At 40.0% G+C, this 72,089-nt stretch overlaps 3 protein-coding genes and 1 non-coding gene across 5 annotated transcripts; 1 reads left to right on the forward strand and 3 right to left on the reverse strand.

Annotated features, from left to right (window-relative positions):
* Positions 1-30,664: 30,664 nt before the first annotated feature.
* Positions 30,665-30,736, reverse strand: TRNAM-CAU. Its single transcript has one exon. It is a non-coding gene; the product is annotated as a tRNA-Met (tRNA).
* A 664-nt stretch (positions 30,737-31,400) lies between these two features.
* LOC110872581 lies at positions 31,401-43,087 on the reverse strand. 2 transcript variants are annotated; one of them, XM_022121400.2, is made up of 8 exons: positions 42,699-43,087; positions 40,958-41,610; positions 39,367-40,424; positions 38,287-38,390; positions 37,242-37,833; positions 37,094-37,175; positions 31,952-31,999; positions 31,401-31,861 (listed from the first exon to the last, which is right to left on the reverse strand). In XM_022121400.2, the coding sequence occupies exons 1-8, from the start codon at positions 42,991-42,993 to the stop codon at positions 31,658-31,660; spliced, it is 3,036 nt and encodes a 1,011-aa protein (XP_021977092.1). In that variant the 5' UTR covers positions 42,994-43,087; the 3' UTR covers positions 31,401-31,657. The 2 variants fall into 2 exon arrangements, with proteins under 2 accessions (XP_021977092.1, XP_021977091.1); XM_022121399.2 differs by having other exon boundaries at positions 38,287-38,393.
* A 15,752-nt stretch (positions 43,088-58,839) lies between these two features.
* On the reverse strand, positions 58,840-60,381 carry LOC110871006 (transcription factor RSL3). Its single transcript, XM_022120011.2, has 4 exons — positions 59,797-60,381; positions 59,404-59,604; positions 59,151-59,282; positions 58,840-59,030 (listed from the first exon to the last, which is right to left on the reverse strand). Exons 1-4 carry the CDS (start codon positions 60,364-60,366, stop codon positions 58,932-58,934), a joined length of 1,002 nt encoding a protein of 333 aa, XP_021975703.2. The 5' UTR covers positions 60,367-60,381; the 3' UTR covers positions 58,840-58,931.
* A 677-nt stretch (positions 60,382-61,058) lies between these two features.
* LOC110869841 lies at positions 61,059-61,887 on the forward strand. The gene is made up of 2 exons (XM_022119054.2): positions 61,059-61,561; positions 61,646-61,887. Exons 1-2 carry the CDS (start codon positions 61,087-61,089, stop codon positions 61,885-61,887), a joined length of 717 nt encoding a protein of 238 aa, XP_021974746.1. The 5' UTR covers positions 61,059-61,086.
* The last annotated feature ends 10,202 nt before the right edge of the window (positions 61,888-72,089 follow it).

The following is a 72,089-nucleotide window of genomic DNA, read 5'->3' on the forward strand; positions in this document are numbered from 1 at the left end:
TGCAAAATATACACATATTTATACAAGATCCCAAGTTTAAAATACAATATTTCATTGGTCTTGGCATTTGTTTGATGGTCGCGGTGACACAGGTGTCACAAGTGGACTGCCTAGAGAAACAAGCGAGGGAATGATGCAGCTTACGGGTTAACGTGGGACGAGTTGAAAGACATCATGATGAAGGAGTTCTGCCCTCCCCACGAGAACCAAAAGTTGGAGGACGAGTTCTGGCACATCAAACAAGAGGGTGGCAACAACGCTGGTTTAACTGCCCATTTTAAGCAGTTGAGCATAATCTGTCCAGGCCAAGTTACTACCCCCCCCCCCAAAAAAATCAACATCAAGAAGTATATCCGTGCTCTACCGTATTGCGTGACTGATTTCGTTCAACCTGCGAAAACGACAACTGTTGAGGAAACCTTTCTGCTCGCTGCCGAGATCAACGACAAGCGAGTTAAGGCTGGTTACTTTGATAAAGCCTCCAAGAATCTTCATCAAGTTACCGCTGCTTCCACCGCTGAAACCGCAGCCACTCCGCAAGCTTCGAAGTCCTCCCGCCGCAAGAGAAAGAACAACAATAACAGTAGCAAGAATGGAGCAGGTACTGCCGCCGTGCCATTAAATGCCATCTCTGCTCAACCTCAGCCCCAACCTCGCCAAGTAGCGGCACCGGTCACTAATGCACCGCTGGCTAAGCGTGCATATACTGGTCCTCACCCGGCTTGCCCTACCTGTACTTATCATCATCCCGTGGGGATTGCTTGCAGATAATGTGTTCACTGCAATATATACGGCCACTTTACCGCTAACTGCCATACTAGTCCACGTCAAGCTCCAGCTCCAGCTCAAGGTCAAGCTCCTTCTCAACAAGCTCTATTTCCTGCTCCTCAAGGCCAATAAGCGGTCCATGCTAGAACTTTCTTTGGGTGTGGTGATCCCAACCACTTCGCAAACATGTGGCCAAACCGAGTGGTGAAGTAAGAGCCACAACAGCAGCAGCCCCAGCAACAGCAGCAGCCTTAGTAGCAGCAGCAACCAGCAGCCCGCGGACGTGCTTTCAACATCAACGCACGCTAGGCTCAAGCAGACAACAACGTGGTTAATGGTACGTTCCTTGTGAATGGTATATATGCTTCGTGTTTATTTGAACTGGAGCCGATAACTGTTTTGTATCGTTTGAATTCGAAAAGCTCCTTAATCGTAAGCGCGCCTATCTCCCCTCGACGTTCGATGTTGAAGTTGCCACTGGAAGAACCGTCGCAGCCAATTCTGTTCTTCGTGATTGTACCCTTGAACTCAACAATCACATCTTTCCTATCGATCTTATCCCGATGCAGCTTGGTTGTTTCGATATCATAGTAGGCATGGATTTTCTTCGTGAAAATCGTGCTAAAGTCATTTGCTTTGATAAGATGATTCATTTCATGCTCGCTAATGGTGATCAGCTTTGTGTGTATGGAGAAACTCCTTCGAAAGGTCTTATACACATGTCGTGTGTCCAAGCGAGCAAGTATCTCCGCAAGGATTACAAAGCTTTCTTGGCTAACATTGTAGTAGCGGAGAAGGAAAAGAAAGAGAAGGCAATAGATAAGGTGCCTATGGTTTGTGATTTTCCTCGTGTCTTTCCTGATGATTAACCTGGTTTACCCCCGAGTCGTGATATCGACTTTCGTATCGATCTCATTCCTGGAGCCAACCCCGTTGCTAAATCTCCGTATCGTCTTGCTCTATCCAAAATGCACGAACTCTCTAGTCAACTCCAGGAATTACTTGAGAAAGGCTTCATTCGCCCTAGCAAATAAAAAACCGATGGGTCGGTTAATGGATTTTTTGAAAACCGAATGTAGCGGGTCGGTTATGGTTATCATTTTTTCCATACCCACGATAACTGAATCGAACCGACATGTAATAAATCTTTGTAGGATTTATGACTTTTCACCATATTTTTAATATTTGATGTTTTTGACTAGAGATTTTAGTACTTATTGGTTTTTCATATCATTTTGTGGTTTTGGTTGAATGTTTATTTGAATTTACAGAATGTATCATATCACTTTATTTGAATATTCGATAATAATTGGTATTAACGTTATAAATTATATGTATTCTTTAATACTATGTAATATACTAATATATACAAATATAAAATAACAATTTATTCCATGTTAAAAAATTAAGCTATTTTTAGCTAAGCTAAATACACGGTTAACCACCCATAACCGACCCGCTATAACCATCAAAACCGAATAACCATAACCACCATAACCGATTGGTTATGATTATGGTTATCCAATAACCGACATAGCGGTTATGGTTATGTTTTTGGTCAAAACCGACCCAAACCGACCCATGCACACCCCTTAGTAAAGGTATACACGTCGACCCCGCGAAGATCGAAGCTGTTAAGAGTTAGGTTACTCCAAAATCACCATCCAATGTCCGTTCGTTCCTCGAATTGGCAGGCTATTACCGTCAATTCATCGCTGACTTTTCGAAAATCGATGTTCCGCTTACTTCCTTGATGCATAAAAGACAAGCCTTTTGTTTGGGGAACTGAACAAGAGACTGCCTTTCAAAATCTCAAGCATATGCTCTGCAATGCTCCTGTGCTCGCTTTACCCGACGGAAACGATGACTTCGTCGTCTATTGCGATGCCTCGAACCTTGGTCTTGGTTGTGTTCTCATGCAACGGGACAAGGTTATCGCTTACGCATCTCGTCAGCTCAAGATCCACGAGAAGAACTATACAACCCACGACCTCGAGCTTGGTGAAGTTGTTTTTGCGTTGAAGATTTGGCAACACTACCTTTACGGTACCAAATGTACGGTCTTCACAGACCATAAGAGCCTACAGCCATCCTCAGCCAAAAAGAACTGAATATGCGCCAACGCAGATGGGTAGAACTTCTCAACGATTATGACTGTGAGATCCGTTATCATCCTGGCAAAGCAAATGTCGTTGCCGACGCCCTCAGCAGACGAAGCTATTTGCATAGCGTTCATAAGGTTCAAGCCCAGCACCATCTCGAAACTCTTATCCGTGACGCTCAACATGCTTGTTTTACCGAGCGAACCTTGAAGAAAGAAAGGATTCTCTATAATGGCGAGCAATTGGTGAATAAATCAAATGGAATATTCCATTATCTAGACCGAATTTGGAACCCCAAGCGCACCAATTTACGACAAATTCTGCTAGATGAAGCCCACAAATCCCGATATTCTATTCATCCCGGTGCCGATAAAATGTACCAGGACCTTCGCTACAAGTACTGGTGGCCGGGCATGAAGAAGGATATCGCTCTCTATGTTTCGAAGAGCCTGACTTGCTCGAAAGTCAAGGCCGAGCACCAAAGACCCTCTGGCTTAATCCTCCAACCTGAGATCCCTATGTGGAAATGGGAAAGTATAGCCATGGACTTTATAACGAAACTCCCGCGTACAACTTCAGGCCATGATAGCATTTGGGTTATCGTTGACTGTTTGACTAAATTTTCTCATTTTCTGCCGATACGAGAAGAATTTAAGGAAGAAAAATTAGCCCGAATCTACACCGACGAGATAATATGTCGACCCGGGATGCCTCGTGACATCATTTCTAACCGCGATGGTCGGTTTACCTCGCGTCTTTGGGAAACGTTTCAATCTGCTCTCGGTACCACGCTTAATCTAAGTACCGCTTTCCATCCCCAGATAGACAGTCAGACTGAAAGAACGATTCGTACTCTGGAAGACATGCTTCGCTCGTGTGTCATAGATTTCGGTGGTAATTGGTACGTGCACTTACCTTTAGTCGAATTCTCGTACAATAACAGTTATCATTCTAGCATTTAAATGGCACCATTTGAGGCATTATACGAAAGAAAATGTCGATCGCCAATTGTATGGCACGAGATCGGAGATGCGTAAATAACCGGTCCTGAGCTGTTGCAAGAACGACTGACAAGATCCTCCAAATTCAAGACAATCTACTGAAGGCTCGGAGTCGTCAGAAAAGTTACGTCGATAGACACCGCAAGCCCCTTGAATTTGACGTTGGTGATCACGTACTCCAAAAGGTATCACCTTGGAAGGGTGTGATCAGATTCGGCAAGAAAGGAAAGCACGCGCCTCGATATGTTGAACCCTTTAAGATTCTGGAAAGGATCGGCAAGGTGGCCTACAGACTCGAACTACCAGAGGAACTTAGCAACGGCCACCCGACTTTCCACGTTTCGAACCTCAGAAAGTGCCTAGCCGAGCAGGATTTACAAGTGCCACTTGAAGATCTACAAGTGGACGAAACATTACACTTCGTGGAAAAGCCTGTCGAGATCATGGACCGAGAAACCAAGAAGCTCAGGCGCTCACGCATTCCCATTTTGAAGGTTCGCTGGGAAGGAAAACGCAGTGCAGAGTTCACCTGGGAACTCGAAAGTGACATGAAGGCGAAGTACCCGCAGTTGTTTGTTACGTCTAAGGCCTAATTTCGGGACAAAATTCCCTAAAGTATGGGAGGCTGTAACAACCCGCGTTTCTAAAGTCAACGTACAAGTCAAATTCAAAGTCAAAGAAAGAAAAGATTGTCACACCCTGGCTTTGCGGAAGCGTGGTTAATTTTGGTGTGACTTCTTAATACCATAGCTTAATCATAACAAAGCTATATGAAATAAAAACCATGCAAGATCATCCATAGGATTAAGTTTTAAAACAAACGTAACACAACATTGTCTTACGGCGTTGACTCATGCAACAGACATTACAACCTAATAACATAAAACATTGTTTGAAGACACAAACATCAACAAGAAATAAACACAGTTTAAGAACTGTGACTCGTCCAGGAAAAAGTCACATCCCTTAAACTTGGATGACCTCGTAACACCTTGCAGCGGGAAAACATAACATACCACGCCAGATCTTTAATTCCCTGAAATACATGTAAGTTGGAAAAATCAACAATAATGTTGAGCGAGTTCATGTGTAAGTGAGTAAGTAAAACCTTTGTATGTATAAAATCCTGGTATGTAGCAAATAAGGAAAAAAAGAGATCACCAATGGTTTGCAAGGCCATTGATATGTGTGAAGTGCAAGTAGGAAGACTCAAACCTAGCGGATTTATGCGTTGGGCACAAAGTCACCCCAAGGTCCGTACTGTTGGGCCTGGGGCTGGGCTCGCTACACCCAGATAGATCTACCGCTCCTGTCCCTCGGTCCTACCCTGAGGATTAATGGCCTCAAGTTTCCGCCTACCCACTCACATGATCTAAGTAGTAAACCTCCTTACGCTAACCATACCATGTGTAAAGTATTCGTAATCAAAGTAACATGTATTTCACCCCCGCAGTTTAGAAAACTGAAAACAGTTAAGAGAAAAGGGGGACATGAACTCACAGTGGTGCGTCTCTACCAAGTATATCTCCTGATCAAGCAGCTGTGCGACGACCTACACGTACTAACTCTATTAGACGGACGGCCGTGCCTTAGCTTCATGGTTTAAGTTTTTGGGAAATAGTTAGACAACTATTTCGTGTTTACATTTTGTAAATACTTGGTAATTATTTTCCTTCCCAAGGATGAGGGATTAAATACATGTGCGTTCGTATAACTTCGAAATATATTATTAAGTCTCACTTAATATATATTTTATTTCTTACTCCAAAATATAAATATTCTTCCCAAAAATATTATATTTTAATACTTATGATTTTCCCAAAATAATACCTTAACAAAATACGCGTTCATAAATATTCCTTAAAATGCGTAAGTTACGTTTTAAAGATCGAGTGGTAATAATAATTACCGGTGTAACTTAAATAATTATTGTGAAGGTGTTCGTATTATTTTGGAGTTGTTAACCTTTGGTAATATTATTTTTACCCTAAAAATAATATTTGTGTATTTCAAAAAATAATCATAAACATTTTACAAGTGACGTTATGAAAAATATATATATATCAAATATATATTTACCCCGTTTTATTTTGTGAAAATCCCACCTCCGATATTTTGTAAATAAAGTCATGGCGAAATTTACATGTTGAAAACAAGTCAAAAATACATTTGTAACACTTGTGATGAAAATACTTTTAAGTGTTAGGTTTTTAGAAAAATTTCGCCAGAGTTTCCCCTGTAACTGGAGGTGGCCACGCTTTCAAGCGTATCATTTTCTTTTATAATTCAAATCAACAATTTTCTCATTCAACCAAAACAATATCCAAAGCATCAAACTAGTCAAAATATATATAAATCGCATAAATTACATGAACTTGTGGTTTATCCAAAAATACGTAGTAAATCCCATTACTTTTAGTGGATCTTTATATAAATCAACTTCGTTTCTTGAAAATCTTGTTTTTAAAGAAAACATACTTTCACGTCTTCTTGTAAAATTTGACAAAACTAGTTCTTTGTCGAAACTTAGTGTTACACAAGTGTTTACACACTTGTGTGTTTAAAAATCACTCTTGTTTATGTAAGATCCGGTTTTTAGAAAATATGATTACACTTGACACTAGGTTCTTTGAAAATACCACTTGTAGATCCGTAGATCTGCTAGTTTTGAACATTATTTCATAAGTATAATCGATTTTACACAAGTTCATGTTTAGTGTGCGGTAGAGTTTCATCATTTAACCCTTTTTACACTAAAACAAACTTTATGCCATGATCCATGAACATGACTAATCCGGGTTAGATGATGATCCGAGCTACCACAACATAGATCGGCACTAAATAATCATCTCAAGACAAGTCTTACAAGATTTACACAACAACTTAGCTTTTAACCAACATCTTTAACATTTTAGTAGACTTTTACATATCATCTTGTAAGTTCATGAGTTTTAACCGTCATATTTCATTTTAACCACTTTAAGATAGATCGAGAGGGCGTTTATAGCAACTTACTACTAGCTCGAGGCTAGGGAAGAATCTAGTCGAAGAATGAGTGGATAAAAGCAATGAGAAGAGGTCCTTCATGTTCCGAATGCACCGAGCTTCCTCGTATGTGATCCTCAACACTTGAATACCCTTGAAATTGCTTGATCAAAATCGAAAGATGGATGGATGGTTGTTGTTGTTCTCGGCCGAGAGGAAGCAAGGAGGGAGAGAGAGTGTGTTTTGTGAGTTGTGGTGAGAATGTTATGGTGTGTTTAGTCTTGAACTTATAGGCAAATAGTATGATCATTATCCAAAGGATTTCATGTCTTCAAGATATTAGGCACCTTTGATTAGTTTAATCAAAAATAGGACAAGGGGTGGTCACAATGTGACCGAACTCGGTTGGGGGGGGGTAATCCGGTTGGTTTTCAACTAAGTGTTAAGTATTAGTTAAGTTAAGTGGAGGTTAACTCGGTTACTGATGTGTTATGCATTATAGCGGGTGTTAGGGTATTCAGGGACCCTAATTGGCTCAGAAAAAGATAAACAATGTTAATGGCAATATTTTTATGTTCCGGGTATAGTCCGGTTGTTCGGTTGGATAGTGATCTATTAAAGTGCTTAACAATGCTTTACAGTGTCGTTAATACTATTTTTAGCGACACAACTTATTCCCGACACTTTGGAAAGTGTCTAGTAATATTTTCCTCATGTTTTGGGACTTTATTAGTTAACCAAATGCTGAATTTTTAATTAAAGTGCTGAATTTTGTACTTAGAGTACGTTTTAGGCACATCCGGTCACTGTAACTTATACCTAGTGACGCAGTTCTACAACCCTTATATCCCTACACTCTCTACTAGTGTAGCAAAATATTTCTGACTCATACAAGCCTTAGAGGCAATGTCTGCCTGATGCTGGCTATATCAGCATGTTTAATAGGTTATCCGTTCATAGTGCTACTGTGCTTTTGTGCATCAAGATTGTCACTAGAGTTCAGTATGTAAATCATGGAGTGACAGCAAATAAAGTATGATGCAAGTAAGTGTACGTATCAGAATTCAAGTAGCAGTTTATCCACAATTTCAAGCAAGCACAGTAATTAAGCAGTAATTAATTATTAATTAAGTCGTACGGATACCTGATTTAGTAAGGGTTGTCACATTCTCCCCCCGTTAGAAAACTTTCGTCCCGAAATTTTAAGTTCAGCTTCTAGATGCAGGGTTCTTGGGAAATAAGTGGGGGTATTTCTCTTTCATCCGGTCCTCACGCTCCCAGGTGTATTCAAGACCATGTCTGGCATTCCAACGAACTTTGACGAGCTTGACACTGCTCCGGCGGGTTTTGTTCACTTTCCAATCTGTAACCTCAACCGGTTCTTCGACAAAGTGGAGCGTGTCGTCAACATGAATCTCGTCGGTGGGAATGACAACGGTATCTTGAGTTGGACTTTTATTCAAGTTTGATACATGAAATGTATCGTGAACACCATTTAGTTCGGCAGGTAAGTCCAGCTTGTATGCTACTAGCCCAATTCTTTCCAAAATTCTGAACGGACCAATATACCGCGGGTTCAACTTTCCACGCTTCCCGAAGCGTGCCACATCCTTCCAGGGTGATACCTTCAACAAAACCATATCACCTACCTCAAACTCGAGAGGTTTCCTTCTTCGATCCGCGTAACATTTCTAACGATCGCGAGCTGCCTTGATGCGATCTCGGATCAGTGCGATCTTGTCGGTGGTTTCCTGGACCATATCAGGACCAACCAATTGCCTATCACCTGCATCATACCAACAAAGCGGTGATCTGCACTTGCGGCCATATAGAGCTTCAAATGGCGCGGCACCAATACTGGTGTGGTAGCTGTTGTTATACGAAAATTCGACCAATGGCAAATGCTTATCCCAGCTACCTCCCAAATCCATAACACATGCTCTCAGCATATCTTCCAAAGTTTTAATAGTTTGTTCGCTTTGTCCGTCGGTCTGTGGGTGAAGTGCAGTGCTCATATTCAATTGCGAGCCAAATGCTTCTTGGAAGGATTGCCAAATCCTTGATACGAACCTTCTGTCTCTATCAGAGATGATCGAGAGAGGTACTCCATGGCGCGTAACGATTTCTCTCATGTAAATTTCAGCCAACTTGCTCGTGTTATCCTTCTCCCTGATAGGTAAGAAGTGCGCTGACTTCATTAATCGGTCCACTATTACCCAAATAGTGTCATGACCTCCTGGCGTTCTTGGCAACTTTGTAATAAAATCCATGGAGATTTGTTCCCATTTCCACTTGGGAATTTCTGGTTGTTGCAGAAGTCCTGAAGGCTTCTGGTATTCCGCTTTCACTTTAGCGCACGTTAAACATTTGCACACATAAACAGCAACATCGCCTTTCATCCTAGGCCACCAGTAGTAATCTTTAAGGTCTTGGTATATCTTATCCGCTCCTGGATGGATAGAGTACCGCGATTTGTGAGCTTCATCGAAAATAACCTTCCTTAAACCACCAAACAGAGGAACCCAAATCCTTTTCTCAAAACATAACATTCCTTCCTCGTTTGGCACCAATTGCTTCTCCATCCCACGGAGATATTCTTCCTCAAGGTTTCTTTCCTCAAGAGCTTCTTTCTGCGCGGCACGAATGCGCAAGGAAAGATCGGTTTGAATAATCATCTCCAAAGCCCTAACCCTTATGGGCTTGATCCTTTCTTTTCGACTTAGGGCGTCGGCGACCACATTCGCCTTCCCTGGATGATACTTTATCTCGCAGTCATAATCATTCAACAACTCAACCCAACGTCTTTGTCTCATATTCAACTCCTTCTGGTTGAATATGTGCTGTAGGCTCTTGTGATCTGTGAAGATCGTACATTTCGTACCATAAAGGTAGTGTCTCCAGATCTTTAAAGCAAATATCACTGCGCCGAGTTCCAAATCATGTGTGGTATAGTTCTTTTCGTGTACCTTCAGTTGACGCGATGCGTAGGCTATAACTTTTTGGCGTTGCATCAACACGCAACCCAAACCTTGGCGTGAGGCGTCACAGTATACCACAAAATCGTCAGTACCTTCCGGCAGTGCTAAGATTGGCGCATTGCAGAGCTTATCTTTCAATAGCTGAAACGCTTCTTCCTGTTTGATTCCCCAATCAAACTTCTTATCTTTCTGCGTGAGGAGCGTCAATGGTTGAGCGATTTTTGAAAAATCCTCAATGAACCTTCGATAGTAGCCCGCCAAACCCAAGAATTGCCGAATCTCGGTTGGCGTCTTTGGCGTTTCCCAATTCTTGATCTCTTCGATCTTGGTTGGATCCACATGGATTCCGTCTCCATTCACCACGTGTCCAAGAAATTGGATTTCACGTAGCCAAAACTCGCACTTAGAGAATTTGGCATACAACTGTTCTTTCTTCAGCAGCTCCAAAATAGCTCTTAGATGTTGTTCATGCTCAGCCTTTGTCTTTGAATAAATCAAAATGTCGTCGATGAACACAATCACGAACTTATCCAAGTACGGCTTGCAAACTCTATTCATCAAATCCATGAAAACTGCAGGTGCGTTTGTCAACCCAAACGGTATAACTAGGAACTCGTAGTGTCCATAGCGAGTTCTGAAGGCTGTCTTCGGGATACTTTCCTCCTGTATCCTTAGCTGATGGTATCCAGATCGCAAATCGATCTTTGAATAAAAGCTTGAACCTTGCAGTTGATCGAATAGATCATCGATCCTTGGCAGAGGATACCTATTCTTGATCGTCAGCTTATTCAACTCCCGGTAGTCAATGCACATACGGAAACTACCGTCCTTCTTCTTGACAAACAGGACCGGAGCTCCCCATGGCGAGAAGCTTGGTCGGATAAATCCCTTGCCTAACAACTCTTGAAGTTGTGTCGACAATTCTTGCATCTCAGACGGGGCAAGTCTATAGGGTGCCTTAGCCACAGGCGCGGTGCCTGGAACTAAATCGATGCGAAACTCTACTTGCCTCTAAGGTGGCAGTCCAGGCAAGTCCTCTGGGAAGACTTCTGGATATTCCCTCATGACAGGGATGTCTTCGATTCTTTGTTCTGCAGCTTTCTTGTCCACAATGTGTGCCAGAAAGGCAGCACATCCCTTCTGCAAACACTTTCGCGCTTTCAAGCAGCTGATAATCCTTAAGGGCGTATCACGCTTCTCTCCATGAACTACAATTATTTCACCATCTTTGGTTGGAATACGAACGACCTTTTCGTGACAAACAATCTCAGCCTTGTTGCCTGATAACCAATCCATTCCTACCACCACGTCGAAGCTTCCCAACTGGACTGGTAGTAGATCCAAAGCAAACTCAAGCTCTCCCAATTCGATTACACAACCTCTGACAACTTCATTGGCTTCTACCAACTTTCCATTTGCCAATTCGATTGAGTAGGGAATATCTAACTTACTAGCGGCTAACCCAAGCATATTCTTAAACTCTAATGATACGAAGCTATAATCGGCACCAGTATCAAATAAAACGGATGCATAGCGTTGGTTTACAGGGAACGTACCAGTAACGACATTGGGATCCTGGCGCGCTTCCCTCGCTTTGATATTGAACACTCTTCCCCGGGCTTGGTTCAATTCTGGGCAGTTTCTCTTATAATGCCCAATATCACCACAGTTAAAGCATCCAGGTCTTTGCCCGTTTCCACCTCCATTTCCCGCTTGATTATTCCTTTGGTTACGATTCACAGCGCCCGCTTGATTCACATTGTTGCCTCGATTCCCATTACCTCCATTGTTTCCTTGTGGGCGATTTCCATTTCCACCCCGGTTATTGTTTCTGTTTCCAAATCCTCCTTGGCCTCCCTGTCCAACAGTGGCCCAACAAGAATCCTTCAAGTGGCCAGGTTTCCCACACGCTTCACACACTTTCAAACCACGTCGGCCAGAATGGTGACGTTGGCAGGTGTTGCACTTGGGCTGAGTGCCCATATATCCCTTTCCTTTCTTTCCACTACCAGCTGTAACCTGAGCTGGCGCGCTTGATTCTCCTTTCTTAACAACACCACTAGTGCCTTGCTTGAAGTTTGAGAACTTTCGTTTGTTACCTCCGGATGACTCGACGTGAGTCTCCTTCTTCTTAGTCTCGACATCATCGAACTTGTTTAGGCGGATAGCCTCCTCAGTGAGAGCCACGCTCAAATCAATTGCCTCAGTAATTGTCGCAGGCTTGGATGAGGTCACCATACTTATGATTTGAGGAGCTAATCCCCAAATGAAGCGCTCAATCCGCTTGAACTCAGGAGTGACCATATAAGGTACCACATGAGATAAGTCGTGAAACCTCTAAACATACTCTGCGATCTTCGGACCTTCCATTTTCAAATGCCAAAACTCAGTTTCCAACCTTTGGATTTCAGCGCGAGAGCAATACTTTCGACGCAAAAGCTCTTTCAGCTCGGTCCATGTCATTGCGTAGGCTGCGGCTTCTCCAAGAGTCTGCACTTGCAAATTCCACCATGACAGGGCTCCGTCCAAGAATAGCCCGGAAATGTAGGTGACTTGCTGGTCAGGTGCACACTTGCTCATGCGGAGAACAGATTCAGTCTTCTCGGCCCAACGAACAAAAGCGACAGCACCTCCAGTGCCATCAAAGTTGACAGGCTTGCAGTCTAGAAACTGCTTGTAGGTGCACCCTGCACATACGTTACAACATGAATGGCATTAGCATCTTTGCTAGAGATATCCAATTAGGTCATGGTATGTCTTAATGACTTAGTATTACCATGAGGTGGATTGTTGTTGCCAGTATTGCAAGAATTACTGCCACTAGTCCCTCCTTAAGAGGCGGCGTACTGTGCGATGGCAGCAGCGATGACTTGCTGTCGCTCTGCCTCATTGGTAGGCATTCGCGTTTGTCGTCTCGGCGGCATCTTCTAAAAGATGAGTTCACGCGGGTCAGGCCATAGTAAAGCGTACGTATATAATGATAGTAATAGTACATAACATCTCATATTATAAACACACCAATCACATAACATCCCATGTTACAATCATATCAATCACACAACATCCCATGTCATAAACATAAATAATCAATCAAAACAATCTCATATGATGAGAATACTGCGATTGCATTGCTATAAATCGAGACCACATGGTAAAGTGTACAAGTACATAATAGCGTCATACATCATCATCGACTAAGGGCTACATCACCCCAGTCCAAAAGAATATCAAATCAGTGTCAATACATCCCATATACATGATCAACGAAAGTCAGAATCAGAATGCAGTCTCCAAAAGTAGCTGTGTAGTCAGAGCAATCGCCGTCTTCTCACCAATGTCTACCCATGCTGTACTAAAGATGCCCTATACTGATGGCGGTGGAGGAGGGGGGAAATGGGAATAAAACAAACGACGCAAATGGAGCCAGTCCTCCTCCATGGCTCTCTGGGAACGCAACCAAGAAGCAACCTGCTGCTCTAGTGCCAAAAGGCGTGCAGCATAGTCAGGTAACAACGGTCGAGGGTGCTGCGAAGAAGCAGGGTGGGTCTGACCATGACACTGGCATGGCGGCGGCTGAGCTCTCCCAAGCTCCTGAATGCGCCGTGTGAGTGCCTCCTGCTGTACAATAAACGACATCATAACGTCCTCAATAGAATACCCCATATGGAAAGGATGGTAGGGGTCGGTCGGTGGCATAACAGGTGGTGACGTCCAGAGAAATGGCTCACTGGCTGGATCGAAAGGTGGCACAGAGAATGGAGGAACAGGGGGAATAGCAGTAGAATACTGTGGCACAACAGGGATAGATGTCAGCACGTGTCCAAAGGGATGAGCCGAGGAACCCTCTCCAGGCCGAGCTGGAGGTGTGAACTGAGGGAACGAAAAAGAGGTATCAATGTGACGTGCATCGGTGGTAAGAGGGGGAACAGGTGGGAGCTCATCATCAGCGTCAATCCACCCATTCTGGGTGTGCGCATACCTGGGATCAATGTGGGTCACGAAAAGTGCATGCTCGGGCTCCAGGGGAACAGGATCAGGTAGGGGAGCAACAACAGGGTCAACGGGTGCATCAGCGATAAGAGGGGCATCAACATGATCTGCAGCAACAACATGGTCACCCTCCAAAAGTGGAGCATCAACAGGGTGATCATCAATGGGTAGGTCGGCAATCACGGGATCAACAATAGGTGCGCCAGCATGAATCGGGTCATGCTCAAACACAGGGACTGGAGCGGCTACCGGCTCGGGGGCCATGGCAGGCTCGGGGTCATCAAATGCCATCTCAAAATCAAACACAGGGTCAATGGGATCAACTGGACCAACTGGGTCAACCGGGTCCTCCATAGGCTGATCCAGTGGTATAAACTCTATGTCCTGATCTGGGTCGAACCCAGGAGGAAAGACAGGATCGGAATCCTCCTCAACATCGTGATCGAAAGCAAAGCTCGAGGCAGGGGCAACAGAGGATGCCCTATCAGGATCTGAACCGTGGGAAAAGTGTTGCGCATCCTGAGTATGCGATGGTGCGGAGGCCACAGACTCGAAAGAGTCTGGGACCGGTGAGTGAGCAGGTGATTCCTCAGCGGGAGCATCTGCGAGCAACAAAAGATCACCAGCAGCTAGAAGGGCCTCGCCTTGAACATCATCCTCTAGGGGCTCATCATCAAACAGATCGACGTCGTCGTCAGCATCGGCGTCGAGGAGCATATCATAAGCAGGATAAACGGCCAAAGGTATGGGAGCAGGGATCTCTACGAGCGGTAGGTCCCCAGCAACAGGGCCATCAGCGGGCTCGTCGACAGCGTCGGGTAACGCAAAGGGCTGGAAGTCATCCTCGTCGGTGCTAGTAACATCTGATGTGTGAACCTCGTGCTCCGAAGACTCTAAGTCGTCTGATACAATGGGTCTAGGGCCCGTGGTGTCCGAATCACCAGTGCCGGACGAGTCCATGGTGTCTATAACACAAACATAGATATGCACAAATAATCAATCATACAATCAGATAAACACATTAGTCACTATTTTAAGAAATCAAATAATTCTCCTAGTCCCATTAGCCTCCCAGCCTCCCAGACTGATCTTCCTAGTCCCACTAGCCTCCCAGCCTCCCAGACTGCTTTTCCTAGTCCCACTAGCCTCCCAGCCTCCCAGACTGCTTTTCCTAGTCCCACTAGCCTCCCAGCCTCCCAGACTGCTCTTCCTAGTCCCACTAGCCTCCCAGACTGATCTTCCTAGTCCCACTAGCCAACTACCTCGGCCTCCAAGACCGAGCCTCGGCCTCCCAGACTGAGCCTAAAATTAATAAATAAAACGTGCTCAACATTTGTTTGTAAAAAAAAACGTTTTCGATCTTGACTTAAGTGGTATGCAGTGTAAAAATGTTTTCGTGAGAGCCCTAGTGATCATAGTCTAGACTCGAGAAGGAATCCTAGTTCGCTATGATCAGAGCTCTGATACCAAGTTGTCACACCCTGGCTTTGCGGAAGCGTGGTTAATTTTGGTGTGACTTCTTAATACCATAGCTTAATCATAACAAAGCTATATGAATTAACAACCATGCAAGATCATCCATTGGATTAAGTTTTAAAACAAACGTAACACAACATTGTCTTACGGCGTTGACTCATGCAACAGACATTACAACCTAATAACATAAAACATTGTTTGAAGACACAAACATCAACAAGAAATAAACACAGTTTAAGAACTGTGACTCGTCCAGGAAAAAGTCACATCCCTTAAACTTGGATGACCTCGTAACACCTTGCAGCGGGAAAACATAACATACCGCGCCAGATCTTTATTCCCTGAAATACATGTAAGTTGGAAAAATCAACAATAATGTTGAGCGAGTTCATGTGTAAGTGAGTAAGTAAAACCTTTGTATGTATAAAATCCTGGTATGTAGCAAATAAGGAAAAAAAGAGATCACCAATGGTTTGCAAGGCCATTGATATGTATGAAGTGCAAGTAGGAAGACTCAAACCTAGCGGATTTATGCGTTGGGCACAAAGTCACCCCGAGGTCCGTACTGTTGGGCCTGGGGCTGGGCTCGCTACACCCAGATAGATCTACCGCTCCTGTCCCTCGGTCCTACCCTGAGGATTAATGGCCTCAAGTTTCCGCCTACCCACTCACATGATCTAAGTAGTAAACCTCCTTACGCTAACCATACCATGTGTAAAGTATTCGTAATCAAAGTAACATGTATTTCACCCCCGCAGTTTAGAAAACTGAAAACATTTAAAAGAAAAGGGGGACATGAACTCACAGTGGTGCGTCTCTACCAAGTATATCTCCTGATCAAGCAGCTGTGCGACGACCTACACGTACTAACTCTATTAGACGGACGGCCGTGCCTTAGCTTCATGGTTTAAGTTTTTGGGAAATAGTTAGACAACTATTTCGTGTTTACATTTTGTAAATACTTGGTAATTATTTTCCTTCCCAAGGATGGGGGGATTAAATACATGTGCGTTCGTGTAACTTCGAAATATATTATTAAGTCTCACTTAATATATATTTTATTTCTTACTCCAAAATATAAATATTCTTCCCAAAAATATTATATTTTAATACTTATGATTTTCCCAAAATAATACCTTAACAAAATACGCGTTCATAAATATTCCTTAAAATGCGTATGTTACGTTTTAAAGATCGAGTGGTAATAATAATTACCGGTGTAATAATAATTATTGTGAAGGCGTTCGTATTATTTTGGAGTTGTTAACCTTTGGTAATATTATTTTTACCCTAAAAATAATATTTGTGTATTTCACAAAATAATCATAAACATTTTACAAGTGACGTTATGAAAAATATATATATATATATATCAAATATATATTTACCCCGTTTTATTTTGTGAAAATCCCACCTCCGATATTTTGTAAATAAAGTCGTGGCGAAATTTACATGTTGAAAACAAGTCAAAAATACATTTGTAACACTTGTGATGAAAATACTTTTAAGTGTTAGGTTTTAGAAAAATTTCGCCAGAGTTTCCCCTGTAACTGGAGGTGGCCACGCTTTCAAGCGTATCATTTTCTTTTATAATTCAAATCAACAATTTTTTCATTCAACCAAAACAATATCCAAAGCATCAAACTAGTCAAAATATATATAAATCGCATAAATTACATGAACTTGTGGTTTATCCAAAAATACGTAGTAAATCCCATTACTTTTAGTGGATCTTTATATAAATCAACTTCGTTTCTTGAAAATCTTGTTTTTAAAGAAAACATACTTTCACGTCTTCTTGTAAAATTTGACAAAACTAGTTCTTTGTCGAAACTTAGTGTTACACAAGTGTTTACACACTTGTGTGTTTAAAAATCACTCCTGTTTATGTAAGATCCGGTTTTTATAAAATATGATTACACTTGACACTAGGTTCTTTGAAAATACCACTTGTAGATCCGTAGATCTGCTAGTTTTGAATACTATTTCATAAGTAAAATCGATTTTACACAAGTTCATGTTTAGTGTGTGGTAGAGTTTCATCATTTAACCCTTTTTACACTTAAACAAACTTTATGCCATGATCCATGAACATGACTAATCCGGGTTAGATGATGATCCGAGCTACCACAACATAGATCGGCACTAAATAATCATCACAAGACAAGTCTTACAAGATTTACACAACAACTTAGCTTTTAACCAACATCTTTAACATTTTAGTAGACTTTTACATATCATCTTGTAAGTTCATGAGTTTTAACCGTCATATTTCATTTTAACCACTTTAAGATAGATCGAGAGGGCGTTTATAGCAACTTACTACTAGCTCGAGGCTAGGGAAGAATCTAGTCGAAGAATGAGTGGATAAAAGCAATGAGAAGAGGTCCTTCACGTTCCGAATGCACCGAGCTTCCTCGTATGTGATCCCCAACACTTGAATACCCTTGAAATTGCTTGATCAAAATCGAAAGATGGATGGATGGTGGTTGTTGTTCTCGGCCGAGAGGAAGCATGGAGGGAGAGAGAGTGTGTTTTGTGAGTTGTGGTGAGAATGTTATGGTGTGTTTAGTCTTGAACTTATAGGCAAATAGTATGATCATTATCCAAAGGATTTCATGTCTTCAAGATATTAGGCACCTTTGATTAGTTTAATCAAAAATAGGACAAGGGGTGGTCACAATGTGACCGAACTCGGTTAAGGGGGGGGGGGGGTAATCCGGTTGGTTTTCAACTAAGTGTTAAGTATTAGTTAAGTTAAGTGGAGGTTAACTCGGTTACTGATGTGTTATGAATTATAGCGGGTGTTAGGGTATTCAGGGACCCTAATTGGCTCAGAAAAAGATAAACAATGTTAATGGCAATATTTTTATGTTCCGGGTATAGTCCGGTTGTTCGGTTGGATAGTAATCCGTTAAAGTGCTTAACAATGCTTTAAAGTGTCGTTAATACTATTTTTAGTGACACAACTTATTCCCGACACTTTGGAAAGTGTCTAGTAATATTTTTGGCACTTTATTATTTAACCAAATGCTGAATTTTTAATTAAAGTGCTGAATTTTGTACTTAGAGTACGTTTTAGGCACATCCGGTCACTGTAACTTATACCTAGTGATGCAGTTCTACAACCCTTATATCCCTACACTCTCTACTAGTGTAGCAAAATATTTATGGCTCATACAGGCCTTAGAGGCAATGTCTGCCTGATGCTGGCTATATCAGCATGTTTAATAGGTTATCCGTTCATAGTGCTACTGTGCTTTTGTGCATCAAGATTGTCACTAGAGTTCAGTATGTAAATCATGGAGTGACAGCAAATAAAGTATGATGCAAGTAAGTGTACGTATCAGAATTCAAGTAGCAGTTTATCCACAATTCCAAGCAAGCACAGTAATTAAGCAGTAATTAATTATTAATTAAGTCGTACGGATACCTGATTTAGTGAGGGTTGTCACATTCTCCCCCCGTTAGAAAAATTCTGTCCCGAAATTTTAAGTTCTGCTTCTAGATGCAGGGTTCTTGGGAAATAAGTGGGGGTGTTTCTCTTTCATCCGGTCCTCACGCTCCCAGGTGTATTCAGGACCATGTCTGGCATTCCAACGAACTTTGACGAGCTTGACACTGCTCCGGCGGGTTTTGTTCACTTTCCAATCTGTAACCTCAACCGGTTCTTCGACAAAGTGGAGCGTGTCGTCAGCATGAATCTCGTCGGTGGGAATGACAACGGTATCTTGAGTCGGACTTTTCTTCAAGTTTGATACATGAAGTGTATCGTGAACACCATTCAGTTCGGCAGGTAAGTCCAGCTTGTATGCTACTAGCCCAATTCTTTCCAAAATTCTGAACGGACCAATATACCGCGGGTTCAACTTTCCACGCTTCCCGAAGCGTGCCACACCCTTCCAGGGTGATACCTTCAACAAAACCATATCACCTACCTCAAACTCGAGAGGTTTCCTTCTTCAATCCGCGTAACATTTCTGACGATCGCGAGCCGCCTTGATGCGATCTCGGATCTGTGCGATCTTGTCTGTGGTTTCCTGGACCATATCAGGACCAACCAATTGCCTATCACCTGCATCAGACCAACAAAGCGGTGATCTGCACTTGCGGCCATATAGAGCTTCAAATGGCGCGGCACCAATACTGGTGTGGTAGCTGTTGTTATACGAAAATTCGACCAATGGCAAATGCTTATCCCAGCTACCTCCCAAATCCATAACACATGCTCTCAGCATATCTTCCAAAGTTTTAATAGTTCGTTCGCTTTGTCCGTCGGTCTGTGGGTGAAATGCAGTGCTCATATTCAATTGCGAGCCAAATGCTTCTTGGAAGGATTGCCAAATCCTTGATACGAACCTTCCGTCTCTATCAGAGATGATCGAGAGAGGTACTCCATGGCGCGTAACGATTTCTCTCATGTAAATTTCAGCCAACTTGCTCGTGTTATCCTTCTCCCTGATAGGTAAGAAGTGCGCTGACTTCGTTAATCGGTCCACTATTACCCAAATAGTGACATGACCTCTTGGCGTTCTTGGCAACTTTGTAATAAAATCCATGGAGATTTGTTCCCATTTCCACGTGGGAATTTCTGGTTGTTGCAGAAGTCCTGAAGGCTTTTGGTATTCTGCTTTCACTTTAGCGCACGTTAAACATTTGCTCACATAAACAGCAACATCGCCTTTCATCCTAGGCCACTAGTAGTAATCTTTAAGGTCTTGGTACATCTTATCCGCTCCTGGATGGATAGAGTACCGCGATTTGTGAGCTTCATCAAAAATAACCTTCCTTAAACCACCAAACAGAGGAACCCAAATCCTTTTCTCAAAACATAACGTTCCTTCCTCGTTTGGCACCAATTGCTTCTCCATCCCACGGAGATATTCTTCTTCAAGGTTTCTTTCCTCAAGAGCTTCTTTCTGCGCGGCACGAATGCACAAGGAAAGATCGGTTTGAATAATCATTTCCAAAGCCCTAACCCTTATGGGCTTGATCCTTTCTTTTCGACTTAGGGCATCGGCGACCACATTCTCCTTCCCTGGATGATACTTTATCTCGCAGTCGTAATCATTCAACAACTCAACCCAACGTCTTTATCTCATATTCAACTCCTTCTGGTTGAATATGTGTTGTAGGCTCTTGTGATCTGTGAAGATCGTACATTTCGTATCATAAAGGTAGTGTCTCCAGATCCTTAAAGCAAATATCACTGCGCCGAGTTCCAAATCATGTGTGGTATAGTTCTTTTCGTGTACCTTCAGTTGACGCGATGCGTAGGCTATAACTTTTTGGCGTTGCATCAACATGCAACCCAAACCTTGGCGTGAGGCGTCACAGTATACCACGAAATCGTCAGTACCTTCCGGTAGTGCTAAGATTGGCGCATTACAGAGCTTATCTTTCAATAGCTGAAACGCTTCTTCCTGTTTGATTCCCCAATCAAACTTCTTATCTTTCTGCGTGAGGAGCGTCAATGGTTGAGCGATTTTTGAAAAATCCTCAATGAACCTTCGATAGTAGCCCGCCAAACCCAAGAATTGCCGAATCTCAGTTGGCGTCTTTGGCGTTTCCCAATTCTTGATCGCTTCGATCTTGGTTGGATCCACATGGATTCCGTCTCCATTCACCATGTGTCCAAGAAATTGGATTTCACGTAGCCAAAACTCGCACTTAGAGAATTTGGCATACAACTGTTCTTTCTTCAGCAGCTCCAAAATAGCTCTTAGATGCTGTTCATGCTCAGCCTTTGTCTTTGAAAAAATCAAAATGTCGTCGATGAACACAATCACGAACTTATCCAAGTATGGCTTGCAAACTCTATTCATCAAATCCATGAAAACTGCAGGTGCGTTTGTCAACCCAAACGGCATAACTAGGAACTCGTAGTGTCCATAGCGAGTGCTGAAGGCTGTCTTCAGGATACTTTCCTCCTGTATCCTTAGCTGATGGTATCCAGATCGCAAATCGATCTTTGAATAAAAGCTTGAACCTTGCAGTTGATCGAATAGATCATCGATCCTTGGCAGAGGATACCTATTCTTGATCGTCAGCTTATTCAACTCCCGGTAGTCAATGCACATACGGAAACTACCGTCCTTCTTCTTGACAAACAGGACCGGAGCTCCCCAAGGCGAGAAGCTTCGTCGGATAAATCCCTTGCCGAACAACTCTTGAAGTTGTGTCGACAATTCTTGCATCTCAGACGGGGCAAGTCTATAGGGTGCCTTAGCCACAGGCGCGGCGCCTGGAATTAAATCTATGCGAAACTCTACTTGCCTCTGAGGTGGCAGTCCATGCAAGTCCTCTAGGAAGACTTCTGGATATTCCCTCACGACAGGGATGTCTTCGATTCTTGGTTCTGCAGCTTTCTTGTCCACAATGTGTGCCAGAAAGGCAGCACATCCCTTCTGCAAACACTTTCGCGCTTTCAGGCAGCTGATAATCCTTAAGGGCGTATCACGCTTCTCTCCATGAACTACAATTATTTCACCATCTTCGGTTGGAATACGAACGACCTTTTCGTGACAAACAATCTCAGCCTTGTTGCCTGATAACCAATCCATTCCTACCACCACATCGAAGCTTCCCAACTGGACTGGTAGTAGATCCAAAGCAAACTCACGCTCTCCCAATTCGATTACACAACCTCTGACAACTTCATTGGCTTCTACCAACTTTCCATTTGCCAATTCGATTGAGTAGGGAATATCTAACTTACTAGCGGCTAACCCAAGCATATTCTTAAACTCTAATGATACGAAGCTATAATCGGCACCAGTATCAAATAAAACGGATGCATAGCGTTGGTTTACAGGGAACGTACCAGTAACGACAATGGGATCCTGGCGCGTTTCCCTCGCTTCGATATTGAACACTCTTCCCTGGGCTTGGTTCAATTCTGGGCAATTTCTCTTATAATGCCCAATATCACCACAGTTAAAGCATCCAGGTCTTTGCCCGTTTCCACCTCCATTTCCAGCTTGATTATTCCTTTGGTTACGATTCACAGCGCCCGCTTGATTCACATTGTTGCCTCGATTCCCATTACCTCCATTGTTTCCTTGTGGGCGATTTCCATTTCCACCCCGGTTATTGTTTCTGTTTCCAAATCCTCCTTGGCCTCCCTGGCCAACAGTGGCCCAACAAGAATCCTTCAAGTGGCCAGGTTTCCCACACGCTTCACACACTTTCAAACCACATCGGCCAGAATGGTGACGTTGGCAGGTGTTGCACTTGGGCTGAGTGCCCATATATCCCTTTCCTTTCTTTCCACTACCAGCTGTAACCTGAGCTGGCGCGCTTGATTCTCCTTTCTTAACAACACCACTAGTGCCTTGCTTGAAGTTTGAGAACTTTCGTTTGTTACCTCCGGATGACTCGACGTGAGTCTCCTTCTTCTTAGTCTCGACATCATCGAACTTGTTTAGGCGGATAGCCTCCTCAGTGAGAGCCACGCTCAAATCAATTGCCTTAGTAATTGTCGCAGGCTTGGATGAGGTCACCATACTTATGATTTGAGGAGCTAATCCCCAAATGAAGCGCTCAATCCGCTTGAACTCTGGAGTGACCATATAAGGTACCACATGAGATAAGTCGTGAAACCTCTAAACATACTCTGCGATCTTCGGACCTTCCATTTTCAAATGCCAAAACTCAGTTTCCAACCATTGGATTTCAGTGCGAGAGCAATACTTTCGACGCATAAGCTCTTTCAGCTCGGTCCATGTCATTGCGTAGGCTGCGGCTTCTCCAAGAGTCTGCACTTGCAAATTCCACCATGACAGGGCTCCGTCCAAGAATAGCCCGGAAATGTAGGTGACTTGCTGGTTTGGTGCACACTTGCCATGCGGAGAACAGATTCAGTCTTCTCGGCCCAACGAACAAAAGCGACAGCACCTCCAGTGCCATCAAAGTTGACAGGCTTGCAGTCTAGAAACTGCTTGTAGGTGCACCCTGCACATACGTTACAACATGAATGGCATTAGCATCTTTGCTAGAGATATCCAATTAGGTCATGGTATGTCTTAATGACTTAGTATTACCATGAGGTGGATTGTTGTTGCCAGTATTGCCAGAATTACTGCCACTAGTCCCTCCTTGAGAGGCGGCGTACTGTGCGATGGCAGCAGCGATGACTTGCTGTAGCTCTGCCTCATTGGTAGGCATTCGCGTTTGTCGTCTCGGCGGCATCTTCTAAAAGATGAGTTCACGCGGGTCAGGCCATAGTAAAGCGTAAGTATATAATGATAGTAATGGTACATAACATCTCATATTATAAACACACCAATCACATAACATCCCATGTTACAATCATATCAATCACACAACATCCCATGTCATAAACATAAATAATCAATCAAAACAATCTCATATGATGAGAATACTGCGATTGCATTGCTATAAATCGAGACCACATGGTAAAGTGTACAAGTACATAATAGCGTCATACATCATCATCGACTAAGGGCTACATCACCCCAGTCCAAAAGAATATCAAATCAGTGTCAATACATCCCATATACATGATCAACAAAAGTCAGAATCAGAATGCAGTCTCCAAAAGTAGCTGTGTAGTCAGAGCAATCGTCGTCTTCTCACCAATGTCTACCCATGCTGTACTAAAGATGCCCTATATTGATGGCGGTGGAGGAGGGGGAAAATGGGAATAAAACAAACGACGCAAATGGAGCCAGTCCTCCTCCATGGCTCTCTGGGAACGCAACCAAGAAGCAACCTGCTGCTCTAGTGCCAAAAGGCGTGCAGCATAGTCAGGTAACAACGGTCGAGGGTGCTGCGAAGAAGCAGGGTGGGTCTGACCTTGACACAGGAACGGCGGCGGCTGAGCTCTCTCAAGCTCCTGAATGCGTTGTGTGAGTGCCTCCTGCTGTACAATAAACGACATCATAACGTCCTCAATAGAATACCCCATATGGAAAGGATGGTAGGGGTCGGTCGGTGGCATAACAGGTGGTGACGTCTAGAGAAATGGCTCACTGGCTGGATCGAAAGGTGGCACAGAGAATGGAGGAACAGGGGGAATAGCAGTAGAATACTGTGGTACAACAGGGATAGATGTCAGCACGTGTCCAAAGGGATGAGCCGAGGAACCCTCTCCAGGCCGAGCTGGAGGTGTGAACTGAGGGAACGAAAAAGAGGTATCAATGTCACGTGCATCGGTGGTAAGAGGGGGAACAGGTGGGAGCTCATCATCAGCGTCAATCCACCCATTCTGGGTGTGCGCATACCTGGGATCAATGTGGGTCGCAAAAAGTGCATGCTCGGGCTCCAGAGGAACAGGATCAGGTAGGGGAGCAACAACAGGGTCAACGGGTGCATCAGCGATAAGAGGGGCATCAACATGATCTGCAGCAACAGCATGGTCACCCTCCAAAAGTGGAGCATCAACAGGGTGATCATCAATGGGTAGGTCGGCAATCACGGGATCAACAATGGGTGCGCCAGCATGAATCGGGTCATGCTCAAACACAAGGTCTGGGCGGCTACCGGCTCGGGGGCCATGGCAGGCTCGGGGTCATCAAATGCCATCTCAAAATCAAACACAGGGTCAATGGGATCAACTGGACCAACTGGGTCAACCGGGTCCTCCATAGGCTGATCCAGTAGTATAAACTCTATGTCCTGATCTGGGTCGAACCCAGGGGGAAAGACAGGATCGGAATCCTCCTCAACATCGTAATCGAAAGCAAAGCTCGGGGCAGGGGCAACAGAGGATGCCCTATCAGGATCTGAACCGCGGGAAAAGTGTTGCGCATCCTGAGTATGCGATGGTGCGGAGGCCACAGACTCGAAAGAGTCTGGGACCGGTGAGTGAGCAGGTGACTCCTCAGCGGGAGCATCTGCGAGCAACAAAAGATCACCAGCAGCTAGAAGGGCCTCGCCCTGAACATCATCCTCTAGGGGCTCATCATCAAACAGATCGAGGTCGTCGTCAGCGTCGGCGTCGAGGAGCATATCGTAAGTAGGATAAACGGCCAAAGGTATGGGAGCAGGGATCTCTACGAGCGGTAGGTCCCCAGCAACAGGGCCATCAGCGGGCTCGTCGACAGCGTCGGGTAACGCAAAGGGCTGGAAGTCATCCTCGTCGGTGCTAGTAACATCTGATGTGTGAACCTCGTGCTCCGAAGACTCTAAGTCGTCTGATACAATGGGTCTAGGGCCCGTGGTGTCCGAATCACCAGTGCCGGACGAGTCCATGGTGTCTATAACACAAACATAGATATGCACAAATAATCAATCATACAATCAGATAAACACATTAGTCACTATTTTAAGAAATCAAATAATTCTCCTAGTCCCATTAGCCTCCCAGCCTCCCAGACTGATCTTCCTAGTCCCACTAGCCTCCCAGCCTCCCAGACTGCTTTTCCTAGTCCCACTAGCCTCCCAGCCTCCCAGACTGCTTTTCCTAGTCCCACTAGCCTCCCAGCCTCCCAGACTGCTCTTCCTAGTCCCACTAGCCTCCCAGACTGATCTTCCTAGTCCCACTAGCCAACTACCTCGGCCTCCAAGACCGAGCCTCGGCCTCCCAGACTGAGCCTAAAATTAATAAATAAAACGTGCTCAACATTTGTTTGTAAAAAAAAACGTTTTGGATCTTGACTTAAGTGGTATGCAGTGTAAAAATGTTTTCGTGAGAGCCCTAGTGATCATAGTCTAGACTCGAGAAGGAATCCTAGTTCGCTATGATCAGAGAAGGAAACCTCTCTCTCGTTCGACTAGCGTTCCGGACCTTCTTTCTCTCGATTTCTCGCGATTCTTGTAAGTTTCTTCCCCAAATCTTGTACTTCTACGATCTAAACACACTTCTTCATCATTTTCACCTTTGAATCTTCACTTTTAGCCGTGAAATCAGCGGATTTGAGGTGTTCTAGGATGATGTCATCATGGAGTTCTTATGAACTTCAAGTTTGGCTTCATTCCACCAAGAACAACTCAGATCTGAAGGATTTCCACATGATTAAACATTGTTTTCGCATAGATCTAAACCTTTTCAAAGTTAAAAGGAATGAAAGATGCTTTTCCAACTTTCTTTCAACTCTTTTACACTCAATGCATTCAAAACCGATAGAATCGGAGCTCGTTCAGGCCTTCTACTCATTTCTTAGTGAAGTGCCGGTCTGAGATCTGAATCCTATCAAAGAGACAACCGATTTCGGGTTGAACATGAACAATCGTCATGTACAATTAGCTGAACGGACTGGGGTGATTCCCACTTCGAACGGACGACTTGGACGTGATGAGGTTCCGTTGCTTAACACGTTGTCATACCGTCTCAATCAAACCGCAAAACTTTCAGAACTTAACAAAATTCTAAATTGCAAAACGAACAGATCGTTGGACGGATTGCCGTCCGATCGAATTGCCATCCGATCGAACGACAATCCGATCGGATTGCACTTGGACTTCAATACTTAAAACATTTTCATAATTTTCAAAGATCATCAGTTCTAGCAGATTGCCATCCGATCGAATGACCACCCTGCTGTGAACTTGTTCTCAACTGAAATGTCTCGCCAATCGGATCGCTATCCGATCAAACGACCGTTCGATCGAACGACCTGAAGGGTAGAGATACTTCTCTGTTTTCAAAATGCTATAACGAAAACTTCAAAGCCATCATACACAAACACATCCATCTCAAACGAATGTCAATCTGGCCGAATGGCCATCCAATCGGATGACCATCCGAACGGGTTGACATCCGATTGAATGACCATCCAATCGGATCGCCATCCGGTCGGATTACCATCTGTCACTTGGTTCTTTCCGCACCGTTTAACGCGCCGTTCTTCGCTTATACTATCGTTAACTGTTCAGGTTAATCTCTCAGCGCTCCTTTCAATCCAAGAGAGTGTTTATTTACTAAACACGATCTGTGAGTATACTCGAACCCTTTTTGCTTTACGCATTTTTGGGTGTTACATACGTTACTTATTCAAATCACAATCGACACACAACGCAAAAACTATTTATACGCTGACCGTTATTGCATGTTACGTGTTATTCGATGAACGCTTGTATGTTATGTTTACACGGTGATTGTTGCCTGACACCTTAGCAACGAGAGTACTATAGTTTGGACTCAGCACCTGTCATGGACAGGGGTTGTTAAGGGCTTTCTCACATGTCACAGTGGTGATATGTGTTGCGCATTCTACAACTCGCAGTCACGTCTGTGCATATTTCATTGTCGATAACCTACTAGCTTTCACTTTGCTACATGTCACATGCTGGTTATGCGTAAACGATTTTCGCTATCTATTATATTATTAAACTTGTATGCTCACCTTTACACTATGTGTATTGACCTCTATTTTAACGTATGTCACAGATGTTTGAATGCTTAGGATGTCGTGCTCTTGCTTTTGTGGAATCAAGTAGGAGAGTCTAGAAACAAACCTAATAAAAGTCTGAGTTGTCGGAATGGTTATTTGTCTTTGAGAACATCGTCTATAATAATTGTTTTATTTTATATGTTTGTGGTATGGGACATGAACCTTTAATATAATATAATATAATTAATAGTTGTTATGGATTCTCCTGGACAATCTGTTTCGCTCAGTGCCGCGCCCCGATGTTTCCGTCATCGGTTGGGGTGTGACAATTATTATTATTATTATTATTATTATTATTATTATTATTATTATTATTATTATTATTATTATTATTATTATTATTATTATTATTATTATTATTATTAGTATTAGTATTAGTATTAGTATTATATAACTATTAATTCAAATCAGCTTTGGTTGATGTATATGGTTTATTTAACTTTAATTCAAACTAGATTGTTGCCATAGCCGCGCGTTGCGGCGGCGACATCTTAGTTGTTTATTGATGACAACATGTTATGTGATGCACTAACTAACCATATAAAGTGTTTCGATATATCCGTTCTAACTCAGTGTAACCTATATAAACATTGCGGCTACGGTGTATAATGATGACATTAGTGTATGGTGTCTGCACGTGACGTTACGTGTTTTTGACTTTGTCACCCTTGTTACGTTTGTTACATTAACGTAATTAGACATAGATAAAAAGAGTATGTTTCGTTCGTTGCGGTGTAGAGTCGTGAAAGTAATTTAGATAGCAATGTAAAGTCTTAAAAGTAATTTAGGCATTAACGTGATGAGACTTAAATAAAAAAAGATAATAATCCATGCAACATTGCGGTGTCAACTTGAAGATGATGTAACTTACTTAAAGAATAAGGGGTGTGGGTTTCAATTTAGAAAATATAGAGACCAACCTTTGTTTTTTATGATATATTAAATAAATAAATTTAAAATTATGTGTAATTAATTAATTTTACCAAGTCACCCAATGAGTATCATTTCGAGATAAAGATTATAGTTAAATGTGAGTATCATCTCAAATTAGTTTTAGCAACTCAAATTAGTTTTAGCAAGTTAAATATTTGAAAAAATAAAGGGGTCACAGATTAAAATAGTGACATATTCTATGATGTGAGTGATGTGACATGTTGCAAACCTCACATTGCCATTTTGTTTTTTAGTATGAAAGATTAGGTATATACATGAACAAAGGCGGTGGCTGTAGCCACCGACCTTTTGTTTTAATATTATATAAATTAGCTAACATTTTGTAATAAATTTTACAACGTTTATCGTTTTTAGTTTTCTATTTATTTTACTATATGCGCACACTAAAAACGATTGAGTTCACACCCGCAATAACGCGCGAGTCACACCCGAAAACAATTGAGTTCACACCCCCAATAACGTGCGAGGATAAGTAGTCAAACTTTTGACATGAAAACTATTAGTCCTCATCTTTAAGTGAGTTACACATTCACTTGTAATTTTTTGGTTATGAAGAAATTGACCGGCAACCTCTTCTACTTAATAACTTGACACCTCATTTTATCTAAATTACTTTTAAGACTATACACTAGGGCTGTTCAAATCGCTCGCCGCTCATCGCTCGCTCGACGCTTGTTCGAAAATTGCTCGGAAAATACTCGTTCGATTTGACAATCGGTTGTAAACGAGCCGCTCTGCAAGCCAAGCATGAGCAAAGGTCCGCTCGGCTCGGTTCGGCTTGGATTATTATTTTTAACTAGTATATACATACATATACATATATATGCACACACACATACATATATAAACATGTATATACACAAATATAAATTATACATATATACACACATAACTATATATACACACATTACACATACATATATACTTAAATATAAATTAAATTTATAGTTTTATATATACCACTCTATTAGATTTTAGTCTACTATATACAAAGTTACAACTATATCTATACGTTCTAGCCAACCACGCCAATAAAACAATTAATATCAAGTCTAAAAGTTAAACTCCAAACCGATAAACGATAGTCTGCTCATCGTCTCAATATTTAATGTCGTTACCCTAAGTCGACCGTCTCCTGCTCTCAACGTCATTGTTCGTGCAATATGATTATCGCCTCATCGGCCACAACATTGTTATTTATATGAAAAATATTATGCCATGAAATGTGCTTGTTTTTAAAGACATAAAAACTTGAGGCCCAACATTGTTACTATCTCGCTCAGCAAATTTAAATCGGGCGACACGGTTGTCCAAATCGCTCGAACTTCGCTTGGAATATTTACTGCTCGGAAAATGCTCGCTCGATTTGAGGCTAGGTTTTAAATGAGCCGCTCCGCTCGGTTCGGTTTGTAAACGAGCCAAGCACGAGAAAAGGTCCGCTCGGCTCGGCTCGTGAACAGCCCTATATAAACCGTAACGTGTGACACAATATTATACTTTTTTTATCTATGTCTAACCACATTAATAGCTAAATTACGTTTACGACTTTACACCGCTGTTTAATTATGTTTACAATTTTAAATTGCAACATCCAAGACGTTATACTCTTTTTATTATCTATGTATAATGATATTAATGTCACAAACGTAACGTGTGTAACAAAGTCAAAAACATGTAACGTTAGGTACGGGCACCACACATTAATATCATCATCGTTACACGTGTAATGAGATGACAAACACGATGTTGCCGCTGTAACACGCGGCATGGGTCAAAATTCTAGTTTTTATGGTTTTAAAAATAAGAATAGGGAACTAAAAGAAGAAAACATGACCCTTGTTTTGGTGCTTGGATCATTCAAACCTTAATAATATTTAATTCAAATCATGAGATATATTTTACACGTATGTTTACTTAGGATTTAAAAAAAAAAAAGAATTATGTGTTACACATAGTTGTGAAAAATATTTGACAGATTTTAACAGAAGAAATCTGTAAAACAATAATTGGAACAGAATATATTTGAAAACAAAAAAGTAACCGGAAGCCACTCTTATCAGAGCCAGGTTTCGATCCTGGGACCTGTGGGTTATGGGCCCACCACGCTTCCGCTGCGCCACTCTGATTAGTTGATATACGTTTTCTATAGTACCTATTTGTAGCAATTTAGAGTGCATTGTTTTGTTTCGGAATAATTATCATCCGGAGTATACGTGAAAAGAAAATCAAAATTTGATAATTTACTTAAAGATGTTTATGAAACAACATAGACGACTAATCCATCATTAGTACACAACCTTTATCACTTTTCTTTTTTATAAATAATAAATTATATTTTAAAAATAATAACACACTTTTTTTCATAAATAACATCACTTGTAATGTATTTCTCCATCATGAAATAGGATCTAGATTTGTTAACCGAAGAAATAAGCTTGAATTTAACAATATCCGAAGCGGACAATTAACATAATCAAAACCATTATGAAAACCTAACCATAGCAGGTAAATAGTTACTATGGTTATAAGATCCGCAAATAAGATGAATTGATTCACAATCAAGTTACCTATTCCAAACAACAGCACGGTTTCAATTATATATCCATATACACAAATTTGGTTCTCTGACCGACAGTGGCGAAGCTTGACCCGAATGACGGGGGGTCGAAAACGTATATACCCAAAAATTTCTATACGAAAACTACATATATAACACTACTGAGCGAAAAGTTCACCCCCCCCCCCCCACCGGGGTCCCCTTCTATACTTCGCCCCTGCTGACCGATTAAATGCTTGAAGCGAAAATGGTACTTTAGCTAATGTTTAGATCATCAAAGTATAAAGAAAGGTGAAAGCTAACATCGGTGTACAACTGAGCGATCAGAAGGAAATCAAAGACCTAAAACATAGCTACCTACGTTTTCTGTGTATGAAGTTGTATATACAAAGACATTGACATCCATATGGTGGACATAATTACCATTTTGCCGAAAACCCAAAATCTTCATATGCAAAATCCAGCTCGAGAAATGGGGTTTTTTAGGTAATTATACCCATTCAAAATTCGTTTCTTTAGGTAAAACAAGCGCGATTAAGCAGTCTGAGGTCTCGGGAGTGACAGAGAGATGAGAACACGTCTCCTGGGAGTACGGGAGGATGAATAGAAGTCTTGCCCAGACGGTTTTTGTAGCTGGAATCTTGATAACTCCTGCACACTCCCGCTGCTTCAAGTATGATATAAAATCCTGAAACTGCACAAAAGAATATGATTGATTATGATGTCATCACGCTGACATGCATATACCATAAGTATAAGGGAACAATAAAGAGAATCTACTTACGCCTTTTTGGTCACCAGAAGAATCCGGGAGCAGCTGACATACCTCTCTCTGCATCACACGCGATAATTAAATTACATTACTCAGTGCAGGCTTAATATCCGAAAAATCTACATTTATATATGTATGTATATATATTAAAAAAAAGTAACTTGTTATTAGCAAATGATCCGAGTCCATCTAGTCCATTAGTCAATCAATAATACTTTAACAGTAAACAGAAAAAAAACAATATAATAATTATAATACATCTCTCGGCTACTAAGAATTTAGTTTCCGTAACCTCTTCATAGAAAGAACACACTAAGGTATAAAATTTCCACAGAAATTTATAAAATCAAATGATATTTGCTAAATACGACTACCAATCCATCAGGACAGCGATTCTTTATAAGGATTTACATTGTTTCCTTCCGAATCATACCAAATAATTCTCTAATTCTAAAACTTTAAAATTAAACTTTTGAAAACAATGAAATCCTTCGACTTTAGTTGGTTACCACTATAATTAGTATTTTCTAACAGGGGGATAAATCCTGCTTGTTAATTATACTAGATTACACAAACCTCTTGTGTGGCAATGTCCGTATCAAAAATATCTCGATTCATTAATAACAATAGCATAAACGACAAAATATGGGCAATAAACGAGAGTCATTAAGGAACATAGTTGTTAACCGCGAATAGCGGACGATATCGGCAAGTTGCCTATCATAGTTGTCAATAGCGATCACTACGATCGCTATAGCGAATATTGTGGCGTATTGGTCCATGCTCGCTATACGGTCTGCAGCGATAGATAGCTGCCTTTACTCTTCTTTTTTAAATATAAATAGCAATTGAATATAGCTATAAAGTAGTTGGATTTTAGATTTTTGTTAAATATACAAGTAAAATAGAGTATATGCTAGGGTATTTTGATATAATTTACATATAAATTTTTTTTTTAAAAAATCCAGTGTATCGCTATTTATCGCTCTTCGCTATGTAGCATATTAAGTTATTAACAACTATGTTGCCTATACGCTACGTAGCGATAGTGACGAAATAGCGGGAGCTATTTTAGGTTTAGCGATACACTAGAAGATAACTTATAGAAATATTTTATATGTGTATTTTATCAAAATACGCTGTTTTCATATGTATATTAAAAAAAACGAAAATCCTGCTATTTTATAGGTAAATACTATTGCTATTTATATTAAAACAAAGAAAAAACATAAAAACCTATAATCTCGCTATTTTCACGCCATGGAGGCGCCAAAATCAGATTGCGACCTATTGACGCATCGCCATGCTAAACGCTATAGCGAGCGTGATACTTGCTATTGACAACACTGTTAAGGAACATGTAATAACTCATTCCACGTGGATACAAGAACAGAAATTTGAGCACCTTAAAAATTAAAGTTGTGGGCTTAACTTTCTGTTACCTCGGTTTTATGTTGAGATCAAGTTATTGGGCTAGTCTATAACTTTGGGATTGGGCCGTTACAAAATCCAATTTGCATAATAAAGCCGTCTAACATGGGTCTCCTCTTATAGAACGAGGCAAAAAATTACTAATTGTAGACCTCTTTGTATCTAAATTGTCTTGTATTCCTTATACGGTAAGTATTTTGTTCCATCGAATTCTTTAACAATTACTACTCTGTACTCTATCCACCTCAACATAGGATTTATCATATGCCTACTTTCTAAAAGTGCAGTCGTGGACAAAGGTTATTCCTAATAAAGACTCAATCTTGACCCAAAACTCCAAAAACATGACTCCATAAATAAGAAAAACTCCTTAAACAAATAGCCCAACTGAAAGACGCTTATACCCCTTCAACTATTAGACTTTGACTAGATTAGTCCAACAATGTGTTTCATTTGCTCTTTTGTGTGTGTGTGTGTGTGTCTAATCGGGTAAAATAGCGGTCCATAATAGCGGAACTGATATTATCGGTGCTATTGGCCGCTATTTGACCGCTATTTTGATTCCCAGATAGCGGTCATAGCACCTATTTTCAAGGTCTTATATTTCCGGGCCAAAAGTAAGGAAAAGCCCACAAAATTAATAACACAAAACTAAAAGCCCAAACTTTAATAAAACCTAATCCTAAAGTGTGTGTGCGATTTCGTCATTCTCTCATCGTTGGGCTGACTAGCTTGCGACTTCTGACTGCTTTCTCAAGTCTCATCAGAAGTTTAGAGTTGAAGTGGCAGATCTTGAAGATTGATTGGATTCCTTGGTTGATGTAGACTCGGTGGAAGATTTCATGGCTTATGATTAGATCATGTTTCAAATATTTGAACTATACTATGTGAGATTTGAATTATTCTTGTTAATTTTGAAGTATTATATTCATATATATATATATATATATATATATATGTTTGAAAAATTACATATAAAATTCCAATACGATTAATCCTAGAAATGCCGATAAATCGCTAGTCGGTACCCCACCAGGCGCTAGGCAATTTTTACAACACTAAGATAGTCAAACACACACCTCATCACCATCATCATCATACTCAGTATATCCCACCAATAGCAAAGCTAAGGTAGGGTCTGAGGAGGGTGAGATGTAGACAGCCTTACCTCTACCCCGTAGGAATAGAGAGGCTGCTTCCAATGAGACCCCCGGCTCGATAGCAGTTTTGCATCAAGCCTTGGACATAAGGCACATAACACTCAACAATTGAGACAAGCGCCGATTAGTGCATGTACCCCCTCGTCTTTCGGCTATCAACACCACCACATGATACATGATTAACCATCCCCCTCTTTTAACATTATTTTCACGAAATTAGTAAAATAACGTTAAAATTAGTGCACTTTCACTTTTGCCCCCCCCCCCCCGGAGCTCCCACACATATATACATTATATGAGTATACCGCAAGCGGGGCGTGAGTCAAACACACACCTATAGCCACAAAAGCTCGTGTGTTGACCAATCACAAAAAAAATCACGTATGTGGGAACAAACGTACACCAGACATTAAAAAAAATGTGACAGACATAGAAATCATCTAGCTAATGAACATGTTAAAACCATTCTTCCTAATTAAACAAGAGTTTGGGTGATTAAAGCCCAAAGAGTTCAAACAACCCCTGCAGCATAGAAGAGAAGGATTGTCGCTCTAAACTTTCCTCATTTCCTCTCTTTGAAGTTGTACAAGTTCGTCTTTTCAATTTCACTTGTAAAGTTAGATGAATCATCATTTCACTTAGGCCCGCTTGACCATAGCACTCGCCTAACCATCGCCTTTCTTAGCAGCTCATCGTGCCTGTCTTTTATCACGCCTCACACGCCCTTTGCAACATAACTATAACCTTAACTCACCTTGTTGTTAACAAGTCTACGTATTCCATCTTGACATATAGTTGGAGAAAAATAACGTCTTAAGGGCAAAATCACTTGTACATCACAAGTAAATCTTGAAAATACTATAAATGGCTAATCTACATTGTAATCATTCGTATCGTATCCTCCTTGTAATTAGATGTAACGAAGCACCAAGCAACCAATACAGCAATACATTTATATTCTCTTTATATCACATGATATCTCATGATTCTTGATTAGTTTGTTGACTCTTACTTATCATGACCCAAAACACGCATCGTTGATTGACTCATTAGGTGCACGTTCAAGTGTAACTATAACCAACACCATATTTAAACCATTCATTCGTTGCGAGCCTCGAATTAGACTGAGGCAAGTAAACAAACATATTTGTGCAAAAATGTTTCCACTTTCAAAATCGTGTAACATAGCTAATGCACCCTTACAATATAAAGACAGTATTTTAACCATACGAGTCGATGCCTCTCTCCAACGCCCATGTTCCCTAAACCTTCTTTTCACATGTTTCCTTCTCACCAAAGCCTTTCAAAGCGATCGGCTAATCGCAACATTTTTTCATAAAGGCCTTGTCAAGTTCTCTCTCTAATGCATTTGTTTAACTTGCCTTTATATCCATAAAATTCATGCACCTAGGTAAATTTCATCATCTAAAAAATGCATTTGTTTTCGGTAACCACCTTCCAGATTTTGATTTGTCGTTCAACAATCAAGCAACCATTATACATTCAAAAGACCGAGAGCATGACCACCTTGACAAGGTTCTCCAAGGTGAAATTCATGAGATAATTAGGATTATGGGCCAAGCCCATATAGCTCTTTTGGCCCAATTTTCACTTACAAATACTTCGCATGAATTCATAAAGCCACTAACTACTTTTCACCACAATTATGTGTAGAATCTTGTTTTTCACCACAACTACTTTTCTCATAACTATGATTTACGACCATCGTGTGTGATTATATATCCCTACAGATTTTCCATTTCCATGCTTCTCGACACCTTCCTAGCAAAAATTTACCTCTTAATATCTGAAACCAATCATAGAAGTGTTCCTATCCTGGTGGTTTTCCATTATTCGCCAAACTAGTTGATTCGCAAACCACTCAAGAATAAAAGTCCTAAGCAAATCCAACTATATATGGTTTTCCTTAAATGGCACTATAAGCTATTTCCACACTTCTTCCATTCATACTATTTCCTTGTACTAAAACTTGCATTGAATGATCTTGTATAGACATCATCAGTTAAAAGAAAGTAGCAAACACCATCTTTTATCATCTTCAAACACAAAACTAGCCTAGGATTAGAAGCATATAAGTAGAGCATCTCTAGTGTACATGACCAACAAAAAACAAAAAACAAAAAACAAAAAACAAAAAAAAAAAAAAAAAACCCACCTCAAACTAACTAAAGAATAAAGTGATCACAGAAAATACACCAGACATAATTTAAACATTAGCATTAAGGTTCGGATACACTTCTTTCTATTACGGACGTCAATTAAACAGCTAAGCTTTATAGTTTGAAATTCCAAAAGATTTTTATCCATGTCGGAAACATAATTATATGCTATTTAGATTATTCATTAACGATTGGTCCAATATCCAGTAGTAGGCGGCCAGTCTCTTGCTCCATACTAACCAACAAGTATACACCGAGATTTCACATGACAAAATATGCCAATTAGCTACTTTGTTCAGGAAATAAAGTTTGACATTGCAAAAATAGCAAACACTGATGAAGAACAAGAGTAACAAAAAAAGTAATAAGAGACGGGAACTCACTTTATGTGGTGGGGTGCTAGAAAATGTAGACATCACATGTTTATAATCAGTCCGCTTTGTTATGTCTAGTTTAGTGGGCCATCTGCAAAACAGAATATATATCATCAAAAACTAGTGAGTGCTAGTATGTTAGAAAAAGCTTACTTACTCTGCAGGCTCTGAGAAATTATCTCCATAGTTGCATACATCGGAATGCAGTCTACGCGCGTGTATTGCAGAATAGTGGACCCCGCTTTTACTCAACATGCCCTGCCAGTATCCGCCACTTCCCACCGTTGAAGATTCGGTTGGTGGAGGTGGCGGAGGCGGTTGAGTCTCGAGAAAAGGAGGTGGACATGGTGGCAATGGCGGTGGATATTCAGGATGAATAGGTAACGGAGGTGGCATAGGTGGACCGGGTGGCATGTTCTGGTGAGGCGGTAACGGAGGCGGCATGTTAGGCGGTGGTTGAGGAGTGGGTATGGCAGCCAATGGCGGCGGACCTGGTGGTCCTGGTGGCACGTAAAACATGTGATCATGATGTGGCAACGAATTTGTTTGTATTTGAGCCAGTGGGGTCACAGAAGCGGGTATGAAAGGAGGTGCTACAGCATTATTATAAGACATGCCATGTGGATCCCATGAACTATTTGGAGGATAATACACGGGTCTATGGTATGAAGACGGGGGCATTGGTTGTGATGGTGCGTAATTATGCGCGTGCATTGGTGTTGAATGCGTCCAACTTTGTTCAGGGGCACCTATGAATTTATCAGAAAAACAAACGCCAAAGTTAAGATAAATTCATTAGAAATAGTATGAGTTAAATGCCATTTTAGTCCCCTGTGGTTTGGGCCATTTTGCCAGTTTAGTCCAAAGGTTTTATTTTTCGCATGTGGGTCCAAAAAGGTTTCACCGTTGCCATTTTAATCCACTGGGTTAACTTCATCCAATTTTTCTGTTAACGAGAAGGGCAATTCGGTCATTTTATATGTAGCTATAAAATGACCGAATTGCCCTTCTCGTTAACAGAAAAAATAGATGAAGTTAACCCAGTGAACTAAAATGGCAACGGTGAAACCTTTTTGGACCCACATGCGAAAAATGAAACCTTTGGACTAAACTGGCAAAATGGCCCAAATCACAGGGACTATAATGGCATTTAACTCAAATGGTATTGCCATAACTCATAAGTCGTTAAATTTTTAAAGAACCTGGTTGGAATGGATATCCACTTTGCATTGAGGCTCCTTGATTAACCATGTTCATTCTTGGAGATGTTAGCTCCATGGTGTTAGCGTTGTGGGGTCCATAATGACTGCTGAAACACACGGCCAAATATATCTTATGATATGGTTCATGAACATTGTGGTAAAACATGAGATGGTAAAGTGGTTTATTTCCAATCAAATAAGATGATTATTAAAAGATTATAATACATAATACATATGAGAAGATGTTTTGTAATCACTATAAACCTACACATTTGAATTACTGGTTATTCAAGTAACTGATTAACTGAATAAGTGGCGTACAACCAATTTGTTGTCCTATAAGCTACAAAATCATTAATATAAAAAAAAAAAAAAAAACCCTAATGTTAATACTCCTAGTCTCCTGTTATACAAATAACTAAACAAGGAAAGTAATGAGAGGACTTAGAGTGCATAGTTATTAACAGCGTATAGCGGACGATAGCGACAAGCTACCTATACGCTACGTAGCGATAGCAATGAAATAGCGGGCACTATCTTATGTTTAGCGACACACTAGGAGAAAATTTAGAAATGTTTTCTAAGTATATTATATCCAAATAAGTTGTTTTATACGCTGTTTTATATGTATGCTTAACAAAAAACCTAAAATCCTGCTATCTTATACTTATAAAATCCCACTATTTACATTAAAAAAAAAACTAAAATCCTGCTATTTGCCTGCTATGGAAACGCCAAAATCAAATAGCAACACATGAGTGCTACGCTACGCTATTCGCTATAGCGCTCGCTATGAGCGCTATTAACAACACTAGAGGAGAACAAAAATAAACCACTGACACAAATAAACACTACAGAGTCAGAGTATACGAGAAAAACGAATACATTAACATTTTGATACTACAAGGGCATTAGTTTAATCTTCGTAAGAACAAAAACAGCGTAGTTAAAGGAGCAAGTGAAAATCTAAGTTTTTTTATGCTAATACGAGGAACTAATCAACAACATTTTTGCATGTATATTATGATATCAAATCCATCTTCTTTGTTAATAATTTCAAGAGAACAAGTAATCTCGTACCTGAATCCAACAACACTTTGAGCATGAGGCGAACTAGCAACACCATTTCCAAGATTACTGTTTCGCATATCAACATGAGGGGGACAAGATCCATGACTCGATCTATCAACAGACGATGAATAAAAATCCCGCTTTTCCTTACGATATTGTCTCAGAAACGCCATCACCATCGCAGCTTCTTCAGGAGTCCCAAATTCCATCAACAACGCACCTTCATTCACAAGGTCGGTAACTCCTAGTGGGCCCTTAAACACATTTTTTCTTAATTCATATAATATCTCATCCTTATCTGACTGACTATAAATGTTTCCAACATACACATGGCAACAAGACCCAACCGCCACACCGTTCGTATCACCGCGCGTACCTAACCCGATATCCAAAAACTTTATAATAAGACACGCACCGAACAGAGATCGCCCGCGCATAACTTCCCGAGCCTTTATTGCATCCATAATGTTTCGATACTCGATCACTGCAAACCCTTTGAAAGGAACGTATAAAAGTTTATTAATCGGACCGAACCGTTCAAACTGATACCGTATTTGTGGCTCGGATGCCTCTGGACCCACCGAGCCCAACCAAAGATGACTCGAAGCGGGATAAATATCCATTGCAGCTCGATCCCCATCACAATGCCAACTCAGAAAATGATGTTTAGGTGATTCGAAATTACTACTTTGCCCTCCAGTCGACACGTTCAAAACAGGTGCATCATTTTCCTGTGGCGTTGATGAGCTGGCATGAACGGTACTGGGTGTTGATGAGCTGGCCCGAGATAACTCTCTGTGGTCCACACTGTTATTAGAACCGGTGTTTTCTCGTAAATCGGTTTCGGATGCTATTGAGCCATGGTGTTCCAGATGCAAAGCCGATAGCTGATCATCTACATTGCTGTCTACTTGTTTATCATGTGCATTCACTTGTTCCGTAAATGATTCGAATACCTTCTCGAAAGCAGAGGTAACGGCCGACACAACGTTAGGGGAAGCTGTCTTGATAATACTTTTTGCCGTTGAGAATATCCATTGTTTCATAGACGGGTCGTCATCAAGAATCTGTTAAGAAGATTAAACAAGATAACCGATAAAAGTTACAGGCATGAAATGTTAAGACAAAACGAAAGTGAGATTTGTAATTATATATCTATTTTTTATTGTTTTCTTTGCCATGTTTACACAATGCCATCCAATCCATAGTTTTTTTTCTTTGTGTATTCAACCCCTAGCATTGCCACTTACACCCCCTCAGCTTTCTAAAAACTTTGTAGAATGTCATTTTGACCCCCCTCAAGTTTTAACTTTTACGTGCTTATTTTTATGTACGTGGGTCAAATATAGTATGTTTTCGTGCTTTTTTTATGTACGTTTTTTGTTGGTCTACGTTTTGTTCGGAAATGAGTCGAGTTAAATATAATAAGTTTTCACTAGGCGGTATGAATTCGAGTTACTATATATGTGTGTTTTCAGTTGGTCTACGTTTTGACGTAAATGTTGTTCGAAAACGAGTCAGGTCAAATATTTGACGGTATAAGTTCGAGTTACTATAAGTTTCAACGGATCAAAATACTAGTTATATATTTAAATCATACCAGACTCAGTAAGCATCTTTTAAACCCATTCGATGAATCTTCAGGAAGATTGTCGTCTATTAAAACCTGCCCGTCAAGTCTAGCTGTCACCTGGTTAAGAAAATATTGTCCTCCATTCGGACCAGCATCTGTCGAATCGGAACCGCAAAGCTCAAAGCAAGCGGCAAGCGAATTTCTAGGACACATAAAGAAAATCCACAGAATACATACGGCACGATATTTCGACAATTTGACAGGAGATTCCTCCTCATCATCATCATCACGAAAAAACTTCTTTTTAAGCTCCGCATATGTCTTCGGAAACTCATGCACGTCGAAATCGTCTTTATTTACAATCTGGAATATATCTTGTCCTTCTAAGGAAGAAATGAGGAAATTTAGTACATCTCGAAATACGGCTGAACATATGCCTTGAATAACGGAAGATGTTGGCATCTCTGATGAAGCAACAACACAGATGTTAGCAAGACCGAATATACAGATTTTAGCAGTTCCGTATAAGAAAACGTCAGCATCGATGCCTTTTCCTACAACTGCTATGCTCCAGTTGTGTATATTGATACAAACTTTTGCTGCTGCTTCGAGAGCGGTGGGACAATATGATGCATATTTTGGGACGAATTCTGCTACAAGACGTTGAACACTCGTACATGCTGCACCACAAACATGAATTATACTCATGTTATCATATACTAGAAAGAAATATATCATCATAATCAGTCATCCGTACAACCAAAAGTCATGTTTTTCTACAACAGTACCAAATGCATTTAGGTTAACTGTCATGTATCAAGAGATCATAAGCAGATATCATATTAGTTTAGGTTTCTTATGACATTAAGTGTTTCTACGACAATACCAAGCGCATTAAGGTTAACTTTCATATATCAAGAGATCATAGATGGGCATCATAGTAGTGTAAGTTTCTTATGACATTTGTCTATTTCATTCGTTCTCTTTATGTTTTGCTCAAGCTTAACTACATCTTTAGTATATTCTTGCCTATTTAAAGCTATTCTCCACCTTCAATAATAAAAACAATTGAAAAGATGTCTTTGAGAAGCATCAAAACCCTTCAAATTGACAGGGTAGGTTCATTTCAACCATTAAAAACCGATAAAACTACTATCAACCAATCAATTTTTTTTATTTTTTACTTTTCATTTCCTTTAATTATGAGATTAGTATTGTGGAAAATAAAAAAAAGTTAAAAAATATGTGTAGATTGACGAGCTACATGTATGTAGCTTGCGAAGGTACACATATGATATATACATATGTTGCTTGTCGATCTACATGTATTTTTTTTATTTTCTTTTTAATTTCCACTTCTAACATTAACATATATAAAAGAATGAAAAATATAGAAAGAAAAAAAAAACTTGTTAAGAAGTGGTTTTCTCGAAGTTTTCTAATATCTTTCAAGTTTTCTAAAGATCCTTTTCCTCAAAATGACACCTTCAAAATTGTATGCAGAAGAAACTTGTGAACTGCATCAAACTCATATAAATACCCCCAATTGAACAATCCTGGTGGTATATCAATTCAATACAGATTCATATAATAATAATCAACATCACATACAGTAATAATTACAATCCTAAAGCATAATCAAACACTATCATGTAATGTACTCAACATTCCTCAAATTATTACTTATACATGCTCAATTTAACCATCCAAAGTTCCAAACCCTAATTCTAGGGTTTTGAAATATAAAAAAAAAAATTAAAAATTGTACCTCTGGAGAAAGAAATTAGGGCTAGAAAAGCCTGTTCAAGTTCAGGCATAACAACAGCATCCTTCTGACTAACACAGTCCTTAAGCTGCTTAAACGACTCGTAAAAGTTCTTAATTTCCTCTTGATTTCTCCGTTTTTGAACGATTTGTTCCGGAGTAAAGGTTGTAGAAGGTGCATTGGCGTCCGATTGAACCACCGGTGACGGTGTTGATACCGGAGGTGGTGGTGTTGGTGGTTGTTGCGACGGGTCGTACGGTGGTCGTCGCTTCTTCGGCGGTTGCTCGGTTGAAGCCATAGCAGTGGTGGTGAATGGTACTTGCTTCTGGAAATGCACTATAAATGGTTAATGATATCATACTACTGAGGATAAAAACAAATGAATTTGTTATTCTTTGAATTTGTTATTCTTTTAATGTTTTTAAACTATGTTCCCGACTCATTTAACAGGGGAGGGGAGGTGAGGGGAAGGAAAATTTTCTCTTTTAATCTCTCTAATTTGAGAGGATGAATATATGGTCATATTTGGTCATATTTTTTTCCCTTTCCTCTCCCCTCCCCCTGTTAAATGAAACTCGGGAACATGGTTGGGGAAATAGCCAAAATAGCCAAGACTTTTCCCAAGTTTCAAGAATAGCCAATTCAAACGGCTCCATAAGACTTTTCCTCAAGCCTGAAACGTCCTAAAGAATAGCCACCCACCGAAAGCCACGTGTCCACAAGTGATGCTGAGACGTTTCAGAACTTTGGAAACAGCAGACATATTTCAGAACTCTGCAAAAACCCATGCTGAGACATTTCCCAAGCAGAGACGTTTCCCAAATATTTTTAATGAATTTGTTTACTGCTGAGACGTTTCCCAAGTTCCACAGATCTGTTTCTTCTCTCGCTTCCACCTACCACCACCATCTACATCCATCACCACCCCACCTGCCATGAAAAGGAACTTTGTCTCAGCAGGGGAAACCCTAAAAAAAACAAAGTTCTGACCTAAAAGATAACAACTTGCATAAAAAACGTTAAAAGCACAGCTGTAATTAGCCACCACCATTGTCGTTTGCATCAGCTGAAACCCTAAGACCAGTCACCACCATCGTAGCTCAGGTCTTGAAACAGAGAAATGAGGGTGGTTGTTCTCCGCCAATGCTCGTCAGAAAGGCGGTGCCGCCGTGGGAGGCGACGACGGTGAGCCCCGGCGGTGAACGAACGAGAGAGGGAGAGAGAGGCAAGAGAGATAGAACGACGAGGGAGAGAAGGAGGGCCGACGCCCCTCGCCGGCGACGACTCCGGCAGCTACGGCTCATCTCTATTTCAGATCGGAGATGTTATGTTGAGAATAAGAGTGATGAAGATGTTATGTTGAGAATAAGAGTGATGAATAGAGTAGTATCAGATCGAAGATGTTATCAAAATGTCACATTTTCTTTTGTTTTCCGGTGATAATCGATGATGATGAATCGACGTGATGAAGATGATGAATCGGTGATGATGATGTTGAAGGTGTTAGATGACAAAAAAACTGGGTTGTAGAGAGAGAAAGAGAGTGGTTGCACAGATGAGAATGCTAAGAGGGATGTGTGGGCACACAAGGTTAGACCGGATAAGAAATGTTTTTTTTAGGGAGAGGTTAGAAATAGCTAGTATATCAGATAAGATAAAGGAGGGAAGATTGAGATGGTTTGGGCATGTGAAGAGGAGGCAGATGATAGAGCCAGTTAGAGTGGTTGAAACTCTCGAGGTGGAGGGTAGGAGGAGTAGAGGCAGACCCAAAATTACTTGGGATGAGCGGATTAGGCAGGATTTGCAAAGATTGCACCTCTCTAAGAACATGATCCATGATAGGAGCTCGTGGAGACGTAGGATTAAGGTTAATGATTTCTAGGAGAGGGTACAATTGTGTTTTTAGGTGTAGTATATGGTCGTAGATATGTAACTATGTGTATAGGCTGTTTTGTGTTGTTATATTTGTCTTGTTTACCATGCACTCTTTCACCACTCATGTTACATTGGTAGCTTCATACACACACACACACACACACACACCCCTCATGTTCTATTTATTTCTTTCTTGGGTGTTTTGGAGCCGAGGGTCTCACTAGAAGCAGCCTCTCTGTCCCTAAAGGTAAAGGTAAGGTGTGCCTACATCCCACCCTCCCCAGACCCTATAAATAGCTTTGTTATTTGTGGGATTTTACTGGGTATGATTGATTGATTGATAGAGTTCATTATGAGGGTTTTCTTTTCAGAAGGGGATGGCATCGCAGTTTGTTGGTATCAGCTCCATCACCAATGGTTTATTCATATCCCAACATGCTCATGTCCAAAATATTCTCACCAAATTCAAAATGGATGGTGCTAAAACCATTGCCACCCCTCTCAACTCCATCGAAACGCTCTCTCCCATCGATTTGCTCACCTCGTGTTGGTCCCACACCATACCACTAATTGGTGGGTTCTCTACAATACATCGCCTTTACTCGACCCGATATCTCATTTGCAGTCAATAAGTTGTCCCAATACATGCACGCCCCCACTCAACTTCATTGGCAAGGCTTAAAATGTGTTCTTCGTCATCTAAAAGGCACAATCCATCATGGCTTGTTTCTCAACCATAGCTCACCATAACCCTCATAACTTTCACCGACTCTGACTGAGTGGAATTACCGATGATGGTCATTCCACAACTGCGTATATCACCTATCTCGGGTCTAATATCATCTCTTGGCAAAATCGGTTTCTAGATCTTCCACAGAGGAAGAGTATAAAGCATTAGCAAAAGGTGCGGCTGAACTCTCTTGGGTCCAGAGTCTTTTATTTGAATTTGGTTTGAACATGACAAAACCACCTACATTACTTTGTGACAATGCTGGTGCTACCTATCTATACAGCAACCCAGTATAGCACTCGCGTATGAAACATGTGGCGCTCGACTACCATTTTGTTTGGGAAAAGTAACTAATGGTTCGTTGAAGGTTCCTCACATACACTCGGCCAACCAACTTGCTGCATGCTTATCAAACCGCTGGGACGAGGTCCTTTTCACAGCTTACGATCCAAGATTGGAGTCTCTGACGGATCCTCCATCTTGCGGGGGCATATTAAGGAAAATATTGCATGATTCTTCTAATTATTTTCCTATTTATTATGTGACTTATTTCTAGATAGAATTCTGTGATTATTCTCTCTAAAGATTTATCCTTCACCATAGGAATAACTTTCTCCATTCCATTAGGCCGGAGGATACGGAGGCGCCACTAGGGCCAGCTCACCATCTATAGCGCCACCCGGCGCTATACCTCCACACCGAGCCATTCAAGAAGGGGCGCTATAAGGGAGGCTCCATGGTGGTAACGAGCTGGTTTCGCGAAGAACGAGGAAAGTTATTGTTTTTGTTACCTTTGAACGTTAACAATTTAAAAAAAAATTAATTTCCTTTTTTATAAATTAATCCTATAAATACCCAATATTCTCTACATTTTTATACCATTCTTTACACTTTCTCTACCTTTTTAAATTCCATTCTCTACACTTTTTTTTACATCATTCTCTACAATGTTTCCCAACAACCCAAACCCATGGGACCCGATCAATCCATTTTAGCAAAGTTTGCAAAACAACGAGCAAGAAGACCGATATTGGTGAGACCCGCGTACGGGTGAGCCTGGATATTATCCGATGCCACCAAGCACCCCAACTTCTCCTTATCCCACCACTCCACTAATGCCCGGTTTTTACGGGTATTATTCTCAACCCCCTTTTTTTTTCCCCAAAACATATGTGACAACCGGTAATTTACGGATCTTAATTACGTGATTAACAGATAATTAACGCGATAATAAATAGTGTTTACAGCGCGAATTAACTTAATTAGGCCTTTGGAGTGCCTAGGAACGTCTGTCCGACTATACAGTGCGTGAACGGTGATGTGCGGAGAAACATGCTAAACGTTAAGCGACAACGGATTGAAACCGATATCGTACAAAATACTGACAACGCCGACAAATATTAAATTTTTACGCTATAATTAGCTCCGTAATGAAGTTTTGCTACTGTAGTCGAAACCGGATCGAAAAACGGATTTATACAGTGAACGGTGTCTTCTACGGAATTTTCGCGAATTTGTACCATAAGCGACGATCAAGCACGTCACACGCACTACCGACACTACGTTGCGTCTTTTTTATTTTAAAACAACAAATTTCGACATTTTTATGACGTCGGGTTTTGACAACGGGTCTCGTAGGAATTACGGACCACTTACACACGAAATGGGCTTGTGGGCCCTGGGCCCAAACCCAAAATCCGCAAGCCTAAACCTACATATAATATATTAGATCTTTACTACAAGTTTTTCTTGTAAATCTTACAAAAATCTTTTCAAATCTATAGAAAATCTGAATAAAATCTATTCAAGATTTTTTGAAATCTCTACAAGATCTCTTCTCTACATCTCTATATTAAGGGTCCATACCCCTCCACAAATCAAAACATAGACAACTTAATTACCCACTCTCCTCTCTCTCGATACACACACAAATAGAAACACAAAACCTAAAACAAAACACATTTTCACTTGCCCTCATCTCTCCCCTCTCGATCTATACATATACAGACACACACAGAGGAATCAAACTCATCACAAACAAGAACCTGCTCTACTCTCATCTCTCTTCTCCAGCTCCGGCTCCGGCAACCGGAGTGACGCCATCTACCGGGTTCTATTTCTATCCTTTATAATACCCACACCCCCCCTTCTTTGTTTCGGTCAGCAACGGACCACCACCACCAACGACGGGTGGTGGTGAGCGACGGTCAGTCGAGAAAAAGAGAGAGACCGAGAGAGAAGAAAGTTAGAGAGAGAGAGATCAATCGGAGAAAGAGAGGGACGGCGGAGCTCAACAGTAACGACAGCAGTGGTAGGCAACTCGGTCTGGCATTCGGAGACTCGACCCGGTGGTCGGAGACCCGGTCCGACGGTCCGTGTCTTTATCCGATGAGTTCTCCAGTTCGGGTCAACAGGACAGTCGGTCAACAGCACGGGTCAACGGCTCGGTTCGGGTTAGCTGTGGTTTCGTTTTGGTTCGAGTCTTGGTCAAGGGTTCGGGTATTTCAGGCTCAGTCTCGTCTCAGATCGGGTCCGGTTAGCTCAGTGGAGGTTCGGGTCAGATTCGGCTCGGTACGAGTCAACTCAGTCGGTCGGGGTCAGCCGGTTCGGGTCAAGCGGCTAGATCAAGGCGGTTCGGTTCGTGGTTCGGGTTGACTCGGTCAAACCGAGTCAACTCGGTCAACTCAGCCAACCCTTTTTGGCGTCACGACATTAGAAACTTGGTAAAAGTTAACGGCGGTTTAATAATTATGTTTTTTTTTATGTTACACGTGATAAACGAGCTCGAACCAATCGATTTACGTATACTTTACATTTTTACATATTAGACACAACTTACATAAACATTGTTTATAATGTTTGAATATTGTTGAGTCTTGGATTGAATTTTGATAAAATAACGACAACCTGTGTTGTCGGGGCGTCCAAAAACAGAGGAAACTCTGCCCGTTTTTCGAGAAAACCCGTAAAAGCAAAACATGTTTTATTGAAAAGCGACTTTTATGATAACTAATATAAATATGTATATCACTTTCGACGACGCTTTATCACAAACGAAAACGACAATACTTTTATAAAATAAATATATTTTATATATTTATGTCAAGCGCCAAACAACTCGTATTCGTTTTACAAAATAAATATAGTTCACATATCTGTTTCGAATACCATACAACGCGAATCCTTTTATAAAAATAAATATAATTTATATATTTATTCCAAACGAACTCGCATCCTTTTATAAATAAATATAGTTATATATTTATTTTTCAATACAAGTCGACGATTCTTTTACAAAATAAATATTACTGTTATATTTATTTTATACGCCTAGACGGCGTATACGTATATTATGGCAAATATACACAAGACGTGATGTATATAATACAAGTTATTATATATTATTTTCATACGAAGCGCGATACGAGTTTGTTATATGATATTTTCATAAAAATATTCTTTTTATACACGTACGACTAATCGAGACGTCTAGCGCGATGATAACGATATATTTATATATTTTTATATAAATATTTATTTATTTATTTTAAGTCTCTCGGAAACTAAGTCTTTTTCAAGACTTATTAAATTGCTGCTAACATTAAACGAGACTTAACACGTATAACTTAATCTTTTCCATTAAGTTAACAACATACCGTTGAATCGTTCCATTAACGATTTGGTAGAGCTCGGTAACACGTAGTTACCGTTTTTGCTTAGAAACTTATTAGATATTCCGTGTTAGGAATATTGTAGGATGCACGCTAGCGAATCTCATCTTGGAAACGGCATCATCGAAGTCGTAATTAGCTAGCTTTGCACAGGAATATTCAGGCGAGTTCATAACCCCCACTTTTTACTACTGTTTTACATTCTTTTTGTAAATGTTTTCGGGGTGGAAAGACATGCACAATTTTCAGAAACATACAAAGTTTTGAACAAAACTCGTATTTCTAAATCATATCACGAATGGATTTCGAGAAACTTAAACGATTTACGAAAGGTTTATACTAAACATACCGGTTTTTACAAAACAAATGCTTATTTTCGAAATATGAATGATTTTCATAACTAAGGGTCAGTCAGGGTGGCTGGGAAGGTTCAGTCAGGGTGGCTGGGAAAGTTCAGTCAGGGTGGCTGGGAAAGCTCAGTCAGGGTGGCTGGGGAGGCTCAGCCAGGGTGGCTGAGGTGGAATATATGTTACAGTAATTACGAAAAATTTTTACATGGTATGGTTAACGTAAGGAGGTGTTATACGATCATGTGAGTGGATAGGAACAACATGGGGCCATTAGTCCTCATGGAGGGACCGAGGGACAGGAGCGGTAGATCTACCTGGGTGTAGCGAGCCCAGCCCCCGGCCAAACTAGAAACGGACCGTGGGGTGACTTTGTCCACATACTTTGCCGTGGCGAAATCTGCTAGGTTTGAGTCTCCCTATTTGCACTTCACATATGTCAGTGGCCTTGCAAACCATTGGTGATCACAAGTCCCCTTACACTGCTACATACCAGGGATTTTATACTTACGGAAACTTTTAGTTCATACAAATTAACTACCATGTTTTATACAAATCCAAAGAATTATGGGGGTATAGAGTCAAGGTCAGGGTGGGCATTGACGGTTATGCGAACATTACAAATACATGGTTTTATGAACATAACGTGTTACAAGCACAACGTTTCCATATAACTTGGCAAGAAAATGATTTTTAAATTCATTTTCTCAATACTATTTCAAAAACCGGTTACCAAAGATTTATTTCAAACCTTTCACAACTCAAAAGATTTATTTCAGATCTTTTACAAACAAACTATGAACTCGCTCAACTTTATGTTGACTTTTTTCGCATGTTCTTTCTCAGGTTGCATTTCTAAGACTAGGCACGGTTGGAATAGGAGGACCATGAAGAGTCGAGTACTTAGTGGGCGTTCAGTTTCTAGAAAGACTTAGCTTATTTGCTTCCGCTGTGCAATGAAGATACCAGTCCAGTCACGCCAACGCTCTGATAATTTCGGGGTGTGACAGATTGGTATCAGAGCTATAGGTTACAGCGAATTAGGTTTCTGTTGTGATACCTAGGCTCTAACCTCACCTTTCCCCCTGGGGACTTAGATCATTGAGACGTTGAATACATACAGAACGCCTAGTACTCGAATATGGTCTCCAACCGTTGCCGAAAAACAAGCAGTCAAAATATTGTTTTCAAACATACGCTGTTACGGTGTTTCATACACGGTGCATAAAATAATTACATACAGTACACAACAGTCTGAGAGGCTGGGAGGATAGTCTAGTGGGACTAGGAGATTCAGTCTGAGAGGCTGGGAGGATAGTCTAGTGGGACTAGGAGATTCAGTCTGAGAGGCTGGAAGGATAGTCTAGTGGGACTAGGAGATTCAGTCTGGGAGGACTGGAAGGGCAGTCTAGTGGGACTAGGAGATTCAGTCTGAGAGACTGGAAGGATAGTCTAGTGGGACTAGGAGATTCAGTCTGAGAGGCTGGAAGGATAGTCTAGTGGGACTAGAAGATTCAGTCTGAGAGGCTGGAAGGATAGTCTAGTGGGACTAGGAGATTCAGTCTGAGGGGCTGGAAGGATAGTCTAGTGGGACTAGAAGATTCAGTCTGAGAGGCTGGAAGGATAGTCTAGTGGGACTAGAAGATTCAGTCTGAGAGGCTGAAAGGATAGTCTAGTGGGACTAGGAGATTCAGTCTGAGGGGCTGGAAGGATAGTCTAGTGGGACTAGAAGATTCAGTCTGAGAGGCTGGAAGGATAGTCTAGTGGGACTAGAAGATTCAGTCTGAGAGGCTGAAAGGATAGTCTAGTGGGACTAGGAGATTCAGTCTGAGAGGCTGGAAGGATAGTCTAGTGGGACTAGGAGATTCAGTCTGAGAGGCTGGAAGGATAGTCTAGTGGGACTAGGGGATTCAGTCTGAGAGGCTGGGAGGATAGACTAGTGGGACTAGGGGAATTACTTGATTGCTTATTGATGACGAACATGCGTATATGATCGATTATTTGTGCATGGACATCACGTAGGAATCGCGAATATTAACTCGGGTACACACTATTATCCACATTGTCTATGATATTTTAACTCCCCGAGCAGGCAACCTACGCATAACAAAACGATAGCACACGGGAATACATGGAACTCAATTTTTACGTCCACGGATGTCGGGGTACATCACCTTCTACATGGCACACGACGCTAGTGCACAGGTATACGTGGAACTTAATCTTACATCAACAGAGGTTGAAGTACGTCACATACGACTATCAAGGCGAGGCCTTTGAAAAGACGCGATGGCGCAATTCAACGACGACGCTAGATTCCTGTCAGCAGGAGAACTAACGGCCAGGAAACGATAACTTGTCACGCGATCCTGCAACGACACGAATCACTCCAAGGAAAAGACGTATGTCTCCACATCCCCCCTATTTCGGTCAACGACGGTAATGTCACCTAACAATTGGTCGTCACACGAAACCCCAGGTAAAGTCCTCAAATTTCTATTATTGAAATTTCGAATTTCACGCTCACTGAGTAGATTTTCGCATCTCTACTCCTCTTAATGGTCATTGTATCACGATCATTTCTTTACAAGTTACATACATGGTTTTTCATTGTGACCATGCCGAAAGTTTTCCTGTTGATACATATGTTTACTGTCGGATTGCGCTAAAACCAAGTTCAATTGTTTGAACTTGTCCATTACACACATTTTATTCAAGATACAATATGATGTATTGAAAACATCATATTCAAATTCGTATTAACAAACGTTTCATTTGTTCCAAGTCGAAGTGAACTTGTTTGGCATTCGACTCCATTAAATTGTTTGTTGATTTCGACACCTTGTGGTGGTGTTTTCACTTAACTAAAGCTTGTGCTAAACTCATTTCGGCATCTCATGCACGGATTTAAATATTACTTATTGATTGTTTTAAATCCGCTTTGATTTATCATAATTAAAACAGTCTTAACACAATCGTGTGATAAGACAAGGGTACACAAAATTCGTTTCATATTTCGGTGTACCTTCTAACGGTCCTTTCAACATTGATCGAATGTTTTGCGATATTCATTGCTTCTTCATCTTCGATCGAGAACATTATTTCTTTGATGTTTAATTTTCAGTTGAAAGTTCTATGATGTCATTTGAAAACAAACTTTTAGATTCCCTTACTGCGCATTCATTTGACCTCAAACACGGTGAAATTGTTTGATCACCGCTAATATTGGATTGTTTAAATCACTACGACACCTTGTGGTGTTGGTACAAACTTGTAGCTTTGGCTGATCATGATCGATCGTTTCATGCAAAACACAGGTGATACTTGTTCGATCACCGGTATTATTGAATTATTTCATTCATTACGACACCTTGAGGCGTCGGTATAACTTGCAGCTTGCGCTAATCACGATCGAGCGTTTCATGCAAACTATTATATATGAGATTGTTGATTTTAAGTTCATCCAGTGGATGTTATCGCTTCTAGAACTCGTTTACATGTTATAAACGTTCATATGGAATTCGATTGGTCGAAGTTCCTGTTCATTGTTGGATCCTGTTAACTTAGTCACACTAGTGACTGTATCTATACACCTTGTTTCCCTTGACATCAACTTTTGAAACACACTTCTAAAGAGATAACCTAGTCTAAATTTCGAGGACGAAATTTCTGTAACAGGGGGAGAATGTGACAACCGGTAATTTACGGATCTTAATTACGTGATTAACAGATAATTAACGCGATAATAAATAGTGTTTACAGCGCGAATTAACTTAATTAGGCCTTTGGAGTGCCTAGGAACGTCTGTCCGACTATACAGTGCGTGAACGGTGATGTGCGGAGAAACATGCTAAACGTTAAGCGACAACGGATTGAAACCGATATCGTACAAAATACTGACAACGCCGACAAATATTAAATTTTTACGCTATAATTAGCTCCGTAATGAAGTTTTGCTACTGTAGTCGAAACCGGATCGAAAAACGGATTTATACAGTGAACGGTGTCTTCTACGGAATTTTCGCGAATTTGTACCATAAGCAACGATCAAGCACGTCACACGCACTACCGACACTACGTTGCGTCTTTTTATTTTAAAACAACAAATTTCGACATTTTTATGACGTCGGGTTTTGACAACGGGTCTCGTAGGAATTACGGACCACTTACACACGAAATGGGCTTGTGGGCCCTGGGCCCAAACCCAAAATCCGCAAGCCTAAACCTACATATAATATATTAGATCTTTACTACAAGTTTTTCTTGTAAATCTTACAAAAATCTTTTCAAATCTATAGAAAATCTGAATAAAATCTATTCAAGATTTTTTGAAATCTCTACAAGATCTCTTCTCTACATCTCTATATTAAGGGTCCATACCCCTCCACAAATCAAAACATAGACAACTTAATTACCCACTCTCCTCTCTCTCGATACACACACAAATAGAAACACAAAACCTAAAACAAAACACATTTTCACTTGCCCTCATCTCTCCCCTCTCGATCTATACATATACAGACACACACAGAGGAATCAAACTCATCACAAACAAGAACCTGCTCTACTCTCATCTCTCTTCTCCAGCTCCGGCTCCGGCAACCGGAGTGACGCCATCTACCGGGTTCTATTTCTATCCTTTATAATACCCACACCCCCCTTCTTTGTTTCGGTCAGCAACGGACCACCACCACCAACGACGGGTGGTGGTGAGCGACGGTCAGTCGAGAAAAAGAGAGAGACCGAGAGAGAAGAAAGTTAGAGAGAGAGAGATCAATCGGAGAAAGAGAGGGACGGCGGAGCTCAACAGTAACGACAGCAGTGGTAGGCAACTCGGTCTGGCATTCGGAGACTCGACCCGGTGGTCGGAGACCCGGTCCGACGGTCCGTGTCTTTATCCGATGAGTTCTCCAGTTCGGGTCAACAGGACAGTCGGTCAACAGCACGGGTCAACGGCTCGGTTCGGGTTAGCTGTGGTTTCGTTTTGGTTCGAGTCTTGGTCAAGGGTTCGGGTATTTCAGGCTCAGTCTCGTCTCAGATCGGGTCCGGTTAGCTCAGTGGAGGTTCGGGTCAGATTCGGCTCGGTACGAGTCAACTCAGTCGGTCGGGGTCAGCCGGTTCGGGTCAAGCGGCTAGATCAAGGCGGTTCGGTTCGTGGTTCGGGTTGACTCGGTCAAACCGAGTCAACTCGGTCAACTCAGCCAACCCTTTTTGGCGTCACGACATTAGAAACTTGGTAAAAGTTAACGGCGGTTTAATAATTATGTTTTTTTTTATGTTACACGTGATAAACGAGCTCGAACCAATCGATTTACGTATACTTTACATTTTTACATATTAGACACAACTTACATAAACATTGTTTATAATGTTTGAATATTGTTGAGTCTTGGATTGAATTTTGATAAAATAACGACAACCTGTGTTGTCGGGGCGTCCAAAAACAGAGGAAACTCTGCCCGTTTTTCGAGAAAACCCGTAAAAGCAAAACATGTTTTATTGAAAAGCGACTTTTATGATAACTAATATAAATATGTATATCACTTTCGACGACGCTTTATCACAAACGAAAACGACAATACTTTTATAAAATAAATATATTTTATATATTTATGTCAAGCGCCAAACAACTCGTATTCGTTTTACAAAATAAATATAGTTCACATATCTGTTTCGAATACCATACAACGCGAATCCTTTTATAAAAATAAATATAATTTATATATTTATTCCAAACGAACTCGCATCCTTTTATAAATAAATATAGTTATATATTTATTTTTCAATACAAGTCGACGATTCTTTTACAAAATAAATATTACTGTTATATTTATTTTATACGCCTAGACGGCGTATACGTATATTATGGCAAATATACACAAGACGTGATGTATATAATACAAGTTATTATATATTATTTTCATACGAAGCGCGATACGAGTTTGTTATATGATATTTTCATAAAAATATTCTTTTTATACACGTACGACTAATCGAGACGTCTAGCGCGATGATAACGATATATTTATATATTTTTATATAAATATTTATTTATTTATTTTAAGTCTCTCGGAAACTAAGTCTTTTTCAAGACTTATTAAATTGCTGCTAACATTAAACGAGACTTAACACGTATAACTTAATCTTTTCCATTAAGTTAACAACATACCGTTGAATCGTTCCATTAACGATTTGGTAGAGCTCGGTAACACGTAGTTACCGTTTTTGCTTAGAAACTTATTAGATATTCCGTGTTAGGAATATTGTAGGATGCACGCTAGCGAATCTCATCTTGGAAACGGCATCATCGAAGTCGTAATTAGCTAGCTTTGCACAGGAATATTCAGGCGAGTTCATAACCCCCACTTTTTACTACTGTTTTACATTCTTTTTGTAAATGTTTTCGGGGTGGAAAGACATGCACAATTTTCAGAAACATACAAAGTTTTGAACAAAACTCGTATTTCTAAATCATATCACGAATGGATTTCGAGAAACTTAAACGATTTACGAAAGGTTTATACTAAACATACCGGTTTTTACAAAACAAATGCTTATTTTCGAAATATGAATGATTTTCATAACTAAGGGTCAGTCAGGGTGGCTGGGAAGGTTCAGTCAGGGTGGCTGGGAAAGTTCAGTCAGGGTGGCTGGGAAAGCTCAGTCAGGGTGGCTGGGGAGGCTCAGCCAGGGTGGCTGAGGTGGAATATATGTTACAGTAATTACGAAAAATTTTTACATGGTATGGTTAACGTAAGGAGGTGTTATACGATCATGTGAGTGGATAGGAACAACATGGGGCCATTAGTCCTCATGGAGGGACCGAGGGACAGGAGCGGTAGATCTACCTGGGTGTAGCGAGCCCAGCCCCCGGCCAAACTAGAAACGGACCGTGGGGTGACTTTGTCCACATACTTTGCCGTGGCGAAATCTGCTAGGTTTGAGTCTCCCTATTTGCACTTCACATATGTCAGTGGCCTTGCAAACCATTGGTGATCACAAGTCCCCTTACACTGCTACATACCAGGGATTTTATACTTACGGAAACTTTTAGTTCATACAAATTAACTACCATGTTTTATACAAATCCAAAGAATTATGGGGGTATAGAGTCAAGGTCAGGGTGGGCATTGACGGTTATGCGAACATTACAAATACATGGTTTTATGAACATAACGTGTTACAAGCACAACGTTTCCATATAACTTGGCAAGAAAATGATTTTTAAATTCATTTTCTCAATACTATTTCAAAAACCGGTTACCAAAGATTTATTTCAAACCTTTCACAACTCAAAAGATTTATTTCAGATCTTTTACAAACAAACTATGAACTCGCTCAACTTTATGTTGACTTTTTTCGCATGTTCTTTCTCAGGTTGCATTTCTAAGACTAGGCACGGTTGGAATAGGAGGACCATGAAGAGTCGAGTACTTAGTGGGCGTTCAGTTTCTAGAAAGACTTAGCTTATTTGCTTCCGCTGTGCAATGAAGATACCAGTCCAGTCACGCCAACGCTCTGATAATTTCGGGGTGTGACAACATACCTCATCAAAACATACCCCAAAACATACCTCATCAAAACATACCCCAAAACATACCTCAAAACATACCCCAAACCCAAAACACAACCCAAACCGAATCCGTACCCTAAACCCAAGTCGAACCCTCTTTTAGAAAAAATCGAAGTCATCGAAAGAAGGATGAGTCCGAAAAACGTGTTACCAAGAAGGTCGAATTTTGGTCACCTAAGGAAGAATTCGAGTTGGCAAAAGCATGGCTCGACGTATCGAAAGACGAGATTGTTGGTAAATTTTATCTCCATATATTTTTTACATACTTTTATAAACATATAGTTTTTAAATTTATTTTTTAAATCAAACATATACTTTTGTAAATACACTTTTTTATAGGAAACGACCAAGACTTAAAGATATTTTGGGGTCGTATACGTGAGAAGTTTTTCGCCGCAATGGGTCGTTACGAATATCGAACGCCCGACTCTTTTTCGGGAAAGTGGGGCACTATGAGGACAAAGGTTAGCAATTTCAACAACATATATACGAATCTCTTCAACAATAGTCGAAGAAAAAGTGGTTCGAGCGACGTCGACGTCATGACCCAAGCACACAACGACTATAGATTGTACCATGGGCATGTTTTTACATTGGTAACAATATGGGAGTTTCTTCGCAAATCTCTCAAGTGGCATCTTATACCACCGTTCGACCCAACCCGCTCTAGGTCTAAACGGTCCAAATCGACATCCGCTACCGAACCATCCGGGTCCGATGCGCGTACAACAATTAATCTAAACGACGATGTTGACGAATTTGAAGAACCAGAAGAGCTGCCTCGACCAACGGGTAGGGATAAAAGCAAGGCAGCGGCACGAGGAAAGTCTTCTTCAACGCCATCGGATGGCCCGTCAAAGTTGAGCGACTTCGAGGCAAGTCTTAACAAAATAATCTCGATTAGAGAAAAAGACCAACAAATGAGAACGGAGAAACAAATCCAAAAAGACATGGATTTTCTCGTGAGAGATTTGTCAAATCTAACGGAGGAGGACCGAGTCATTTTGAAGGCTCGTATGGCAGAAATTCGGGGCGAAATATATGTAGTTTTTTTTATTTCTAGTACTTTGTGTTTTTTTTAATGATTTTGTAATGTTTTTTTTTTATTTTTTTTTAATGAAATTATGTTTTTTTTTTAATTTTCTAGTTATTAATGTTGCCATTAAATCTAAATAAATAAAATATATAAATCAAAAAAATAATTAGGTAATGATGACGGGGTTTCATCCCACACCCTGCAAGTTAAAGGGGGGCGTGATAAAGCCCCCTGGCTGACGTAGATCCTACGTGTCGCTGACGTGTCTTGATAAAGCCCCTAGAGGCTCCATCCCACACCCTCCAGCCTTAACGTAATTGTAAAAATCTTGTACGGGCTTGTTAAAAGCCATTGTATTGTATACTGAATCAAGCTTTTTCATCATCAGTTCAATCTCTTATAACAAATAGTTTCTTAAAGTATCAAATTGCATAAAACATACATAATTATTTGGAACATAGTCCAAAAATACATTTAAAGTTTTAGACAAAATCAAGAAATCAAGTTAAAAGTTCTGGATAAAATTCACAAAGTACCAAACCACAAGATTCAAGAAGTTTTAAAGTTTAGCTCTGCTTGCAATCTGCAAGTTAGGTTATATAAGTTAACACTTGTTTACCTTTAATTTGGCTATATCGTTCACTGCAACAATTTTTACTTAATTCTTTAGTTTAATATAAAATTCAACACTGATTGTTTTTAGTAAAGTACATATCAGATAACAATTATTATTATTCAAAGATTTAATTCCATAAGTTTACAGTTTGCTTTATTAAATCAGTTGACTTCAAAAGTATTTTTGGCCCATGACATAGAAAACAACTAAAACTAACATGCAAGAATGTCATGGAGTTTAAATGAATATTTTTATCTATGTTGTACGCATGTAGTGATGTAGAGATATATTCGAACTGATAATTAAATATGAATATTTGCTTAAATCCAATATTAAAGTTCATTCATTCTTATACACAAACTTAAATAATCTAAAATCCCAAGAATTATCAATTTGGTAGACTTGGTGTAATATTTTGGTAGAGACCCATGTCCATTCCATTGTAAGCTATAGGAGCATACATCCACATATCATCGGAGCTCAACAACTGAAAATAATCACAAAAATAGAAATATTTAGTTGATGAAATTATAATTTATAAAATTGATATTATATCAATATTATTGCATGAGGTAACATTTATTTTAAACTCAATACTCTTTTTTACCTGAATTTGGAGCTTCAAGAACTTCACATATTCGACAGCTTCTTCAAGCATTGTGCTAATGTCAACCTTTGTACCATTTGGTACAAGGTTCTGAAGGATTCTCAGTCTCTCATTTATCCTTTCTCTTCTTTTCTGTAAAATAAGAGGTTTCCAAGACCATTAATCAAAGAATAATCATAAGTTTGTTGATACAACTCATTGAAATGATAGAAGGAGTATTGATTGATGTATATTCAAGAACAATAGTACTTACCCTCGCGTAAAGGCTTTGGGGATCGGTTGAGGTTCCTCTACTCGCTCTTGTTTTACAATCTGAGTTACTTGCTCTATTCAAATCATCATGGGAGCTGCAAGAGCTTGAGCTTTGTCCATTCATTTCTCCATTGTTTTTATTGTTTCTCTCTTCTGTGTCATTCATCTTCTGGTTCTTTTTCGATTGCGCATTCTTATTTTTCTGTAAATATCATAAACATAACAAGATTTTATAACATTTTTTTAGTAGGGTTGATATAAAAAAGGGCAAACCGGGTGCAGGAGGCTCCCGCATGAACAGGGTTTTGTGTTATATAATATATATAACTTTTCCTTGAAGATAAGATTAAGAATAAATTCCATATTGTCACAATAAGCAAAATAATTTACTTACATTGTCTTTTGAAACTCGAATTCTTTTCTTGGGGATCTTATCTGTTATCTCATTCGCGAGTTCATCATCCACTGCATCGGGCAACTCCGGCATTTCAAGCTTCCGTTTGAGAGAAATTTCCCTACTTGAAACAAGTGGATTCTCCATTCTAACATTCTCTGGTGCTACATCTTGTGTCAAGTAGAGACTTCTTTCAGAAAAACATTGGCCCGTTGGCGACGAGTTGTTGATCTTGTTCATCATACAAAACTGAACAGATTGATCGCACAAATCGTTTGATATTGGTGGAACAATATTAGAAGGATAAAATGGGAAACCCTCACGATTTGGATAGGAAATAGAGATGGTGCCATTACTAGCATCAGTGCTGCTACTAATGCTATTTTCTTGAGAGAAAAAATGGTAGAAATTAGGGTTGATATTATCAGACACATCAACTAAATGCTCATCATCAGCAACAAATGAATTGACATTATTGCTAGAGTCATCACTGACAGGCAAAAAGATGTTAGGAAATTTAAAGTTTAAACCAAGATCACACTGATCTGAACTTGGATCAGTGCTGAACATTCTATCTAAGCTTTGCCATTCTTCATCAAAGAAGTTGGTAAAAGACTCCATCTTTTTTTTCTTTTACTTTTGATGATAAAGAAAAGGTTTTGGAATGATTGGGAGATTGAGAGAGAATGAAACCTATTTATACAGTTTATGAGGGTTTCAAGAATATTATGAGCATTGACTAGCTAGATTAATTAATTCCTAATCATTGAGTTATTAAAATGAGTAGTCCACTGTGGGGCCAAGGTAACACAGGTCAAGTACAACTCATAAGTGGGACCTATCCATTTGTGCAACTGGAATATAAAACATAAAATGATTAATTTACACATTTTGGTTTAGGTGGACTAACTGGAAAAAGACAAAGAAGAGAAAAAAGAAAAACAGTTGGAATGTTTTAGAGTGACACCTTTTTCAAAACTTTTGTATCATTAAGACTAGAAGGTATGGGGGCCGGCTTGGCCCGGCGCCGGACCCCCACACCGCCCCCTGGCCCGGCTTCCATCACAATCGGCCACCCATAGCCGGGTGGGCCGACCCTCCATTCAAAAATTTGACCGTTATTAAACGGCTATATTAATAAAAAAAAAAAAAATCAATTTCCTTTTAAATAAATACCATAATCCCAATCCATTTTTATACCAATTTCTCTCATTCTACTCCTATTCTTCTCCATTTCTCATCCTTTTTTATAAAAATACTCTATATTTTTTATACCATTCTCTCCCAAACATGAATCCATTCAACCCAAACAACCCCAACCCAAACAACCCCAACCCGAATAATCCCAATCCGAACCAACCTAATTTTTTTTCTAGTCCCGCTTACACTCCGACTATGGATCCTTCGTGGGGGGCTTCGCAATTTCCGTTTTCGGGTTTCCAACAAACACCCAACGCCTTCTCACAAATGTCTCAACTACAACAAGTTCAACAATATCAAGCGCTCCAACAAATCATGCAACGCAACACGTTTGAACAACTCCAATCCCAATCGCAACCCCCGGTTCAAGTTGAAGATGATGATGAAGAAGTCGTCCCCGAATCACCACCGCAAGAGCTCACGCGCGAAAAAAAGAAGGGGAAGGGAAAGATGGTTGAACCCGAAACCGCGCAAAAACCGAGAGCAAAGGGGAGGCAATGGACGAAAGTAGAAGAGGAGGCGCTAGCTATGGCGTATACTAAGGCCTCTAATTGCCCGATAGTCGGTATAATTTTTTTTTTTATTTTCGGTTTCTATTTTTTTTATAAAATTTAATTTTTTTACTAATGCACTATTTTTTAAATTTTAGGAAACAACCAAACGGGTAGTAGTTTTTGGAAGAAGGCAACGGATAGGTTTAACGCGATTATGGAGCATGGGGAGGCTCGTGATGTCGAATCCGTCTCGGGCAAGTGGCGTAAAATGAGCAAGGTCATCAACAACTTTAACGCGATTTATAACCAAATTTACCTTAATCCTCCAAGCGGGAGTAACGACGCGGACATGGAACGTTGTAAGGAAAGAACAAAAATGGAAGCCGATTCCAAATGAGGTCGCAACGGCCAAACGCACTAAAACTTCCGAGTCCGGAAGTTATAGTGCGGGAGGCTCCACCGCTCGATGTCAAATCGACATAAACGACGACCCGGAAGATGACGAGGATGTCTTGCCCGTTCACGAGTCGGAACGTCCCCCCGGGAGGGACAAAGCAAAAAAAGAAGCGGCCGGAAAGCGAAAAGTGGCCGGCTCGAGTGGAGGTGGCGGCTCGAGTGGAGGTAGGGGCGAGAAGGCATCGTCAAAAATGGACGACTTGATAAACGAATTCCGTTCGTTCAAAGAGTTCGCGACCGAAAAGTATTCTCACAAGAAAAACGTGTCGTCCGACTATGCTCGAGCGGAAGATTTTAGGATTATGCGGTTGGATCTCGACTCGGTTCCGGAGGATGAACGCGAGGTTTATCGGAGGATGAAAGAAGAGGTGAAAAAAAAAATGGACGTCGTAGGTTTTAGGAAACGTAATTTTTTTTATTTTTTATTTTCGGTTTCTTTTTTTTTTTTAGGAAATGTAATTTTTTTTATTTTTTTTTAGGGAATGTAATTTTTTTAGGGAATGTAATTTTTTTTTATGTTATGAAATGAAATTATGTATGTTGTTTTATGTGGTGTTTTTTAAATTTTATAAAGTTTTTATTAACTTGGTTATTAAATTAAACAATAGGAAATTATAAAATAATGAGGTGGGGCCCCATCCTCCATCCCCCTCCATCCTTCATTTGGCTCATCCCCCACGAGCCGTCTACGTGGCGCCTACGTGGAGGCTCATCCCCGTGGGGATGAGCCGAACTATACCCACTAGTCTAAGGCCAAAGGCCCTTTGGTGTCTAAGTCATAGTTATGTAATTAGAGTGACACCTATTTTAAAACTTTTGTATCATTAGGGCCAAAGGCCCTTAGGCTTCTAAATCATAGTTATGTAAGGTTTCTTTGTAAGTGTATATCAAACTTACACTTTGACAAACTATTTATCAGAATAGCTTTTGACTGTTACTAATTTATTATTGATCAGTACAAAAGTGTTTGAGATAATCACATGTTCATAGAAATGATCGGTGTCTTTAACAAATTGTCCGTGGTAACACACTTTCACACTCTCTTTCCCTTCACACTTCTACATTGATGGTAGATTGACCCTCTCACTTTCACCTAGTCATCCATGAATGCTCACTCTACTAAATATATATGCTCTAAGATATGTCGTCTCTAAATCACGAAAACGTAGCCTTTAAAAGTGCACATCTAAAAACAATCAAAATTTTAAAACAATTAACTACGATGTCAATAAATTTATCGACCATTTATTTAGTTTAACGAACTAGCTAGGGGAATTTGTTGGTGCAGTTTTTGTGTCCGATGCTGTTCGAATAGATTAGATATATTTTATGCTGATTATGTAACAGTTAGTGAAACAGTCAAACGAACGTGTATTGACCCGCTTATTTGAAGTGGTCAAACGAATGTGTATTGACCCGCTCATTTGAAGTGGTCAAATGAAAGGGTTATTCGTTTAACGGTGTGTGTTTGCAAGTGAAGAGGGTGTGGCTATAAATACCAACCTTTAGTCATTTGCAACACTTGATGAAGGTTTTAGACTTTGGGGAGAGATCACCACTTGGTCTCTCCCCGGATGTATGCTTCTTTAGTATGGTTCGGTTAGCTTGTAATCGGGCCGCTTTGTAACGTTATACTACCGAATTTATACAAAGAAGTTGTTTATCAGTCTCTAATCTCTCCCATTTTGAACATAATCACGCACTAATCACGGGTCACGGTCCCAATCTTGGTCCTACAATTGGTTTCCATGGTACTTGATTTAGTGAATCTAACAATTTGCTAAGTCACATGTGCTCTTCATCAGTAATTTTTTGTGATGTTTTTCTTGGTCCTACAAGAAAAATTCAGATCTAGACCCGAAAAGTATGGATCTAGACGAAACAGACCATACACAAGGGTTGGGTTTTATGTTTTACACCAAAATTATCAAGTTTTCATCATCACTTTGAGGTATTTTTTGTCAAATCCTCAGATCTGCAAATGAACAGTGGCTGTGTTCTTGAAGAGGGGTGGCGGCTGTTGAAGAAGCACTAGGGTTTCTTCATTTCAGGACCCACGAAGAACTCCCACTCACGAATAACCCCCCTGCTGTGAAAAACTCCCACTCACGAAAAAACTACTGCTGGTGAAGAACCCCTGTGAAAAACCCTTGGCGAAGAATCTATGGACGAAGAACCCCCCGTCTAATCATCTGTCCATCCATGAAAAACTCAAGTCTTTCGTGATGATGGTTCTTCACCAAGTCAGCCACGAAGTATCCCATCTTTCGTGATTCCTAGTTCTTCGTGGGCAGGGGCCGAGGTGGAGGATGACGACTGTTGATTCCATTGGTTGATGACCGGAGTTGTTCAGATGGTAATAGCGGCAGATGGAAGGAGATGTCGACTGAATGATTTTTTTTTTTTGGCTGCTGCTATTGTTCATCGTAGAGAGAAAGGATGATGACAGAAGATGATGGAGGCTGTACAAGGTAAATGTCGCAGGTAATTGATGGGCAGACAGGGTTTCTGTTGGAGCCACGATGTTTACTTGTTCACAAGATTGGGCCTATTTCTTTGTTGGGCTACAATTAATTGAATTTCCAGTTTTATTATCGGGCTTGATTTATATGGAATTTTGATATGGGCATGTGATGGTTGAGTGGCTATACAATGGAGTAATCTGATTGGTAAAGTGATTGAATTTTCCTTTTGTCCACCTACTCGCAACTTGTTTGGGGGTATTAAGTCCACTAAAAATTAGTGCATGGCTGCATAAATCCCAATTAAATTTTTTTATTGTTGCCAATATCAAGTATAGAGCATGGTTTGGCAATGGATAAATTTTATTTGGGCCAGGCGTTTAAAGAAAGTTTCTTTGGGCCGAGAGTACAAGATTATTCTAATGGGTCGCGAACAAAGTGGGGTCGGGTGCTCGCAAAGTTTATATGAACCGAGCTTCTATTGCTCAACATCAAATTCATACAGGTTCGGGAGCGCGCGGGATGATGAGGCATGACGAAAGCATGTTTTTTAAACATGGGGTAGTCACGGTTACCAATGCAAATGTCAAAATTGGTGACTTGACTATTGTGGGCCAAAAACGGTATATTTATTTCCGCACGTGAAAATTTGTTTTGTTATCGATGTTCATAAATGCTCGAAAGAATTTTGTTTATTGTCTCGCATTTGGTAACGATTGAAGGAACCTAGAGAGCAAAGACCGGTCCTAACGAGTTCACAAAGTCAAAGAGTTATGCCTATGATGGAAGTTTTCGGATTAGGTGTTAGCAGAACTTTGGGGGGATACAAGTCGGATCCTACGGGGCTAGGGGACTTTCTTTATCAACTAGAATATGCAAAGAAGAAAGTCGCTTTCGTGATTTTCGAAAAACCGAGAACAATTGAAAGATTCTGCTCAGTGGAGAGAATTTGTTCAGTATAGTTGACGACAATTCCGCTCAGAGGAAGGAATCTGTTAAGGTTTAGAGATTTTACCAAAGAAATGGGGGGATAAAAATTTTCATATGTTTTGGAATTTCTTCAGTAAATTTCTAAACGCAATCACAGGTTGTAGAGTTTGTGATTTTCTGGTGATACCAAAGGTTCTACATGGAATGTTTTGCACAAACACATATTTGAGGATTTTAATTGATTCTCCAGCCAGCGTGAAGGGTTTTGCACGGAAATATACAAGTATCTAAAGTCTACAGGAGTTTCAAAACACCGTTCACTAAAGACCTTGGGAATCTTTATGAGAATTGACAGTTCAAGGCTAACAAGTGTGGATTCCAACTCTATTAGTTGAGGGGGAATTTGCAGGATTCGGTTTTGGGTTTGATGTTTCTTTGGGATTTTATAGGGATCTGGGTGTAACTCAATTCGTTGAGTTTGCAAACGATGTACTTGGTCAAGCTGACATCCTGAGTACTGATGCTGAAGATCCGTAGTGCATTACGTGGTCAACTTCACAAAGGCGAGACAATGAGATCTGGATGTAGTTCAACTAAGCATGCTGGTTGAGCTTGCAAGTGATATACTCGGTCTAGCTAACTTCCTGAGTGTTGATGCTGATGATTAAAGTGCATTACTTGGTCGATTCCACAAAGGTGGTTTACAGAAGACAGTTCACCAGAAAACTCTACCAATGTAGTATGCTTGAATGAAATGGAGTTCTTATGACAAGATCAAGACTTGATGCAGTTTTTAAAGAATGGAACCCTTATCAAATTCCGGTTGGAGTATTGAAAGATCAGCGGAAGATCGGTCAATTAAGCCTTGCGAGGAGATTGCACAACACCCAACACGGATACGCGTACTTTGAGGGGAAATATTATACTAGAAGCTTCAAGGGTTTGGTATTGCCATGAAGATTCAAGTCAAGATACTACTTACCTGGATCATCGGTCAAGGGGGAATTTGTTAACACAGAGAGGATAACATCAACAAATACTTGACTGGAGATCTATTGCAGTTGCATTTTCAGCATTCGACAGCAGCGGACAAGGGGGAATATGTTGGTGCAATTTTTGTGTCCGATGCTGTTCGAATAGATTAGATATGTTTTATGATGATTATGTAATAGTCAGTGAAACGGTTAAACGAATGTGTATTGACCCGCTCGTTTGAAGTAGTCAAACGAAAGGGTTATTCGTTTAACCGTGTGTGTTTGCAAGTGAAGAGGGTGTGGCTATAAATACCAACCCTTAGTCATTTGCAACACTTGATGAATATTTTAGACTTTGGGGAGAGATCACCACTTGGTATCTCCACGGATGTATGCTCCTTTGGTATGGTTCGGTTAGCTTGTAATCGGGCTGCTTTGTAACGTTATACTGTTGGTCAGTTTTGTTTTAGGCATAATGGAAAACATGAAAACATACCTTTGATTGCATCAGTACAGGCCAGCAGAGAATCCAGATGGAGACGCAGCAACAGTATTTGACATGATTGTCAGCTTGATCTGGTTCCTCCTTAGGGTGCAATCTAATGATGGTGATGATAAGAAACCGACAAGGGAATCGGTTATGGAGAGGGAGGCGAGATTGATGTTATGTGCTATTAGGGTTTGTGAAATTGTCTAACCCCTTAACCTCCACATTATTCTCCTTATATATGCACCCAGGAGGAAACCCTAATTAGTTAATAAGGGTAATTAGGCCCATCAACAATTACCAACTAATTATTTAATAGGATTGTTATATATTTTGGTCCATATAATGTAAATGATTATAATGGCTACTAGATTAAATATAGAATAAATATATTTAATATTACATTCTCCCACTTAGCCGAGTAATCATTTATTATGAGTGTTAGATAAGCCTGATCAGGAGTTAACACTCATTTTAGCCTTAAACAAGTACTATAGCAGAGAAATACAGCCGTTGAATCATTATGCGACTCAGGACCCCCATTAATCATACTATAGCCTTAATTTAAAACCTAATCGTTATGATCAAAATAGGCATAAGCCCTTTGTTTGATTTGTAACTTTATTTGTCTATATGCCATTATGCCGGCTTGACATATTCTTAGAGACATACAAAATCAAACTGATGAGGAAAATTAACTAATACTTAGTCATTCATAGTACGATATGCAATTGCGCACGACCATTAATTAATACCCGTCTATGAGCTCTCCTAATAAGACTTATGGGTAATAGCCCTTCAGTTATAGGATCCTTAAGCATATCATGAATGTATTCGATACAAAACTTAGTTTCCTCAATTCGTTCATAAACGAATAATTAATTGCGTATCGAAATTTAATGCAGCACCTCTTGAACTGTTACTGTTCAAGGAGTCATGGTAGCTGACTTTATCACACTAATTCTTCAAAACATTAATTATATGGAGTTAATAAACTTATGAGTCCACTGATAAATTTCCAACAACATTTAGTGATTATATTATGTCGTTATAACTTAGGTTGTTGATATCAGTCCATTATGACTCCTCCATGAGATAGGTTTTGTCTGCTGACATAAAGATATACCCGAAATTACATTTTGTAATCTTTGAATATCACAAAGTTAGAGCAATAAACCGGTTTTAATTCTCACTTCTTCTTTAAATTGTAGTCTCTCGTTTCTTTTAAAGATATTGTAGTACTCCATTAGATGCTTCACATTAATCTAGACATATCTAGTGTGTTGCAATGTGAGTAATATCTGAACGAGTATAGACTTAAACTTACATAAGGCTTCTAATTAATGAAGCACAAGGAAATAATTTTATTTATCCTATTATCCTCTAAAGGAGAGCAGTATTTTGTTACATATGTAAGGACCCGTTTAATGTTAAACTTATGGAACGAAACTAATGTCCCATTGGGTCTATCTCGGTACGTTATGATATCTATTACATAAGAGACATCTCTGCGATCTTATTATATCAAAGTTTGTGTTAACAATGCTTTGACTTATGTAACATATACTTGTCAAAAGAATATCATCTATATAGACAAGTTTATCTTAGTTGCTCCCATTCATTTTGAGGTAGGTTCATTAATCCACTTGATTCTTGATGAAAATAATTACGTTAGCTTTTCATCACATTATGATGTTTGCATTAACCCATACATGGATTTTATTGGCTTACAAATAAAGTGTTCTTTAACCTTCAGTTTGAAACTTTAGGTTGTTATCTAATGAACATGTAAATGTGTCAGCCAGTTTGTTAGGGAAAATTGTTTTTAATGTTCATCTAATGTAGCTTTAAGCCATTATAAGCTACTAGAACAGTGATGATCCTCAAAGAAATCTTTGATAAATTATCTCTTCCTAAGTATAACCTTTGACAATAAATCATGCTTCTTAGTGTCTTAATGCTTATATCAGGATTTGGTTTAGTTATGAACACTCTTAGGTAATTCAATCAAATCCCAAACGTTACACGAACACATATTCCATTCAGATGATTGATTTACGCTAATGGCTTGATTTTAAGAGATAGGTTCATTAAACATTTCCAAAAATCCATTTCAACTTCATTAGGGAGGTTATGTAATCATCAAAGTTAGTAGGCTTTTAAACCTAGATGACCTCCTGAGTTGATTATTCGGTTCATTAGAAGTTTCAGTTTTATGGATTAGCTCTTGGTTAGGTTGCTATCATTTTCATTCTAAGTTTGTAAGAGTTGGTGCAGTATGGTGTACAAGAGGTGTAATCGGATTTAAATTCGGAGTGAAATTTAATGACACTCTTCCCCCCGCCTCTTGTATTCCTTGCAAGTCATGATAAGGACATAAGGACTTTGACTGCTCCTACTGACCTTAGAAATCTTTAGGAACTCAGCATGCTTAGGGTCAATATTTAACGACCAACAAACTCTAATAGAGAAAACAAATTAATGACGTTAGTCGTTGTCACACCCCGATCTCCACGTGTCACCGGTGGGCCCGGTGTGGGGTATGGTGACGTAGTTGGCATCGTCATAGACAAACAACACAATATAATAATGCACAGCGGAAGCAGAATAGATTCATTTCAACTTTAATTAAAATGTAATAATAAATATCACAAGCAGTTGAAACGGATCCACAGGCGGATAAAATAAAATAAGATAATTGTTCAACAGTTTTATTGTCGTCCGAGCTTGCGAGACTATTGTGGACGCTCTAGGAAACAGCCAGCCTAGTACGTGTAGTACCTGCACTTAACCTTTTGGGAAAAATACGTCAGTTTACACTGGTAAATACAAATTAACTGACTCATTTTAAAAATGGTTGAAAATTGATTTAAATGCACATGGCATAAATATTTTTATTAACTTGGGATAATTATGCAATATAAACTTGTGAACGAATTACATGCTACTCGTACGTTCGGTAGCCCGGATCTTGTCCGGGTTAAAGATTAATTGACACACCACATTAAAGAGTTATACACGACGGGTGTACGCCTACACCCCGTGCTCTGGTCGTGGCCATCTCGTAAGATAATGCCAAGGATATCCGGGACACGGTCAATAACCCCCCAAATGCTTAAAGTAAAACAAGACTGTTTAAACGAGCCGAACAAACTATTCCAACTGGACACCCAAGGGTGCAGGATTTGTGCGCTCGATCAAGCGGTATTCTATATACCGTACCCCAAGCCCGTATAGGGAAAATAAGTCAAAATGTATTTACCTGAGTAAGTATGAATCACAATTGGCAAGTGTAGATAGCTTTTACTGGGCCTCCTATTCTAGAACAAAGGTTTATAATAACTTATTAGATTCCTAACGGGTCTTTTATTTAAGCCTAAGCTTAGACCGGTTAGTTTAAGGATGATACGGTTCCAGCGCACGATTAAGCGAAGACCGGATAGAATGTGATTTAGACCCGACAAGTTTGAATACTTGTATAATATGGGTATACTAAATACATTCTGGATTTTGAGATAAAAATGATAACGTTTGACCCGTTTCGGTCAATTTATGCAAACTAGTTACATAAACCGAACCGAACGCTAAAAGGGCGTTACGGGTAGGCAAAAGAGTCATATGCAAGTTCCCTGAGATAATATGCTTTAAATATGATATAATATCAGCAAGTTATGTTCTATTATGCCCCGAATAATTTTTAAACTCAATTTATGCCTTAGAAGGGCATTTTGGTCATTTAAAAGATTATAAAAGAGTTAAATTGGAAATCTGAGTTACGGGTCTGATTTATACAGTAAATATACTTAGTTTGACATATTATAACAGTAGGGTATGACCCGTATACAAAACTTATCATTTAAAATCAAACTATGCACCGTAGGGGTATTTTGGTAATTTCACAAGGGCTAAAAATGCCAAAACTGGAAATCTGAGTTCAAGAACTTATACTTACTGTTATTATATGAAAATATGCTAAATACATCAGTAGGTATGAGTCTTATATGTTTAATATGAGTATAACGCTTACTATGCGCTAAAAACGCTAAAAATGCGATTTAGAGCCATTTCCGGGTTTTTAAAAGAAAGCTGAGATTTTTATATTTCCAGAATGCTCAAAATAATTTATTTAACAAATAAAATCAGTAGGAAAAGGTTTGGGGTCAAAAGGATGTATAAAACTCATTTTATGGCTTAAACGGTCAAAACCGGCATTAACCGAATTGACTTAGCGACCTATGATATGATCAGCCAAAAATTAAATAAAAATCATCAAAAATCCCATAATATTATATAACATTAGTGGGTAAAAAGTTTTATATCAAAAAGTGGCCTGAAATAGGTTATACGCTAAATGCGCCGTTTATTTAACATAAAGATATAGTTTTACGATATCGGCCATAACTCAAAATCTGGACCACCAACTGATCTCAAATTTTCGGTGCAAGTTTATAAATTAGTAATAAAGATTTCTACTCTTTCACTTTTCCAAAAATCACGTTTTATATCAAAAAGGGCAAAATAGTCAACTTTTAAGCATAATCGGAAACATGCATATGAATCGGTTAAGCATAGACTCAAGTAGTAAAAATTCCAGAGAGTTACACTTAAATAAAAATGGTCAAAATTAAGCTCCAATACAGATCTCAAACATGCATGCATGGATCCGAATCGAGAGTCAACGAAAAAGTCGTTTTATAAGACTTTCGGTTCCGATCCGAGTTTATACTAAAGATCGTCGAGTTGATTATGATAAAACACATTCTTATATTCATTATAAAGTTATTTTTGATGATCAAACTGATTGCATGTCATCTACATTACCATTTACGCTATATTTCACAAAAACGATTTCTGTTGACTTTTTAAGAACAACTTTGACTCGACAAATAGCATGCTTAGAGTGGGAATCAGAGAATACCCTTTTGAGGGTTTGTTTCCCACATAAATACCAACTTATAAGTGGTTTCAATTTGAGAAATGACAGAGCCAAATTCGTTTAATCGAAAAGTCAAACTATATGAACAACGGTTTGACTTTTAACTAACAATCTATGCTAGAACGAATTAGAGGATGATATGAATGCTTACAAAGGTCCTAATGAAGCCTAGATAACACTTGGAAGTTGCCTTGTCGATCAGATTGCTCCTGGAAAGCCTTGTGAGTTCTTGCAAGCTTGTGGGTGTTCTTGTTACTATCACAAGTCCTCAAAAATGAAGCATTTGATCTGATTAAATGGGGAATTCAGAAGTTGTAAGAAGGCAACAGGTGTCCCAACATGCATGAGAGCTGA

This window comes from Helianthus annuus, chromosome 2 (assembly GCF_002127325.2).
Source record: "Helianthus annuus cultivar XRQ/B chromosome 2, HanXRQr2.0-SUNRISE, whole genome shotgun sequence".
NCBI classification, from domain to species: domain Eukaryota; kingdom Viridiplantae; phylum Streptophyta; class Magnoliopsida; order Asterales; family Asteraceae; genus Helianthus; species Helianthus annuus.

Coding starts and splice junctions, on each gene's coding strand:
- LOC110872581 (XM_022121399.2), bottom strand. CDS start 42,993: ATGGCTTCAACCGAGCAACCGCCGAAGAAGCGACGACCACCGTACGAC. Junction 37,834..38,286: donor TGGATATCCATTCCAACCAG/GTTCTTTAAAAA, acceptor ATAAATTCATAG/GTGCCCCTGAACAAAGTTGG. Junction 32,000..37,093: donor CTAGCACCCCACCACATAAA/GTGAGTTCCCGT, acceptor CGTGTGATGCAG/AGAGAGGTATGTCAGCTGCT.
- LOC110871006 (XM_022120011.2), bottom strand. CDS start 60,366: ATGTTCAGCACTGATCCAAGTTCAGATCAGTGTGATCTTGGTTTAAAC. Junction 59,605..59,796: donor TTCGAGTTTCAAAAGACAAT/GTAAGTAAATTA, acceptor TGATATTTACAG/AAAAATAAGAATGCGCAATC. Junction 59,031..59,150: donor TCTTGAAGCTCCAAATTCAG/GTAAAAAAGAGT, acceptor GATTATTTTCAG/TTGTTGAGCTCCGATGATAT.
- LOC110869841 (XM_022119054.2), top strand. CDS start 61,087: ATGAATCCATTCAACCCAAACAACCCCAACCCAAACAACCCCAACCCG. Junction 61,562..61,645: donor CTCTAATTGCCCGATAGTCG/GTATAATTTTTT, acceptor TTTAAATTTTAG/GAAACAACCAAACGGGTAGT.